A 72,089-nucleotide genomic window follows, 5' to 3' on the forward strand; every position below is an offset into this window, starting at 1 on the left:
GGTACCTGGCCTGTGCGTCAGACAGCATGGACCTGCTCAATTCCTTTCCAAACATTAAGAAACTGTCGTTGAAGCTCAACACAGGCCTTCCCGCCTCAGCCGCCTGTGAGAGGCTATTTAGTTCTGCCGGGTTGCTCTTCACGGCAAAGAGAGCAAGAATTACAGCCCAAAACTTTGAAAACCAGCTGCTGCTGAAACTAAACAAAAGCTTTACTGGTCTGAAATTGTAGATTGTGGACATTTTATTGTGAATAGTAGGATCCTGAAGCCATTTTAGTTTGAATAGTCGGATCCTATGTGCATTTTATTTTGATTTGTGGGATTTTGAATACTGTAATTCTTGTTTGAATTTCTTTTCTCATAATGTTGTCGGCTGGACAATGGGATTGAAAATGTTACTGAGCTCAGTCAAGGTTTTTTTTAAGTGTGGATGTGCACTTTTATTCAACTTCGAGGCATATTAAACAACTTGTGCTGAACTTTATTCATGACTCATCCTTTTTGCGTTAAATAAATGAAAGTAATGAAGTAACTTGTACTCAAATTACATTTTAAATGAAGTAATTTTGTACTTTTACTCGAGTACATTTTTAGATGTGTACTTTTACTTTTACTCTGAGTAGAATTTAAACAAAGTAAAGATACTTTTACTCAATTACATTTTTTCAGTACTTTTTCCACCTCTGTCCTGGACCAATTTCAGGGTTTTTTTTAAAATATGAAAGTATGTCCCTTTACACACTCATCCAGAAGGGTAATTTTGCACAAGGCCATCTGTCTACAACAGAAAAAAATAAAATAACAAAACACGTCTGGAAAAATCTCAAGGGAGTCTGGAGCCAGATTCATGACATCATCTGCGGAAGCGCCAGTAGGCTGCGAGAGCTTGCACAGTTTCAGTGCACAGCCTGTGTAGACCAAGCACTCCCATTTCTCTCTCATTGTCTGGTCTTTTGGAAAATGATGAGTACTAATCCCATCAAGATTGGTGTTGCTACACCCTCCTACGATACATCTGTTAACCCATCTCATCTCATTATCTCTAGCTGCTTTATCCTGTTCTACAGGGTCGCAGGCAAGCTGGAGCCTATCCCAGCTGACTACAGGCAAAAGGCGGGGTACACCCTGGACAAGTCGCCAGGTCATCACAGGGCTGACACATAGACACAGACAACCATTTGAAAACCACCAGATCGTTTTCTCATAAACAAACCAACGCTGACGTAGGATTCAGAGGGAGGCGTCCCACACGTGACGTCACGAAAATCAATGTTTCCCAGGAAATCCAAATGCCAAGTTTTTTCAGAGGCGGACCAACTCGCCTCAAATGGCTTGATTTCAACTGAATTTTTCTGGTACTGTGCAAGATAAAAAAAATTGCACAAAATGCAAAATGTGACAGATATTTGACCAAAGTTTAATATAAAACATTGATCTTGCTCCTGAATTTACCCGTGATATGTACTTTAACATGCACAGCAGCAGAAATTCCAGCTTCCAGTTCCTAAGCAATCATAATAAACCCCTTCTTATATCAAGATGAATATTTGTTTTGATTATTGTGGCCATAATCCAGAGTTGTGCTAAATAACCGGATACCCCTCTATCTCCCTTTCCTCATTCTCCAACCCATCCATATTCTTTACCCTCTTTGCAGAGGTGATTCTAGAGTATGTTGTGGCCCCAAGCAAAAATTTCCAAGGGGCCCTTCTGACCAGTGTTCATCACCAATATGTTTTAAATAATCTGACACCAACGAAAAATGTATGAAACCAAAGTTTTTTAAATTCCAAATGTGAAAATACAATGGTAAAGAACAATAAAATAAGCCCTTGGGCCCCGACTCTCGGGGGGCCCCTGGGCCAGGGGGCCCCAAGCAGTTGCCTGCCTTGCCTGGTCACAAGCTGCGCGTCTGCCTCTTTGTCCCCCTAGTTTGCATTCTTAACTCCCAGTTAGGGCGGCACAGTGGTGTAGTGGTTAGCACTGTCGCCTCACAGCAAGAAGGTCCGGGTTTGAGCCCTATGGCCAGCGAGGGCCTTTCTGTGTGGAGTTTGCATGTTCTCCCCGTGTCCGCGTGGGTTTCCTCCAGGTGCTCCAGTTTCCCACAGTCCAAAGACATACAGGTTAGGTTAACTGATGACTCTAAATTGACCGTAGGTGTGAATATGAGTGTGAATGGTTGTCTGTGTCTATGTGTCAGCCCTGTGATGACCTGGCGACTTGTCCAGGGTGTACCCCGCCTCTCGCCCGTAGTCAGCTGGGATAGGCTCCAGCTTGCCTGCAACCCTGTAGAACAGGATAAAGCGGCTAGAGATAATGAGATGAGATGAGATAATGAGATGAGATCCTGCAGAAGTAAGGAACACAAGAGTATACTCCCACACTCCCCAAGTTTGTGAATCAAATTGGTGGTATATTAAAGTAATATCCCGATGTGCCGATAGATGGCAGTAGTGAGCGGAAATGAAATGATTTACTGACTCCAAGAAGAAGAAAAAAAGAGAGAGACGCGTGAGCTCAAGCAACAAGGTGTAGTTTGAAAATGTTTTCCTGGTTGATTTTCTTATGTTCTGTTAATTATTCTCACCTTAAAGTTGTGTATACTTCGTATTATCAGAATAAATATACCGTTTGTTCATAACTGTACAACGAAGAAAACCGGAAAATACAATTGCTTTTCGCACCCGTATTCCATTTATGATTGGATAAAGGGTCTCTGTTAACCAATTACAGCGCAATACTTGTGTACTGATGGCCAATCATAGCACAAGAAGGCGGTGCTTGACGGACAACGGGTCGGAAAGAAAAGCAAGCTAGTACACGAGCAATGCGTGAATCATCTGTTTTCATGCTTTAGTCTGTTTAACGCAATTAAACACCTAATTTAACCATAAATAAAACAATGACCGACTACTAGGACAATAGCGATTAAGTTAACAGTTGAAATTTCTTCATTATTTCCAGATACAGAGTAAACTAGCTAGCTCACATTGTGAGTGGTGTTACTTTTATTTCAGAAGTTTGCCTACATACACTGTACTAAAGGGTAGAATGGGTACTGAGGGGTGGTTACATAGTAACTGGCCTATTCCTAGACTTTAGTTGCATTGCTTTGTGTAAATTGAGGTCTAAGTTGGTTTCAAGATCCATCACGTTTTTGGCATATATATATATATATATATATATATATATATATATATATATATATAATGTGTGTGTGTGTGTGTATACAACCCCGATTCCAAAAAAGTTGAGACAAAGTACAAATTGTAAATAAGAACAGAATGCAATGATGTGGAAGTTTCAAAATTCCATATTTTATTCAGAATAGAACATAGATGACATATCAAATGTTTAAACTGAGAAAACGTATCATTTAAAGAGAAAAATTAGGTGATTTTTAAATTTCCTGACAACACCACATCTCAAAGTTGGGACAAGGCCATGTTTACCACTGTGAGACATCCCCTTTTCTCTTTACAACAGTCTGTAAACGTCTGGGGACTGAGGAGACAAGTTGCTCAAGTTTAGGGATAGGAATGTTAACCCATTCTTGTCTAATGTAGGATTCTAGTTGCTCAACTGTCTTAAGTCTTTTTTGTCGTATCTTCCGTTTTATGATGCACCAAATGTTTTCTATGGGTGAAAGATCTGGACTGCAGGCTGGCCAGTTCAGTACCCGGACCCTTCTTCTATGCAGCCATGATGCTGTAATTGATGCAGTATGTGGTTTGGCATTGTCATGTTGGAAAATGCAAGGTCTTCCCTGAAAGAGACGTCGTCTGGATGGGAGCATATGTTGCTCTAGAACCTGGATATACCTTTCAGCATTGATGGTGTCTTTCCAGATGTGTAAGCTGCCCATGCCACACGCACTAATGCAACCCCATACCATCAGAGATGCAGGCTTCTGAACTGAGCGCTGATAACAACTTGGGTCGTCCTTCTCCTCTTTAGTCTGAATGACACGGCGTCCCTGATTTCCATAAAGAACTTCAAATTTTGATTCGTCTGACCACAGAACAGTTTTCCACTTTGCCACAGTCCATTTTAAATGAGCCTTGGCCCAGAGAAGACGTCTGTGCTTCTGGATCATGTTTAGATATGGCTTCTTTGAACTATAGTTTTAGCTGGCAATGGCGGATGGCACGGTGAATTGTGTTCACAGATAATGTTCTCTGGAAATATTCCCGAGCCCATTTTGTGATTTCCAATACAGAAGCATGCCTGTATGTGATGCAGTGCCGTCTAAGGGCCCGAAGATTACAGGCATCCAGTATGGTTTTCCGGCCTTGACCCTTACGCACAGAGATTCTTCCAGATTCTCTGAATCTTTTGATGATATGCATTATGCACTGTAGATGATATGTTCAAACTCTTTGCAATTTTACACTGTCAAACTCCTTTCTGATATTGCTCCACTATTTGTCGGTGCAGAATTAGGGGGATTGGTGATCCTCTTCCCATCTTTACTTCTGAGAGCCGCTGCCACTCCAAGATGCTCTTTTTATACCCAGTCATGTTAATGACCTATTGCCAATTGACCTAATGAGTTGCAATTTGGTCCTCCAGCTGTTCCTTTTTTGTACCTTTAACTTTTCCAGCCTCTTATTGCCCCTGTCCCAACTTTTTTGAGATGTGTTGCTGTCATGAAATTTAAAATGAGCCAATATTTGACATGAAATTTCAAAATGTCTCACTTTCGACATTTGATATGTTGTCTATGTTCTATTGTGAATACAATATCAGTTTTTGAGATTTGTAAATTATTGCATTCCATTTTTATTTACAGTTTGTACTTTGTCCCAACTTTTTTGGAATCGTGGTTGTATAATGTGATAGTTTATCGATCTATGTCTGTCATTTAAAAAGTATGTAGTTAACATCAGGTAGTGAAATGAGCCAAAGTATGTGAACACCTGGCCATAATCACTGCCTGACTCTCCTGCTCCTCTGCTGAATGGGCACAAATCCCTATAGCCACACTCCAGATTCTTCTCCAGGAGTGGAGATTATTATAACAGCATAGGAGGACTAAGTTAGGAATAGGATGTCTATTAAGCACATAATGTGTGATTATCAGGTGCCACAAAAAAAAAAAGCCTATGATGAAACACCTGTATCCTGGTGGTCGTGTCCATGATCCAAGCATATCCACAGTGCACAAGGACTCACAATGTATTTTAGTTCTCAAAACTACTGTTGGATTTGTTCTTCTGACCTCGCTTCAGGTGTTTTCAGCACAGGGGATAGCATCAAGTAGTCATATCAAGTGAAGCCAAGAGCCAGTGGAACGGCGTGACGTTGAATCTAAATTGTATTGCTCTATCGCACCATTCCATTGGTTCTCATTACAGTTCTAGTCAGTCGGCAATGAGGTCACATGCTACAGCAAATAGTGCCAGTATTTGTAGAAACCAAACACTCGTGGTCATGAACAATGAAAACTTGGAAGAAAGAAAAAAAAATTGCTATGACAACACATTCAAGGTGACTTGTAGAATTAGAATCAGATTTAAAATTCCTTTATTGTCATTGCACAGAGTACAACAAAATTGGTAAGTTGTAACGGTACATTGACAACAAAACAAGAAGTAGCTAGAGTAAAATAAATGGGCGTGTGTGTAATAAAGTGTGTGTGTGTACATACACGTGTATGTATGTCTCCAAACACACTTTCCGCCACACTCACGTGCAAGGAAGAAATTGTGCAACATGAGTAGGTAACTGAGAATGCGCAGTACAGTTATTAGCAGCTGAGCTGTTGCATTTCTGAGTTGCATTGCAAAAGAATGAAGTAGTGCAGGTAGATATACACTGTACATTTAATGTGCAGTAGTACAAGTAGCTAGTATTGATTGGCAGTGTTCAGTTCACATATGGTAGTGTGGACTGTGGTAGAAACTGTTTTTAAGTCTGTTTGTACGAGATTTGATGGACCTGAAACGTTTTCTAGAGGGTAGTGGTTTAAACAGATGATGTCCAGGGTGAGAAGGGTACATCATCTCAGCAGAGCAGTATGTTGTATGCAGTATGTCTGTGAACTTGATAATGGTGTTGGTGGAGTGGATGAGGGTACTGTCATATGTGTAGAGGAAGGGACTCGGCACACCGCCCTGTGGAGCGCCAGTGCTGAGTGTGAAAGTGGTACGTGGTATGCCAGTAGCTCAGCTGCGGACAGGAGGGCGGCTTGCTGCTCTGCTGAGACAGCAGGAGGAGAAAATGTCCTCCAGGAAAGGCAGTGCACAACTGATGGTCTTCTGTGCAGTGTTGAAAACCCTCTGAAGGGCCCTCCTGTCCGCAGCTGAGCTACTGGCATACCACGTGGAGATGCAGTAAGCTAGCACATCTCAGCGGAACAGCAATAGAAGGATAGCAGCAGCTTCTCCTCCAAGTTGTTTTTCTTGAGGATTCTCAGGAAGTGGAGTTGCTGCTGGGCCTTCTTGACCATTACAGTGGTGTTGGTGGAACAGGAGAGGTCCTTGGCAATGTGTGTGCCCAGGAACCTGAAATCAGGTACACTTTCCACATGTTCCCTGTTGATGAAGAGCAGTTCTGGGTCTGCCTTGTTTTTGTCTGTCTGTCCATTTGTAAACACTTTTTAGTTTCTGGAGCATAACTCAAAAACTATTAGGAATATTTTCATGACACCTGACAGTTATGTTAAGTGACTAGAGGAGTTGTGCCTTTTTGATGTTTTGGGATTTCTGTGCTTTTTATTCTTTTCATGTTTCCATGGCAACCAATTCAACTGAGGAAAATATCAAATGGGGTTTCATGTGGGGGCCAGGGGGGATATGCCATCTCCTGATGACTCTCTTGTTTTTGATGTGTTCAGAATTTAGGTATTGTCTGAACACCACACTGGTAGTCTTTGGACTTCTTTCCTGTAGGCTGTCTTGTCTCTTCTGGAGATGAGCCCAACCACAGTGGTGATGTCTGTGAACTTGATAATGGTGTTGGTGGAGTGGATGGGGGTATTGTCATATGTGTAGAGGAGGGGACTCGGCACACTGCCCTGTGGAGCGCCAGTGTTGAGTGTGAAAGTGGGGGAGAGGTATGGACCTATTCTAACAGACTGGGGGTAGTTGGTCAGGAAGTGCAGTGACCGATGTTTTGAGAGAATCCCAAGTCAGTGAGTTTGATGACCAGTCTACTCGGGGTGATTGTGTTGAATGCAGAGCTAAAGTCCATGAAGAGCATCCTCACATAGCTCCCCTGATGTTCAAGGTGGGATACTGCATTGTGAAGACCTGTGGCAGTGGCATCTTCTGTGGACCTATTTGCTCTGTAGGCAAGTTGGTGTGGATCAAAGGTGGGTGGGAGGCTGGCTTTGATGTGCTGTTGGACCAGCCTCTCAAAGCACTTTATGATGACCGGAGTGAGTACAACTGGGCAGTAATCGTTGAGGCCACTGATGACTGCTTTTTTCAGCAGAGGGATTATTGTAGCAAGCTTTAGGCATGGTGGAATGATGTCCCTGTCCAAAACCATGTTGAGGATTTTTGTGAAGACCTCTGAAAGCTGGTCTGCACAGCGTTTCAGAACCCTTCCTGTCACACCATCCAGACCTGCAGCTTTCTTTGGGTTCACTGTTCTGAACACACACCTCACCTCATGTTCTTGCACAGTGAGGGTGTGGCTGTTGTTGTAGGCTGATGGGGGTGTGATGGCTGTCTCAGCAGTATTCACCTCAAAGCGAGCAAAGAAACAGTTAAAGAGCATATTCTGGACCAATTTTGCGTGGTTTTTTTTTTTTTAAATATGAAAGTATGTCCCTTTACACGCTCATCCAGAAGGGTAATTTTGCACAAGGCCATCTGTCTACAGCAGAAAAAAATAAAATAACAAAACATGTCTGGAAAAATCCCAAGGGAGCCTGGAGCCAGATTCGTGATGTTATCTGCGGAAGCGCGAGCTTTGCATGGTTTAAGCTCACAGCCTGTGTAGACCAAGCGCTCCCATTTCTCTCTCATTGTCCGGTCTTTTGGAAAATGATGAGTACTAATCCCATCAAGATTGGTGTTGCTACACCCTCCTACGATGCATCTGTTAACCATTTTAATAATTACGCGATAACATTTGAAGAAATTTGCAGAAAACCACCAGGTCATTTTCTCATAAACAAACCAGCGCTGACGTAGGATTCAGAGGGAGGTGTCCCGCAGATGACGTCATGAAAATCAGTGTTTGCCGGGAAATTCAAATGCCAAGTTTTTTTCAGAGGTGGACCAATTCGCCTCAAATGGCTTGATTTCAACTGAATTTTTCTGGTATTGCACAAGGTAAAAAAAAATTGCAGAGAATGCAGAATGTGACAGATATTTGACCAAAGTTTAATATAAAATAGGAGAATTACATTGATCTTGCTCTTGAATTTACCCATGATATGCACTTTTAAGCTTTTCTGCCGGTGAGGCATCATCGATGGCAATCGTGCTGTTGCTTTTGTAATTGGTGATCTGTTGGATGCCCTGCCAAACCTGCTGTGGGTCGTTGTTGTTGAAGTGGTCCTCAGTCTTCCTCGTGAGCTACTTTGGCGTCCTCAATCTTCCTCGTGAGCTACTTTGGCATCCCCAATGCCTCTTTTCAGGTTGGCTCTTGCAGCGCTGTATAGTGCTCTGTCGTCAGACCTGAAGGTGGTGTTATGCTCCTTGAGGAGAGTCTGGACCTCCCTCATCATCCGTGGCTTCTGGTTGGGATACATCTGGCTGTGGTTATTGGATAATGTTAGATAATTGTAGAATCGTTGCCAAGATGCATTGAAGCTTTTCTGGTGCCTCTTATTGTCTTAACACTTACTAAGACACGTTTTTTTGTTTTTACCCCTTTAATATGTCACCTTATATTTGCTGAATAATAAGTCTTCAAGTCTTGTATAATAATGGCCATTTTTCTTTATTCCCTCAGTTCCTTGAGTGTGTTTCTTTCATGATGGCCAGACCAGATCGCTGCTCTTTGTTTGATCTCATTGTTGATCCAAAGCTCACTGATGGACTCCGGGAGATTTCAGAGTTGCAGAATCCTCAGGAAACTCTCCATGTCCTTGTCAGAGATGGTACTTTGTGTTTTTTTTTTCCCAAATTAATATTTTCTTGTTCACAACATGATAGACCCTGTTTTCCTCCTGTTGCTAAGAGTATATTTTTATATATGTGTATGTTATATGTGAATATAAGAATTTTGGGAAACGCAATATTTAGTATAACATTTGGGAATATCCACAGCAGAAAGGGAGTAACAATTGTAGAAGTTTGAGGATGAATCAGGCAGGTCAGGAAGGCAAGAAAACAACCACAGTCGTAGTCAGTCAGGATCAGGCACCAGCATCACATTAGGCAGCAGGAGTCCACATAGAACTCAACACAGAGAGAAAGTATATTATTGGGTATGTTCTTATCCTGCAATGGTTTAAAAGGGTGTACAATTTGAAAGGATGCAAGTGGGGAATCTGGTAGGTGTATCTATAACAGCATGACTAGAATGGAGAACCAGAAGGTAACACAGGCTTGAGGGCCCCCTAAGACATAGGCTACGTTCACATTGCAGGCTGAAGTGACTCAAATCCGATCTTTTCACCCCATATGTGACCTGTACCCGATCTTTTATTGACAATATGAACGACACAGATCTGATTTTTTCAAATCCGACCCAGGCCGTTTGGATATGTGGTCCTAATTCCGATTCCTATCCGCTCTTTTCATATGCGACTTCAGTCTGAACCGCCAGGTCGCATTCATCCGACTTACACGTCATCAACAAGCCACAAACGTCACTATTCTGCGCTGAAGTAGGCGGCGGGTCTCTCAAAAAACGTTACAACAACATGGCGCATAATCACGGGCGCAGATAGAGAGTGGGACTCGTCCCACCCAGATTTAAATTCACCTCGCTCGGTCCCCCCCACTTATAGGGAGGAAAAAACGTCTATGCTGTCTTTCTTTGCATAAGGCAAACCTCACGGAAAAATCAAAAGACTAATTACCATTCGGTTTATTGAGGTGCACAGCAGTGTATACATAGTTGCAACAACTCACATAAAACAAAACAAAGACTGATATTCGGTTGGTTGAGCTGCGCAGACTGCACAGGTTGCGAGCTCGAGCTTGGTTGCTATGGTAACCCACAACGAGTTTGACAGGCATATGGGGGTTGGGGTTGGTTTGCTGGCAGCTTTGTCCCCCCCAGTTCAAAAAACGTATCTGCGCCCCTGCGCATGACATCAATGCGAGGGACGCTTCGGGCTGTGAAGGTTCTGAATCTTCTCAATGGAAGGACGCAGAGGTTAGGGAGCTGATTTCCATTTGGGGGGATGCAGCTATTCAAGCTAGATTGGATGAGTCATACCGCAACCGGGCGGTTTTACTTCCGTAAACACTGGCCATGCTCACTGCGTGTGACGTCGTCGTATCCTGCAATGCGCATGCGGAACACTTTTAGGTCGCTTTTCGTTCATACTGAGGATCACATACAAGTCACATATATTTGTTAATGTGAACGACCTCACAAAAAAAATCGGATTTCACAAAAAAAATCGGAATTGAGCATTAAGCCTTGCAGTGTGAACGTAGCGATAAAGTGTTCGACTTTGTACGAAGATGCTCTGTACCTTGCTGTAATCTTCATAATTCAAGGTACTAATAAACAGACTGCACCTTTTGATTGAAATTGGTGTGGTGGATCATAATGGACTGGAATTTCATGATGGATGAGACCATTTAATGCTTTATAGGTAACTGGTAATATTTTATCAGGACAGAATTCTGCCGAAAACTAATGTAGTGTGAATAAGAACTAGTAAGGACTCTGGGCTACGTTGTTGCATTAAAATGATAGAATTTGTCAAATGAAATATTCATTGCAACTTTCATTTTTAACTGAAATTAGAGAGGACCATTTTTGGAAAGCAAACGATGTGCACAGCATGCTAGAAATTATGTATGATGTAGCTGAAGAGCAAGAATAGATAGTTAATTTTAAACCTTATCAGGCAGATAGTTGGTTATACTGTAGTGCATTATTCATGAAGTGTAGCCTTAAAATAATTTTTCCCCTCAAGGTTTCTTTGGCTTATTCAAGCAAAACAGACTCCACAGGCCATAAATATCTGGTGCAGTATGACCTCCTAATATCTGTAATATCAGGCCTTTTAATTACATGAAACCTGCGACAGATAATGCCGTAGGCGCCCAAATTAAAAAGGCACCCAAATTGAGGTCAAGTGCCCAAAATATGCTACCAAACGTAAAAAAAAAAAAGTTGATTAAATAAACTTGGCTGCATAAAACCCAATGTCTTGACTTTCTTCTTTAAAAACACCGAAATTAGCGAGAATTAGCATGTATTTCTCGTAATTGAAGCGAAATCTGCACCATTCCCATGTTGTTCTGGGTTCGTCGAACTAGCCGTAAGCCTCGCGCAGACCACAAATTCTCCATCAATGGTGATTGGCACGCCATGATTTCGTGGAGGAGCGAGACTCGCCTACCAATGACCAGAGCAGGATTTCCACATTAGCATCACAATGGTGCATGTTGGCAGACCGGCGCCCTCTGGCCTTTCGCACAACAAGAATAGCCAAACGTATGCATCAAAACGGAAGGCAAAAAGCCAAGAATGCAATAAAGGCAAAAACATTTTGCAATAAAGGTAAAAATAACATTCATAGATTTATTTATTCATAACTTTGTAGCTAAAATAGCAGCAGGTTTAAACACAGAGCACTGGGAAAACAGCACTTTGCGCATGCAGAAAAGCCCAAATTCAGAAATATAGGGTATAGCCCAAATTATGTAATTGAAAGGCCTGAATATGTGCCATAATATGTGACTATGTACAACTGATTGTAAATGATGATCTTGCTTTGTGATTCGAAGTGAAATTAAATGTATTTGTTTGTAGAATTTCCTAAAGAAAAGAGAGAAACTGATAGAAGAATAGATGAGGCAGTGCCACTTGGAGAAGTTTCAGACAGGAAGTTTTGCTCTGCCTGTCAGTGCTCATTTGAAAGTCGTGAAGAGCAGGTAATTGCACAAATTACCTACAAAGCTTTTAGCAATCAATTTATTTCTCCACTGAGTAAACATCCTGAAGATGTACATGTTAGTGTTTGATCAGATTTTCTGCACTTTGTATGTTTATTCAGATGGAGCATTATAAACTGGACTGGCATCGCTTTAATCTAAGGCAGCGACTGGCTGGACGATCACCAATCACAGTGGAGGAATTTGAAAAGAAGACTGGAATGGGTATACTTATTTGCTATAACATCTGTTTTAATATAATGAATGAAATCCAATTAGAACAGAGAATTGTACATAGATGATGCATAATTTTTTTTATTCGTCTGTGATAAATTAGTGTTATAGTACAGTCACAAGTAAGAGTTTTCTTAGCTCGTGCATTTGACTTTTTTTCTTCCTTTTTCTTAATTTTAGACAAATCAAAATTAACTCTTGCTGAGCACTTGTTTTTCTTAAGGCAGATTCTACCATAACAGAGGCCAGTTAAGTCCCATCTCGTTAAATTGCTGAATTGATTATTTTGATCATTCTATTAAGTTTTTCTAGTAGCATTTGGGGTCTTGGACATTCACAGTAAATTTTAGGACAGTAGTCCTGGTAACTAATTAATAAAAGCCTGACATGACAGACATGCTAAATGACAATAGAAACACATCGGTTTCTATCATCAAAATCTGACAGACAAACTAACGTCTACCATCATATTCTGACAGACGCTCTAGATGACAATAGCAACAAAACTGTTTCTTAAATTATTAATCTGACAAATTTAGTAATATTAAATACCTCATCACTAGAACCAAAAAATAAAATATTGAAATAAAAAAGAGAAAATTTATTTTCAAAATTGAAATATCAACAATAATTGTCAGAACAGTGACGATAGACACGACTGTGTCACTTTCGCGGGGAAATAACACATTGAAATGGCCTGTCGGCTGAAAGGGTCACAAGTGGCTCTGATTTATCTCAACTTACGATAGTTTTCCTCCAGAAAATTTTAAATATGCATGCACAAATATATTCTCAATGTTTCTATCGTCAGGATAGCTGACAGAAAATCTTACCTTGATTTATTTGATGAAATCTAGCTGTCAGAACTCCAAGTCTTCAGTAAGAAGTAAATGTCTGCTGTCACAAAAATCATGCGCAGTAGAATTTCCTCTTTGCGTCAGTCAACATGTGTGTGGTGAGGGCTTGAATTTTGCTATCGTCAGGTGCATTTGACTGACAGACTGACGATAGCATTTTTTTAAAATAACTGTGGGCTTCTCTTGTGAACGAAATAGTTTTTTCGCTGTTAATCTATTTCAACTCTATCTGTTGACACCCAAAAATTATAAAGCCTGCTTCCACACGATAACTACCAAAGATCCATAATGGCTGAGTCTATCGTCAGGTCATCTGACAGAAATTCACTGGCGATAGCAACAGGGATAATGAAAGTGATTTTTAAAATGGGAGTTATGTCTGTCAGATATGTCAAAGAAATAGAACTTTATTCTTTAAAAATCTTTTATTGATATACTCAGTGTATTTTTAAATGACGTGCTGTTTTAGAAGACCAAATACCATATTTTCAATCTTGAAAATATTACCTCACTGAAAAAAGGACAAGAAAAATTTCTTATTTTGTGGGCAAGTGGTTAATGGATCCAGTTACGGTAGACTCTGCCTAAAGAAAACGTGCTGGAAGGAATCTTTTTAATTAAAAATTGATTTGTAATGCATATATGCATACATGTCTTGCAGGGCTCGAAATTCATATATTTTTTTCACCAGCCAGCCAGACTAGTTACCTTCCAAAGTAACTAGCCAAACAGAAAATCAACGAGCCAAAATTTGTTCATGTATGAATTTTACTTCTGTCAAAAATAACGCAAAAGAGAGTAGTTACCATTGTTCATGACTAATGTGCATTTATTTCAAGACCTGAGTATTTTGATACTGTTGTTAAATACATAAATGAGAACAACACAGAGCACCATAATATAATATCAACAAATAATAATATATTGAAAAACTTGGCAACTTGGTGTATGACTATTGAAAACAAGTATACTTACAGTTGAACTCAAAATTATTAGCCCCCCTTAAATTTTGGAACATTTTCCCAAATATCCTCCAAATGTTTAAAGCATTGATAAAAATTGATATACACAAACAATCACCAGTACTATTCAGATGTTTGTGGTGCATTTTGGAATATGAAATTAGTTTTAGGCTGTCTTTATATGAAATATGGTAAAAATGAGTTGGTCAAAAATATTAGCCCCCATGTGGATTCTTGCTTTTAAAACACAGTTAATTAACCAATCAGCTTTTAAACAACACCTGTGCAATCAATTGGCTTCCTAGCAACACCTGTAGTCAATTGGCTCCATTCAACAGTTTAAAAGGACTCCAAGGAACAGGGCATTTGAATGAATGAGGAGGATTACTATTTGTCACAATGCCGAAGACTAAAGAAATAAGTCTTGAACTCCGACAAAAGATTGTGGAGGCTCATGACAAGGGCCAAGGCTACACTGCCATTTCGAAGAGGTTTATGGTAGGCATTGTAAGATCTCAAGAACTCTGGAAAGAAAAATTGTCAGAGATGTCCGTAAAGAGCCCCGTACATCTGCAAAGGAAATTGTTGCTGACCTGGCCTCTTCTGGAGTTTGTGTGTCAAGGCACACTGTTGTGAGGGCTCTTCATCGGAATGGGCTTCGGGGCTATCGTCCCAGAAGAACCCCCTTACTAAAACATCGTCACATCAAAGCCCAACTAAAGTTTGCCCGTGAGTACTTGAAGAAGAAAGATGAGTTTTGGAAGTCTGTGCTTTGGTCAGATGAGACGAAATTGGAGCTGTTTGGGCATATGGACATTGCCTATGTATGGCGAAGAAAGGGAGAGGCCTTCAACCCTGTGAACACAGTTCCCACAGTTAAACATGGTGGTGGCAGCATCATGCTGTGGGGCTGTTTTGCAGCCTCAAGTACAGGCAGTCTGGTTCGGGTGCATGGCACCATGAAAAAGGAAGATTACCTAAAAATACTGAAGGAAAACATGCAGAAGTCTGCTCTCACTTTGCGCTTAGGTCGTCGTTGGGTCTTCCAGCAAGATAACGACCCAAAGCATACATCTAAAATAGTCCAGCAATACTTCAAGGATACCAAGACCAACGTCATACAGTGGCCTGCACAGAGCCCAGATCTCAATCCAATAGAAAACCTGTGGCAAGTGCTGAAAAAGAACGTCCATGCACGAAAGCCATCCAATTTGGGCCAGTTGGAACAGTTTGCAATGGAGGAATGGGCCAAAATTCCTCAGGAGACCTGTGCCAACCTAGTGAAAAACTATTCCAAGAGGTTGTTGTCAGTTGTGGGTCAAAAAGGGTACACAATTGACTACTAATGGTCAGGGGGCTAATAATTTTGAACATCTCACTTTTGCTGTTTTTGGTTGAAACTCAGTGTGATAAGATATCGTAATGAAACTTGTTGGACAATGTCTTCATAGTGCATTTATTTCAAGAATAAAAACATTTGTTGTCAATGGTCATTTTCATGGAGAAATCAAGAATTATGTTCAATTCCACAAGGGGGGCTAATAATTTTGAGTTCAACTGTACTATCATGACTATGGCACCCAAAATATGTCCAACATGCTTTGTAGTGCTGCTGCCTTTCATGATGACAGGTTTGGTTTTTTTTTGCACACTTTACAAATTGGCATTTGCTGTTCCACGTCCTCCTCGCGATATCCAAAAAAATGCCAGATGACTGACCCCTTACTAGTTTTTTTAGGAACCAATTTGTCCGCTTCCATTTTTAATTTGTTGCTGAAATTGACAGAGCTTCCACAGTAGCCTATGCAACACCAGCGATTGCACGAACTGAGTCAGCACTGTAAACCGAAACTAGAAAATCTTCCCACAAGTTCCTTTCAGCACCTAGATGTCACCTGGGATTGGTTGGCGAGTGTGTGACGTTATTATTTGTTTGTTTGTTTGTTTGTTTGTTTTTTTACCCTTAGACAGCCTCTCACGTTACTGCCTGAGGGACAGGGAGAAAACCACCGGAAAATGTTTTAAACAAACACAAAACAAACGCAAGTCGGCAGATGACCATAAAATACTCGATAGTTACAATATAATAATTTTATGTATCTCTCACAGAATTTTCGGAGATATATCGAGTATATTCGATATATCGCACAGCCCTAGTCTGAATCTTCGCTTCATATATATTTTTTATTTTCAACTAGCCAGCCGGGCTGACTAGTGACAGGAATTACCCGCCAAATGACAAATGAAGTCACCTCGGGCGACCGGACCACCGCGAATTTCGAGCCCTGTCTTAGGAACCATTTTCCAGTGCCTTGCAAAAGTATTCATCCCCCTTGGTGTTTGTCCTGTTTTGTTGCATTACAAGCTGGAATTAAAATGGATTTTTTGGGGGTTAGCACCATTTGATTTACACAGCATGCCTACCACTTTAAAGGTGCACATTGTTTTATTGTGACACAAACAAGATGAAAAAACAGAAATCATGGAGTGTGCATGAGTATTCACCCCCTTTCGTATGAAACCCCTAAATAAGAGCTGGTCCAACCAATTCACTTCATAAGTCACAGAATTGGTTGATTAAGATCCACCTCTGTGCAATCAAAGTGTCACATGATCTGTCACATGATGTCTGTATAAATCAACCTGTTCTGGAAGGACCCTGACTCTGTAACATTACTAAGCAAGCAACATGAAAACCAAGGAGCACTCCAGACAGGTCAGAGACAAGTTGTCGAGTAGTATAGATCAGGGTTGGGTCTTAAAAAATATTCTAGGGAGCACCATTAAATCCATTATAGCAAATTGGAAAGAATACATCACCACTACAAACCTGACGAGAAGGCCGCACACCAAAACTCACAGATCAGGCAAGGAGGGCATTAATCAGAAATGCAACAAAGACACCAACGATAACACTGAAGGAGCTACAAAGATCCACAGTGGAGATGGGAGTATCTGTCCATAGGACCACTTTAAGCTGTAAACTCCACAGAGCGGGGCTTTATGGAAGAGTGGCCAGAAAGTCATTCCTTAAAAAAAGGCACCTTTGGAGTTTGCCCAACAGCATGTGGCAGACTCCGCAAACACATGGAAGAAGATTCTCTGGTCAAATGAGACTAAAATTGATCTTTTTGGCCATCACGGGAAATGCCACGTGTGGCGCAAACCCAACACCCTGAGAACACCATCCCTACAATGAAGCATGGTGGTGGCAGCATCATGCTGTGGGGATGTTTTTTCATCTGCAGGGACAGGAAAGCTGGTCAGGACTGAAGGAAAGATGGATGGCATTAAATACAGGGCACTTCTGGAGGAAAACCTGTTTGAGTCAGCCAGAGGTTTGAGACTGGGACGAAGGTTCACGGTCTAGCAGGACAATGACCCTAAACATACTGCTAAAGCTACACTGGAGTGGTTTAAATGGCCTAGTCGAAGCCCAGACTGCAATCCAATTGAGAATCTGTGGCATGACTTGAAGATTGCTGTACACCAACGCAACCCATCTAACTTGGATTTGGAGCAGTTTTGCCTTGAGGAATGGGTAAAAATCCCAGTGGCTGGATGTGCTAAGCTAATAGAGACATACCCCAAGAGACTTGCAGCTGTAATTGTAGCAAAAGGTGGCTCTATAAAGTATTGATTTGGGGGGGTGAATACTTATGCACACTCCAGATTTCTGTTTTTTTCATCTTAATTATTGTTTCTGTCACAATAAAACAACAATTTTCACCTTTAAAGTTGTCGGCGTGTTGTGTAAATCAAATGGTGCTAACCCCCCAAAATCCATTTTAATTCCATCTTGTAATGCAACAAAACAGGACAAACACTAAAGGGGATGAAAACTTTTGTGAGGCACTGTATATGAAAGATTCGACAATCTGGCAATTTCTCTAGGATAACAACATTTTTTATTTGTACTGTATTTTATACAAAAGTACAGAAAATGTTACTTAACATAGTGAGTGTATACATGGTGTGCCATTACTTTTGTTCAGTTTTCTGAAGCCCATAAAATACAGATATGTAGATCTACAGTTTTCATACTTTGTCCAAAATGCTCAGATAAGTTGAGTCACTAGATAGATTATTATAATAAAAATGTGTGTTTGTTATAAAGTTTAGGATGGTTTTACATGCTTTTTTATGGACCAGTAAAGTGCATTTTGATGCAGTAGCACTGATTGTTAACTTGTTGATCTAATAGATTACAATAATCAACAATGTTCATAGTAGCACCTCTCTTTTAACCCTCTGGGATCAAGAGCTTTGCTGGTGAAGCTTGGCAGGTTTAGAATGAGTAGGTCATGCATTTAGGTAAATATCTTTGAGTTTTTATCATACAAGCATGATAAACATATTGATAGAAACTTTACACTTTCCTATGTGCCCACTACCAAATAATATTATATTTTTTAAATTACCTAAATTAGATGAAACATAAAACTTGTCACCTTACTCGGTCACACTGGAGTCGGAGCACTGAGTACCCACTTATGCATTCATAAAAGACTATTCACATGGTAACAGCATGATAATCACTTTCACTTTTTTGCGGTGGGAATGCCTACCATAAACAGGATAAAATCTGTCAGCCATAGTTTAGGCTATTCTGAGGTAAAACTTGTTGCAAGATGGCACACGGATTTTATGTGCTTCGGATGATTCAGGATTCAATTAAATCTTGAGAACTGTGACACTGAATAGTGCCTTTTTTTTTTTTTTTTACTTTGACTCAATCCAGCCGAAGATCAACTCGAGTAAGTGTAAATATTATGAGCATATTGGTTAACATGCATGTGGTGTAGTGCATACACAGGAAAGATGACTGAACAATTTTTCCAGAGTTAAAAGTATTTTCCTCAAAAATGGTTAATTTTGCTCTATTTTGAGTTGAGAGTAAAATTTGGAGTTGGAGCAAAATTACAGAGTAATTGTATAACAGAATTGGTTGTGACTCTGAACTGAGTAAAATAGTACAAGTGTTAATTTCAAGATACACTGAATAGAGTCAAATACCAAAATAAAGTCAAATACCAGATAAATGAAGCTGTTGTAAAAAGAAGTTTTAGAACTGTGTTGGAATGTGTGAAAAAAACATTACCTTACCCATTGTGACTTGACCTGATAGGATTAAGAGTTGACCTGATGGGATTAAGAGTTGGCCGTAGGAGGCCATCTTCTCAAGAATTTTGTGGCTGCTGTCTCGCATAGAGGCTGTAGCCACTATGTCATCGTGTTGTAAGAATGAGTGTAACAATTGCGCACTGCGCATGCGCCTACACGTGTTCCGATTAAAATGGCCAGTGAGCGTATACAATTCTGTTCACCATTTGAAATAAATGGACTAGACTAAAGAAATTGCTTTTAGACATGTTTATGCTTATTACAGAGAGAAAGTGCGTTCCTATTTTAAAACATACTCCAGGTTGTTCCCCTTTCCTATCTTTCTTCGGCCAGTGGTCTCATGGGTGATGTAGATGTGACGTACTTCTGAGTTGTTGCAAGAAGTTGTTGAAAAGAGACCACTGAGCTCTAGCGCCGGCCTTTTCCAGGAAATAATAGTTTCGGTCATGGCGACAGTGTGTGTATGTTAGCCTTGGTTCGGAGGTTTCAGTTTCAAAAAACTATCAGATGTAAGAGTAGAATAATATAAAGTACAGACACTTGGTGTATATATATATATTTTTTTTACTTCTGTTTTTTTTTGTTTGTTTTTTTAAATTGTTAATTTTTGGATTACACTTAATTTTTGTGGCTGCTACCTCATAGAGTAAAAAAAAAGTGTCTATATAAATAAAATTATATTTTACTATGTGGTGGACATGGTATCAGAAAAAATTTTATTTATAAGTAGTAGCCACATGTACGCATAGGGTACCTATTTTTTACTCTTCTCATTGAATACCCCTCCCACTGCCAATGCTTTATCCCAAAACAAAAGGACATATAAATTTTTTGATGGCTAGTTAATTGTCCAAATCAGTGGAGCAGGTTTAAGTTTTTGAGCTTGATACATTCCTAAAGCCTGACGCACACTGGCAATTTTCCGTTGCTTGATCATGCAACTTTTTGACGCAAGTGAAAATTTGCTTCTTGTGCAGATATTTGCGACGGTGACTTTTTTTTTTCTTAAATGCAATTTTTCCCATAAGGGCTAGTCTAACATTGCTTGATATTCTGTGACAAAAAATCGCCAGTCGCTGACTTGTTGCAGAGATATTGCCGTGTGCGCGTCTTTGCAGTAACGAAGCGATCACCTCCAAAGGCTAAGCCAATCCCCACCCGCGGAGTAGTCACGCGATTTCCACGTGACTCACATCCCCCTCCCCAAATCGCCCACTGGTCGCAGATGACGCGCACATGCAGCTACCCGAGAGGGGAAACTTGCATCCAGAAATCGCAAACTCTTGTGATGAGAAGTCACCCGTGTACGCCGGGCTTAAGACTGAACAGAATGGCCTCAAGTGACCAAAACGGTTCATCACTATGGGTAAGGTCATGTTTTTTCACACATCTAGTTACTTCTAAAACTGCTTTTTATAACATCTTTATTTATATTATTTTTTTAAAAGTACAATCATGACATGCATACTATATAGATATTGTAGCTGAACTTAGGCTGAATACAAAAGTCATATGACTTTGAATTTACTGCTTAGATTTGTTGAAATTGACAACAAAATCAGAGTATGCCAGAATCATTAGAGTGACAGAAAATACCCTCAGATTCCAGAGGGTTAAAATGTCTGTGTTAAAAGAATAATATTTATGTATTAGTAAAATAAAATCGAGGTATAAACTTATTCACTACTTGTAAACTTGCATGTAGACAATTTTTCATAATCAAAGTTCTGTCTAATTTTGTTTCCTGTGTGTTTGTGACCAGGTGACATATCGAGTATTTCAGGTTCAGACTCTGAGGATGAGGAGTCACACAGTGAAGATGACTATGATGGTGCTAATAATGTGATGTCTTATGGGGGCCGTTTATCTACCAGGGTTTTGCTCCAAAACGCTCAGGGACAGTATTTATGTCTGTACCGCTGTGCAGTACAGAAAAGTAAAGTAAGTACATTAGAAGAGTCATATACAAAGTCCTTCAGAGCATAACTTTTTTTTTTTTCTTTTTTTAAAGTATGTTTATAAGCTGCCATATCAATACCAAACAATGTTAGGCTAGCCCTTATGGGAAAAAAATTGCATGCATTCATAAGATTTATTTCCACGTATAATTAATGTTACTCTTGTTGAGAGTATAGGCAGTGGAAATTAGTTTTAATCATGATATTATGAAACGCGGCGGCACGGTGGTGTAGTGGTTAGCGCTGTCGCCTCACAGCAAGAAGGTCCGGGTTCGAGCCCCGTGGTCAGCGAGGGCCTTTCTGTGCAGAGTTTGCATGTTCTCCCCGTGTCCGCGTGGGTTTCCTCCGGGTGCTCCGGTTTCCCCCACAGTCCAAAGACATGCAGGTTAGGTTAACTGGTGACTCTAAATTGACCGTAGGTGTGAATGTGAGTGTGAATGGTTGTCTGTGTCTATGTGTCAGCCCTGTGATGACCTGGCGACTTGTCCAGGGTGTACCCCGCCTTTCGCCCGTAGTCAGCTGGGATAGGCTCCAGCTTGCCTGCGACCCTGTAGAAGGATAAAGCGGCTAGAGATAATGAGATGAGATATTATGAAACGCAGCAAAATGTTCCCAAATGCCCCTGCCTAGGTATAAATAAAATATTGTCTTATTTTTAATAAAAAAAAATCCACCAATATTCTTTTGGTTTCTTAAGTATTGCTTTAATTGCATTTCTTGCAGTATCCTCTTCATGCGCTCATGGAAGGCGGTCGCATTTCTCTGCCTCTCCTCTCCCTTATCTTCCCTGCTTTGCTCCTCTTGTCTCATCTGTCTATTGTTTATACTTTTGAGAGACTATCTCCGCACTGCTCTCCAAACTAAAAAATCATGGAATTGATAAATTGTTCTCTTAACCATGGTAGCCCCAGGGTCTTAAAAGTCTTAAAGTCTTAAATTTAATATTCCAAAATTATGGCCTTAAAAAGTCTTAAATTGCTTTGCCCAAGTCTTAATTTTTTAAACAAAGGTCTTAAATTTACTCATACTATTCTACAATGTGAAAACATGGGTTTTGCGTAACATCAGTGAATTTCTTGGAGTATGTGCAAAGAAAGAAACAATATTGATACATTTTCGCGCTGGCACAATCGTCGGAGTCCGTGGTGGAGAGGAGACTCCGCGAATCGCAGCATGGGGAAGTGTCGTTTTAATCAGCAGTGGCTTTCAGATGAAAGATATTGTGATTGGGTGAGGGAGGTTCCTGGAAGCAACATTGAAGCAAGATGCTGTTTGTCGAAAGACCTTCAAGTTGTCCACCATAGGTCATTTTGCTTTAGAGTCTCACATGAAGAGCTCAAAGCACATTGCATCTGCCCTCCACCGCCACCAGCCCATCGCTCAGTTCTGCACGGTTCAATCTCCGAATGCACCTGGAGTTGGCACTAGCACCAAGGTGGGCAAACTACGGCCTGTGGGCCACATCCGGCCCGTTGGCGTTTTTAATCCAGCCCGCGGAAGACAATCATATAAACGCGATTGAGCAGATCTATAAACTATAAGCTTCAGTGTTATCACGTAGACAGGTGTTCTAGAGATCCGTCTTTCCAGTCAGTCGTATTCACGTGAGATTACATTTGCAGAGTGGTGCAGCGCGTGCCATGGAAGTCATTCTGGCGCCCGTGCCACTGATCTCGAGAACACAGGATAAAACTTTACAATGAGTGGTCCTAAAAAAAGAAAAGTGGACAGTGAGTGCAGGGTGTTCAATAAAGAAGGGACAACTAAATATTTTTTTGCTGAAGTCCGATCAAAGGCTGTATGCCTTATTTGCAAAGAAACCGTTGCAGTTTTAAAGGAATATAACATCAAATGGCACTTTTCCTCTAAGCATGCTAATTATGCTAACAACCAGTCAGCGCAAGAACGGACGAATACAGCTCAGCGGTTGCTGAGTGAATGTGAGTATTAACACTTTCTCTTTTTAAAACTATGTTGGAGCTGTAATAAGATGGTAGTCACATGTTTACAGACATAATAATATAAAAAGTATAACTCTTAGTAATTTTGGTTGTCGTGGGTGACCGCTGTAGTGCTGGTGTTTGTTTTTAAGTACCATGCGCTTTTGGGTGTCTGCTCTGCCCCTCATTTATGTCCCTGTCTGCTATTATAGGTGTATTATGAGCAGCTGACCTTGCTTCTGCTTATATCTGTTCCTGGACTTTTGCCTGTGGAGGTTATTCTGATCTATGAGTGGCCTTTTGGAATATAAACCTGTTTGGAACCTGTGTTTTGATTTTTTTGAGGACTGGAAATATTTCAGTGAGTGACTTTGAACCTGAAAACCAGTTTGGAGTTTTTTGCTTTCTTGAGCTGTTTTGTTTGATTTTGTGGGCTGGATGGATCCAGTGCCAAACCATTGAACTGCAAACATGTTGGCATGGTGTGGTACCCAAACTGTTGAACTGCAAACATTTTGGAATGGTGTGGTACCTCTCCTACTAATGGTGGTTGGTTGTACTGGCAGGCTGGAAGTGGATGGTGAAATAAAAACACTCAGGTGTAAATCTACGAGTTCAGTGAAATGTACAAAAATGATATGTACTGATATGTAATTTAGTTCAATTTAATAATATGCAATTTAGTTGTATGTATAAAATGATACAAATATACAAATGCACTGGCATCCTACTCATCCTGGCAGCTCAAAGATGTAATTTAAGAATTAAGTGTGCTACTTTTCTTACTGTCACGTGTGTGTGTGTGTGTATTACTTTTCTGGATGGATCCAGTGCCAGTCTATTGAACTGCAAACATTTTTCTGCTCTGCCTTTGTTGACTGAGAACTAAAATAAATGTCAATCTGATCTGCATTTGGGTCTCTGTCAGTGAAGGCATTACAATAACACTAAAGCTTTTCCGGTTTATGTTCGATATGTATGAATTTGGTGCTGGCCTGGCCCGCCTGGCAAATTTCAAAAGTCAATGTGGCCCAGTGACTAGCACCACTGTCGAACGTCAGCAGCATCAGCCAAGCCAGACACCATCGGCAAGGCTAGCAACAACACAAGGGCCGAGCAGTGGCATGATGGGTGTCGGTGGAACCCCGACACTTCGGGCAGAGGTGCTCTGGATTTTAAGAACAATTACGGAACACCACTCATACAGCTCGAATGAGGGCATAAGCGAACTCTTTTAAGGCTGTGTTCCCAGACTCGGAAGTCACTACAACATTCTCCTGTGGAAAAAACAAAACGTCTTACAGAACAAAATTCGGTCTTGCTCCTTATATAACGAAGGAGTTGGTCAAAGACGTTAACGAGGCAAGTGGTGGATTTCTCTCATTGTGTCTCTTATCTATCCACCTCCACATCTATGTCTTCCCTCCCTCCCTTGTTTACTAGGAGTATTTACATTTCTTTTATTCTTCAAAATGTAAAATGGTTGAAGCAAGTTTGAATGCTGGGAAACTAAGACAAAGAGTTTGTCTGTTTATCATCTCTGGGTGCATGGTCATAATTAGTTTAGAGACCGTTCTTTAGGCCTTGAGTTGGGGCCTCTGTTTGGCTTTTTGGCTGGTGAGTGCACACCATTGTACCAATGTATTGGTATGCCAATTGCATTTTTGTGCACCTTTAAGAGACTTTCGGCTTACCTCTTTTCTATCGATCGATCTATCTATCTATCTCTATCTCTCTTCCCATCTATCCCCCTCGTCTCTTATCTATCTATGCTCCTCTGTATCTCTCTCCCTCGTTTACAAGGGTACAAAATGTAAAATGGTTGAAGCAAGTGCTGGGAAACTAAGACAAAGAGTTTGTCTGTTTAGAATGTTGTGAATGTTTCGATATTTTATTTAAAAAAAAAATACACCCACATCACTTTATTTTAAGTATCATCTCTGGGTGCACAGTCATAATTAGTTCAGAGACAGTTCTTTAGGCCTCGAGTGAGGTCTTCAGTTTGGCTTTCTGACTGGTGAGTGCACACCTTTGGCATTAATGTGTTGGTATGCCTATTGCATTTTTGTGTACCTTTTAAGGCCATGACGTGGACCCTACGTTGTGCTCCTTTCTTTCAGGTTTAGACTTGGTTTTTTTTGTCTTGAATGTGAAGATTCGACAAGCAATGCACATAATGACTTAAGTATATAACTTTTATAATAAAAGTATTTTTACTTGAAACATTTGTCATTATTGGGAATTTGATCTGGTGTTCTACGACCGCATAATGGGTGCGATGTAGGTCTTAATTCTTATTTAAGTGGTCTTAAAGTCTTAAATTTATGGTGGTCAAACCTGGGGAAACCCTGTTAACGCAATTGACACAATTTTCTCGACGAGAAGCCTGGGTTCAGGGGAACCGGCCTGTCCTGCCGGAATGTTTGCAGCTAGCTACACGATGGACGCGTGGGAGAAGTGGCGGGTCGTGTGCATGGCGGTTCTTTCTGTGGTGGACATTGAAGACATCTACCTATTCGGAACCATGATTACAGATCTTTTGCTGATTGGATTAGGCATTGCCCTGGTGCATCGAGGAAATCAGAAAACTGTGACAGCTGTCCAAAGCCCCATAAAGCTGCCTGACATGATTGAAGCGATGGGCAGAGCTGTCGGCACTCAGACTATGGCTATTCAGAACTTGAACCGCAACATGGATAACATCATGGAGAAGCTTTTGGCTTTGCAAAGGAAAATGGATTGATTCGGAGACCAGAATGGACAAACAGAGTAGTCGTGTAAAAGAATGCGTCTACTCGCCCCAAGACCAAACAATCCCAATCTTACCTGCTTTCGGCTCCCTCAGACAGCACTGGCCTCGGCCAAGGCCGTTGCTGGAACAACAACTCCCCCTGAGGATCACTGCAGTGAGACGCTCTTGCATTCCTTCCCCCACTTCCCATGGTCACCACTTTTTACCCCCAGTGTGACAAGCGGGTGCGTGACCAGCGCCGTCATGGCTGCAGGAACGGACGGCTGCTTGCTTGCGCTGGGTTACCTCTACCTCCACCCCTCCCCCTTACCCCCCTCCCCTGATCTCCCCCCCCCCCAAGTCCCGAGTTTTCATGTTGTAAAGTGTGCTTATGTGCTGAGGTGTGGGGTTTTTTTTTTTTAAATGTTCCCACGCTGTACTCCCCACAGGAGCATAGTGTGGGGGTTGCTTTTTTCTCCTCTCCTCATGTTACTCTGTATTTTTTTCTTTTCGTCCCTGTCTTCCTGTCCTATCTACTCCCCCTCTGTCAATTGTATGTATGTGTATATGTACGGACGGCTTGATGGCCAATTTCGCTGGTACTTGTGACTAGTGACAATAAAGGGTTCATTCATCATCCTGCAGCGTAACACATTTCACATTTGAACCTTTTTCACTATACAGCTTCAGAAGTGATTCGTCACTCTTCCCCCAAACAAACACACTGCTCTACAAACTGCATTTGTTTTCAACAAGGACAGTTGAAACCAGTGCCAGGGTCATGGGTGTCAAAGGCTCATTGAGTTGCATGGGGCAAGAAGGCTAGCCCATATGGTTCAGTCTCACAAAAGAGCTACTGCAGCACAAACTGCTGAAAAACCTAATGCTGGCTAAAACAGAGAGGTGTCAGCATTAACTTTTTCTGCAGCTTGTGCTACAGTAGCTCTTCTGTGCGATTGGACCGTATGGGCTAGTCTTCATGCCCCATGCAAATCAATGAGCCTTTGACACTCATGACCCTGTCACCAGTTGTCCTTCCTTGGACCACTTTTGGTAGGCACTAACCACTGCATACTGGGAACACCCCACAATGTGTGCCATTTTGGAGATGCTCAGACCCCGTCATCTAGCCATCACAATTTGACCCTTGTCAAAGTGGCTCAAAACCTTGTGCTTGCCCATTTTTCCTGCTTCCAACACATCAACTTCAAGAACTGACTGTTCTCTTGCTGGCTAATATATCCCACCCCTTAACAGGTGCTATTGTAACGAGATGATCAATGTAATTCACTTCACCTATCAGTGGTCACAATGTTATGGCTGATTTTGGTGTATGTATATAGTCAAGTTTATTTGTATAGCGCTTTTAACAATAAGCAATGTCACAAAGCAGCTTTACACAATAGAAGTTATCTTAGTTGTGTTAGAAAAGAAAATATTAGAATTAGTCATAATAAAATGTTACAGCATTAGGCTGGATATTGAAGATATCCAGCAGATAAAGGTTATTAAAGCAGATAAAGGTTCTGCGTATCTGCTTTAAAGTCAGGGGACCAAGCAGAAAATATTCTGCTTGGTCCCCTGACTTTAAAGCAGATACACAGAACCTTTATTCTTAAATACATTTCTGAGTGGATAGTATCTTCATCCTTGACTCTTGTATGCTGCATAAATGGGAATAAAAAATATATATTTTTGAGAGTTAAAATCTACCGCAGAGTTAGCATTCGAGCTGCCCCGCTGAGCTAGCCATGCCTGAGTGCGTGACATCACTGCGGTAACTGGTTTTAAGGCTGAGGCCTTTTACAGCTATAGACCAAAGTCATATAAATAAAAATTTATGGTGAAAATAAATCCCGTTACTGACTTGCTCAACTAAGACTGATTTGACTTCATTGATTGTGGGTTGACTCTCATTAAAACAGGATAGGTGTTATAACTTATGCAACATACATGTACATGCATGCATTTTCACTGATAAAACGTAAAAGGCTAATTAAATAATCAGATGAACTGAGACAATCACATTCTGAAGCAAATTAAATAATCTTATACTGGTAACTTAAACACACAATGCAAGTTGCATGCATTAATCTAAATGCAGGTAAACAACTTTTTTTTTTTTTTTTTTTTTTAATCCAAATGAGTCAGAGTTTACCCGTCTGCGTTCTCGCTTCTTGAAGGCCGAGCTTGTGGCCGATTGTTTTGAAACAATCTGACTTTCAGTTGTTCGTTCAGTTCTCCGTTCATTCACTACTTCCATGTAAGGGTGAGATGGCAGCAATATCCAGTTTAGAAATAAGATAGCTAGTCCACTCATTCTCTCCATACTGTGTGTTTCCGCCATTACTGCTCGGGTCAGGCAATTACTAAAACCCGGGACGGAACGGGATGTCACCGGTTTTAGCAACAACCACTGGGAGGTCACTGCCTGAGCGATGTGTTCCGTCCCAGGTTTTAGCAACAACCCTCGGCTCATGCTCCAGGAGGACTGGTGCAACTGAATTCACTTAAAAATAAATACTTTCCTTTTCTTGTTTTATTTTTCTTTAATTGTTGGGACTGCACCCTCTTTCAATACAGGCTTATAGCCAACGCTCCTCAACAGATCAGAGGTCTCGTACGAGTCTTCAGTAAAATGTGCAGAGCAGAGGAGAGACCACTTCATAGGTGCCCAATGTGCCCGTGAACTTCCCGCAAAACGCGTCCAAATCTTTTGCAGTTTGAACATTCTTGGACCATGAATGCAACATAAATCCACCTTCTGTCGTGTTGCTGCACCCGCCAAAAACACATCTATGTGGCACGGCGATAAATTAGCTCAAAATGGAGGCTCGGAATTGCAGTCAGCTATGCGTTTTAGTATAGCCGAAGTGGCGATGAGACTGATAGACTTCCTACTGTGACGTTACGGACGTCAAGGTCATTCACTCAGACCGCTACCTATATAAATCACTTTAATCATAAAAATTACTATATTAGATTTATTGTTGGTGCTTAAAACTATTCCTGTACTATTCTTGAGGTCTTAAGGCATTTATAAAAGAAAGTGAGGCCATGGCTCTGCGGAAATGCTTTAAAAATAAATCTGCTCTGTCTTTCAGACAGACAGTGAGGCAAACTTGGTTGATTCTCTGTTGAACATCTCCGAGAAGACGGTGTGGGTGATTCTGATGACAGGCGGTGGACATTTTGCTGGAGCTGTTTATAAAGGGTCAGTAGACTCTCACAGGTTAATTCAGTTTCATGGGTAACCATTTATGATTGCAGTTTCAAACGGATCAATGTTAACTGTGCCATATAACAGTTTAATACTTTAAAAATATTTTATGCACAACATGCAAGGTTCTTTAAATAATGCACTATTCAAACTATGACTGTTTAAAGTGTTAACCTACTATTTAAATAGAATCTTTTTATTTTATTGTCCAGATATCTTATGCATGTAACATATTGAAACAGGCAACACTGTAAATTGACAGTTGACAATTTAATTGTAACAGGCAACACTGTAAATTGACTGCTAACATAAGATGCTAGAAATGTTTACATGCACACTTTATTAATCCCTTAGATAATCCCTGTTATGACATGGGGATGTTATTCTCTTTAAAAATCTGAAATTGTCAACAGAGATGTTAATGTACTGAAAGGTATGCTGTTGGTTTGTATGATCAGATATTTCCATAACCATGTACCAACAAAGATATTATTTTACAGGAAAGAGGTCCTGCAACATAAAACGTTCCACCGTTACACGGTTCGAGCAAAACGAGGAACAGCTCAGGGTATCCGTGACTCCCAGAATAAAGGCCACCCCCCCAAATCATCTGGAGCCGCTCTTCGGCGCTATAACGAGGCTGCGCTAACAAAGGCAAGTACAAATAACACTTGATCGGATGGTCATAACATTACGCCAGGCCATCTAATTAGATGGTGGTGGTGGTGGTTGTTTTTTTTTTTTTAAACATATGTACATAACAGCACTGCACACAATCACTTTCTCACCAGGACATTCAGGAGCTGCTGAAGAACTGGGATGAATATTTAATGCAGGCCGATACCATTTTCCTTCGAACCCCGAAATATAACCGGAGTGTGTTCTTTGGAGGTCGTGGAGCACCGCTGGGGAAAAAAGACTCAAGAATTCGGTCAATTCCTTTTGCTACTCGCAGAGCCACATTCAGTGAAATAACACGTGTACATGATGTCCTCTCAATGCTGCAAATTTACGGTACATTTTTGTTTATCTTTATTGATTTTTACCTTGCCCGCTACGGAGTAAGCGGTGCGAGGTATTGTTTTCAGTCAGGTTTCTTTGTTTTTTTGTAAACGATATTACGGGAAAACGGCTGGATCAATCTTCATGAAACTTTCAGGATAGATGGGCATTGGTATCAAATAGAACCTCCAACATTTTGAGGGTCATCCAGTCAAAATCACCAAAAAGGTCAAAATAGTTTTTGTTGTGTTTACTGACTCATATATAGGCACTAGCCACTACGTCATTGTGCTGTAAGAATGTAAGTGTAACAATTGCGCATGTGCATACACGTGTTCCGATTAAAATGACCAGTGAGTGTATACAATTTGGTTCACCATTTGAAATAAATGGACTAGACTAAAGAAATCGCTTTCAGACATGTTTATGCTTATTACAAAGGGAAAGTGCGTTCTACGGAGCTTTAGCGTGGGAAATAAGAGTTTGGGTCATGGCGACAGCGTGTGTATGTCAGCCTCGGTTCAGAGGTTTCAGTTTTGAAAACTAAGAGTAGAATAATATAAAGTACAGACACTTGGTGTATATTACTTCTGTGATTTTTTTTTTTTTTTTAAATTGTTCATTTTTGGATTACGTTTCATTTTTGTGGCTACTGCCTCATACAGTAAATGTATATGCTATATTTACTGTATGGACATATCAGAAAACAATTTTATTTATAAGCAGTAGCCACATGTACCCATAGGGTACTTATTATTATGATTTTTTTTTTTTTTGCACGATATCTTCCTTCATATTCATCATAAGCGCTACTGGGCAAGGTTTGTTTCGCCTGGCAATGCTTGTTAGTGATATCAATGATGTATGTTGATTTTGGCAGTTCTGTTAAGGAAAAATATTGGGACAATGCTACTGCGGATGAATTTATTCAAATTAAAAACATAAAGTAAAATGTGACCAAAAATAAACAAATAAATCAGTATTTATATTTAAAAAGCACTACCAGCGAAATGTGTCCGTACGATGTCAAAACGTTTAAATACATTTCATGTATAACTGTTTTGAAAATAATTTCATAATTACTGTTCATATGTTGTGCATATAATGAATTAATTATACCTATATTTGTGAACTATATTTACAGATAAGACCATAGATGTATCCAGCATTCTCAGTTCATCCAAGAAAACGTGGCAGAAAAAAACTTCAAATCAAACCAATCAGAATGCAGCAGGTGAGTTACAGCTCTGATCACTGAAGCTGGTGTGTCTGTGGAGTAAATCCACACTGACACTGCCATTTGCTTTTGATGTATGTGGATCTGTGTACTTGGTGTGTCTGTGTGTCAGTAGGTCACCAGGTAGACCAACAGCAGGAGGATGAAAAGGAAGAAGAACAGAATGAAGTTTCTGTACAGCTGCAGCTGGAGGATGTGACATTAACAACTTTGGATTTAAAGGAACATGAGATCAAACCCAACAAGAAGAAACGAAGAAAGAGGAAAGAGAGAAAACCAGAGGCAACTGAGAAAGAGGAGAGTTTCATGGAGAGAGAAGGTATTATTGTTGAAAACTAAAATTATTTCACTGAAAAAAAAATTGGTTGAAGTCAGTTGTCATTTTGTTTATATAATGTGTGTGTGTGTGTGTGTGTGTGTCAATTTTTTTTTTTTATACTTATGCATGCATGGTCAGTCTTTTGCAGCAGGGAGTTGATGGATGAGGCAGGGAACAAAAAGGGGGCAGAAGAGAGAATACAAGGCAAGAAAAATCTGAAGAACAACAAACATGAAGGTATCGTGTATCAAGAACGTACTGAAGAATGACATACAGCTAATGCTTTTTTTTTTTTTTTTAAATTTAAGGTGTATATAAATTACTTTTAATATTAGGTTCTATTAATTTTCACTGACCGCCAGAGGCGGTGCTTTTAAGCACCTAATGTCCATCACATGTACATGTAGTTTGAGTGTTTGTATCAACAAAATCAGCTGTGTCCTGGGTGACGTATGCCCCCTGCCCTGGTACTAAAGGCACGTTCACCCAGGAAGTGACCACTTGCCATCTTCTCGCATTAGTAAGTAGGTTTCAGGAGTATACAGGCATTTTTGGTAGTCATGTAACTCGAGACAAGTTGGAGCTGTGAACTTTCACCCTCCAAAGACTGCGATTAGCCTTTTATTTACAGTTAAATGTGTTTGTAGGCTTTCGAGCAAGCCATGGATGGTGACCAATCCACAGTCAGACAGATTGTGTACAAATGGAGGAAATTCAAGACCATTGTTACCCTCCACAGAAGTGGTCGACCAACAAAGATCACCCCAAGAACAAGGCGTGTAATAGCCAGCGAGGTCACAAAAGACCCCAGGGTAACTTCTAAGCAACTGAAGGCCTCTCTCACATTGGCTAATGTTCATCAGTCCACCATCAGGAGAACACTGGACAACAATGGTGTGCATGGCAGGGTTGCAAGGAGAAAGCCACTGCTCTCCAAAAAGAACATTGCTGCTCATCTGCAGTTTGCTAAAGATCACATGGAAAAGCCAGAAGGCTATTGGAAAAATGTTTTGTGAACGGATGAGACCAAAATAGAACTTTTTGGTTTAAATGAGAAGCGTTATGTTTGGAAAAAGGAAACACTGCATTCCAGCATAAGAACCTTATCCCATCTGTGAAACATGGTGGTGGTAGTATCATGGTTTGGGCCCGTTTTCCTGCATCTGGGCCAGGATGGCTTGCCGTCATTGATGGAACAATTAATTCTGAATTATACCAGCGAATTCTAAAAGAAAATGTTAGGACATCTGTCCATGAACTGAATCTCAAGAGAAGGTGGGTCATGCAGCAAGACCACGACCCTAAGCACACAAGTCGTTCTACCAAAGAATGGTTAAAGAAGAATAAAGTTAATGTTTTGGAATGGCCAAGTCAAAGTCCTGACCTTAATCCAATCGAAATGTTGTGGATGGACCTGAAATGAGCAGTTCATGTGAGGAAACCCACCAACATTCCAGAGTTGAAGCTGTTCTGTACAGAGGAATGGGCTAAAATTCCTCTAAGCCAGTGTGCAGGACTGATCAACAGTTACCAGAAACGTTTATATGCAGTTATTGCTGCACAAGGGGGTCACACCAGATACTGAAAGCAAAGGTTCACATACTTTTGCCACTCGCAGATATGTAATATTAGATCATTTTCAACAATAAATGACCAAGTATAATATTTTCATCTCATTTGTTTAACTGGGTTTTCTTTATCTACTTTTATGACTTTGTGTGAAAATCTGATGATGTTTTATGTCATATTTTCTATATTTCTGCATAAATTCTAAAGGGTTCACAAACTTTCAAGCACCACTTTATATGAGTGGACTCATTCTGATCTGGCAGTCTAAGAGGAATAACTAAGTTCATGATCAGGTGGTGTGTCTTGCCTTAACACTGAACTTGAATGCAATTAATTTGAGTATCGGGCAGGGATCTTCCCTCGTAGCGCTCCGTTACGAGATGCAAACTGTGTTAGCATAACAGGCCTTTGTTTGAGAGCTGGATGGTAACTATCCACTTTTATGTTGGTGTTATCGAAGACCGGCTACTTGCCTGGATTAATTATGAAATTACATTTAAGTCGGGTTATTCCCCGCGATTTTTGTTTATATTATAGAATTGACATGGTGTTTGTCAGGGAGTCTAATTACATACTTAATCTGTGTTCATTTATTATTAATTAAGTACAAGGCGGTTGTTTACCCCTTACTGCACCAAATACACTTGCTGCACAGTATTTCACTTACATAGCTACCTATAGTCTAGGATCATTGTTAAAAGTTGTATTGTTGGCTGTTATACATTTAGGTTCTCAAGATATTGCTGCCTACTGAAGTAATAAGTTTTGTTTTGTATTTTTCACTTTAACATTCCATTGATCATAATAGTATGATTGAAAATACAATTTCTTTATATTAATCAAATGCTTGTTTTCTTATACTTTCTCCTAAATTATGTGCATAGGTCTCACAATTCCATGATTTCATGTTTGAGATAGGGTTATTCTATTTTTCTCATGTTTTCTGTGAAACTGCAATTTTGGCCAGTTTCTGGTTGTTGTTGTTTTTTTTTTAATGTAAACCTTGCCCTTGACCATAGCTTGTTCCCTTTTTCTTCAATCATGAAAATTATGTGACTAATGGATTCCCCATACTCAAAAACCCATAAAATGAAGTATTGCACATACTTCTGTGGTGAGTGGTTCAAAAATTTATATTTTCAATGGCAACCGGCAGCCACCTTGGATTGGTAATTTTCGGCCTATTTGCCCCGGATAGCGATTTTGGCACACATCCCCAGTTGTTCCTTGGGTTCAATTTGGCCTATAACAGTTGAGTTATCCTCTCCTAAATTATGTGCATACATATCTAACCCTGGTCCTCTACTACTAGGAGAACCCCTTCAAATAGGCTAGTAATTAGGCTACTGCATCAATCTAGGTTTAGTGGAAGCAGTAGTTGAGAATGTTTACATTAATTGCTAAGCCCTTCTTGAGCCAGATATTGGCCATGATCAATGTCCCTCTTGCTTTGGGGTTGGCCCTTTTTTATATGGCAGGGACTGACAGAGTTGATGTACAGGAATCGCAGCTGCATGAGTCTAACAACACAGTCGGCCAGGCTAGCCCAACTAGAGAGCAAAATAAGCTTTCAATTGCCATCTGCACAGAGGAAGAGTGTGGTGTCTCCTAGTGCACACAAGTGCTGCAGACCTGAGTCATGGGAGGCCCCCACTCGGGGCAGATGCAGGAAAGTAGATCCCAGGGCTGTGAAGGATCCGCGGAATTCCGCGAATTTGACCGCCAAAAATATCATTTTAGTAAATCATCTAATTTTGCAATAAAAATTGGGGGAGGGGGGAGGTTTCTTTTGCGACAATGACGGACCGGTTTATGGCATTTGCGCCATGCTTACAAACCACGGTGCGAATCTTGCGTGCTTTTCGTTTTACCATTGTGCTCTTTAAACACGCTTTCGATATCAACGGTTTTGAAAAGGAGAATTTCGCGGTACGTCCGTGTCACGGGGGGGCATCGTTCAGAGGGAGGACGGTGAGACCGACGATGTCAAAAAAATTGACAAGGAAAACGGCATAAAAATCCATGGAATTGGCGATGGCTGGAGTTTAAAGTCAGTAGTGAATATCTCCATGAGCACATACGGAAGATAAAAGAACCAGGGAAAGCTCAGGTCAGCATATAAAGCTTACAACAGTGAAAAGGCAGAAAAAGCAAAGAAGAAACAAGAAAAACAAAAAGAACAAGGAGTTATCCTAAGTACAGCAAAGCTACCATCCAAAAGGAAAGCTAAAGAGGTGCTTGAAAGAGAGACCAAAAGAGCAAGGAAAAGCCGTATAGAAAGTCAGAAAGAAAAGAGTAGGCTTTCTAAGCTGAAGAAACTGCTAACAAAGAAAAGGAAATGAATATAAATATTGACTTGTAAATAGTTGTATATAGTTTTTGACTAGAATCTGTCTAAAATGAACAAAGACATTTTGGTATTGAATCAGTTAAAAAACAAGAACATTAGTGACTATTATTTAATAGTCAGTCTAGAATTTCCCCCCTGGAAAAGACATTATGGTACCCAATGAATTGATACGAATCTAAACAAGAATATAAGTGAATTTACAATATGAGGTATGTTATTGATATATTTTCATTCTTCAAGTGAACCCTTTTCAGTTAAAAGGTTCATATTGTATTATTTCAACATAATAATAACAGTTCAAATTAAATGGCATGGTTGAGAAAATATTTGCTTTCAGGAGATGCTTCAGATCTATCAATATACATGAAATCTGTTCAGCTTCTGGGGCCCTGCAGGCCCCAGGCCCCTGGCTCCTGCTAAAATTGAAAAATGAAAATATTTGCTTTCAGGAGATGTTTCAAATCTATCAATATACACAAAATCTGTTCAGCTTCTGCGGCCCTGCGGGCCCCAGACCCCCTGCTAAAATTATTTCCTTTGATTTTGTCATTTCTATTTCACAGCCCTGAGATCCCCTGGCCCAAAAGGTTGATACTTTTAATATCTGCAAACTCAGAGGCCAGACCCTCCTACTTAATCTGCAACAACCTAGTGTACAGCCTGCTAGCATACCCATTACAGCCACACAGCAGTCTCCTTCTGAGGCACTGTCACTGGCCTTTGAGATCCAGGAGGAAGATGTCCTCTGCACTAGGGCTTCAGAGAGCCTAGTTCTCAGCAGTAAGGGGGTAGAGGAGAGCTCCCACTTCTCTCATCCCAACTCTCAGGAGACGAGCCACAGTTCACTGAGGGGCTCCAAGACTAGTCAGACATCAATCAGGCCTGCTGTGAAGATGGCTCTAGCATGTCTGGGGTTGGATGCAGCACCAGCCTAGGTGACTCCTCAAAGTGCCTTTTTTCACAAGAAGACGTCTCAGTCTGCACCTTTCTCTGTCCCACCTTCAGCTCCATATGTCAAGGAGCTGCAGAGATGCTGGGCTGACCCCAGACATTTCTCTTATCTCCCCAGCAACTGCAGAGCACTGGCTAGCATGCAGGATGCAGCTGATCACAGCCTAGATTGCATGCCCAATATGGAGCCAGCTGGTGCTGTCGCCTGATGAAGCACTCAAGCCTGATGCACACTGTCCCCACCGCGGTGCCATTTGACAGAAAATATTATTGTAAGGAGCTACAATGGAGCAGCTCGTATTGGACACATTGGGAATTCTATGTCACACCTTATACTTGCCCTGTTCCAGACACTGCAAACCTCTGAGGGGTGACCCTTCTGCCCAGAGCCTGAGTGATGCCTCCTTGCAGGCATTCGCCTGTATGATCAAAGAGTTTGGTAGGCTAATGTCTTCACTAACTCTTGCTCGGTGTCAGGTATGGCTAGCCCAGTCTCCATTTCTGGAACCCTGCAGGAAAGCCCTCTGCTTTCTTCCTGTCATTCCAGGACAGCTGTTTGGACCTGCTGTGCAGCAAGTTCTGGAGTGTAGGCTACAGGTTCCACAGGCCAGACAGTAGTTTTCCAGTCTGTGCCATGACGACCCCCCCCCCCCCAAGCAGAGGCCCTCTGTGGCAATAAATATGGCTCAAACAATACCCTGGCTGATAATGCAGCCGAGGGCACAGCACTCAGACAGGCTTCGCCAGTCAACCCACACCCAGCCCCCTTGCTTGGTACAGCGTGGCTGTCACCCTTCTAGGAAAGGCAGACAATGACTGTATCTTTCCTGCGGTCAGGTGCTTCACCAAGCAGTAGCTCCAGTGCTGGGAAACGCTTACATCAGACCCCTGGGTTGTGTCAACCCTGTTACAGGGTTACAGCATTCAATTCATATGTCAACCACTAAGGTTCCATGGGGTCAAAATGACCGTTGTCATGGACTCGAACAGGGCTCTGGCCCTATGCCAGGAGGTCTTGACTCTGCTGGAGAAAGGTGCCATCAAGCCATTAGACAGAGTTGTTCACAGAACAGTGGATTCTATTCCACCTATTTTATTATCCCCCCCCAAAAAAGGATGGCGGACTTTGCCCCAAATTGGATTTGAGGCCTCTGAACAAGTACCTCGAGGTTTTCAAGTTTCATATGTCAAGAACAGTGGATGTGCTACAGGCCATCAGGCAGAACGACTAGTTTACAACCGTGGACCAGAAAGATGCATACTTTCATGTTCCCATCATACCTCAGCACAGGCAGTTCTTCCGTTTTGCCTTCAAGGGTAGGGTTTACCAGTTTCGTGTGCTCCCATTCAAAAGCTCACTAGCATCAAGAGTCTTTACAAGGTGTGTAGCAGCAGTGCTCTCCCCACTACAGGTCAGGGGAATGTGTATTTTCCCATACCTGGGCAACTGGCTAATTTGTTCCCAGTCAAGGGTAGATGCTTTAAGGGAATCATGTTCACTGATATCCCACATCACCAAGCTAGGACTAACAATAAATCATGAAAAGAGCTCCCTTATACCCAGTCAGCGCACAGTGTTTCTTGGCATCCAGTTGGACTCACAACTGATGACTGCCACTCTCCGCAGCAGCTTCACAGCATCCTCCAGCTCATTAGTTGCTTCAAGAGAGGCAGAGCCCTGGCCTTCTGTTATTGAGGCCTCTTTAGATCTGCCTGAGCAATCTTTGTTTGCACCCCACTCAACACAGATGCAAGCTGGTCAGAGTCACTGCCAGCTACCCAAGATGCCTGCACCCATGGAGGAGAAAAACATACAACCCTGATTCCAAAAAAGTTGGGACAAAGTACAAATTGTCAATAAAAACAGAATGCAATAATTTACAAATCTCAAAAACTGATATTGTATTCACGATAGAACACAGACAACATATCAAATATCGAAACTGAGACATTTTGAAATTTCATGCCAAATATTGGCTCATTTGCTGTCATGAAATTTCAACACATCTCAAAGTTTGGACAGGGGCGATAAGAGGCTGGAAAAGTTAAAGGTACAAAAAAGGAACAGCTGGAGGACCAAATTGCAACTCATTAGGTCAATTGGCAATAGGTCATTAACATAACTGGGTATAAAAAGAGCATCTTGGAGTGGCAGCGGCTCTCAGAAGTAAAGATGGGAAGAGGATCACCAATCCCCCTAATTCTGCGCCGACAAATAGTGGAGCAATATCAGAAAGGAGTTTGACAGTGTAAAATTGCAAAGAGTTTGAACATATCATCTACAGTGCATATCATCAAAAGATTCAGAGAATCTGGAAGAATCTCTGTGCGTAAGGGTCAAGGCCGGAAAACCATACTGGGTGCCCGTGATCTTCGGGCCCTTAGACGGCACTGCATCACATACAGGCATGCTTCTGTATTGGAAATCACAAAATGGGCTCAGGAATATTTCCAGAGAACATCATCTGTGAACACAGTTCACCATGCCATCCGCCATTGCCAGCTTTTAGCTCTATAGTTCAAAGAAGAAGCTGTATCTAAACATGATCCAGAAGCGCAGACGTCTTCTCTGGGCCAAGGCTCATTTAAAATGGACTGTGGCAAAGTGGAAAACTGTTCTGTGGTCAGACGAATCAAAATTTGAAGTTCTTTATGGAAATCAGGGATGCCGTGTCATTCGGACTAAAGAGGAGAGGGACGACCCAAGTTGTCATCAGTGCTCAGTTCAGAAGCCTGCATCTCTGATGGTATGGGGTTGCATTAGTGCGTGTGGCACGGGCAGCTTACACATCTGGAAAGACACCATCAATGCTGAAAGGTATATCCAGGTTCTAGAGCAACATATGCTCCCATCCAGATGACGTCTGTTTCAGGGAAGACCTTGCATTTTCCAACATGACAATGCCAAACCACATACTGCATCAATTACAGCATCATGGCTGCATAGAAGAAGGGTCCGGGTACTGAACTGGCCAGCCTGCAGTCCAGATCTTTCACCCATAGAAAACATTTGGCGCATCATAAAACGGAAGATACGACAAAAAAGACCTAAGACAGTTGAGCAACTAGAATCCTACATTAGACAAGAATGGGTTAACATTCCTATCCCTAAACTTGAGCAACTTGTCTCCTCAGTCCCCAGACGTTTACAGACTGTTGTAAAGAGAAAAGGGGATGTCTCACAGTGGGAAACATGGCCTTGTCCCAACTTTTTTTGAGATGTGGTGTTGTCATGAAATTTAAAATCACCTAATTTTTCTCTTTAAATGATACATTTTCTCAGTTTAAACATTTGATATGTCATCTATGTTCTATTCTGAATAAAATATGGAATTTTGAAAATTCCACATCATTGCATTCCATTTTTATTTACAATTTGTACTTTGTCCCAACTTTTTTGGAATCGGGGTTGTATCTCACCCGGGGCGTTCCTTTAGGGTCCATACCTTCTTGCAGAGAGGTTGTGGCCATGGATGCCTCCCTAGCAGGGTGGGGAGCAGTGTGGCAATGCAGAATGGTCAGAGGCCAGTGGAGTCCTCAGCAGCAGGAACAACACACAAATGTTTTGGAACTACAAGCTATTCTGCTTGCCCTCAAACATGTTTCTCTACCAGCATTGGGAGAAAATGTCCTTATAAGGATAGACAACACATCTGTGTTCTACCATATAAACCACCAGGGGAGCACCAGATCCAAACATTCCTTAAGGATAGCACAACAGCTATTACTGTGGGCCCATACTCGCCTATTGAGCCTGAGGGCAATACACTTGCTATTACTGTGGGCCCATACTCGCCTATTGAGCCTGAGGGCAATGCACTTACCAAGCACTCAGAACAGGGCAGGAGATCTCCTATCCCAGCAATGCAACCATCCTGGGGAATGGAGGCTGCATCCCAAAGTGGTACAAGAGATTTGGTACAGATATAGCAAGGCAGAGGTGGATCTTTTCACCTCACGGGCAACAGCACGCTGTCCACTCTAGTATTGTCTGGGGGAATCAACAAGCCCCTTGGGTTAAGATGTGCTGGCTCATGTGTGGCCAGCTTGGCTACTGTATGCCTTCTCTCCACTACCTTTACTACTGCCCACTTTACACAGGATCCTCAATGGGAATCACGAGGTACTACTAATAGTCCCCAGATGGCCCAGGAGAGTATGGTTCCCAATATTACACAGATTACTGGACAGGAAACCTTGGTGCCTCCTTGTACAATGGGACCACCTCTCACAGCTGGAGGGTCAAATCTGGCATCTGAACCCAGCTCAGCTGCAACTCTCGCCTTTTGAAGGGCCAGAGCCATTGTTAGAATCCTGTAATCCAGCGGTTGCATAGACCATCAGCAGTTCCCAGGCACCTTCCACCAATGCACTCTACGCTAACAGATGGAAGCTTTTTTCTGAATTGTGCCACTCACAAGATATTCTCAGTTTTCGACAGTCTCGCCTTGGTGAAGGCCTTGAAGCCTCCACCATCAAGGTTTATATAGCGGCCATCTCAGCCATGCATAACAGGGTAGATGGAATAACTGTTGGGTCCCATGCTTTCGTGACACGCTTTCTTAAGAGTGCGCAAAGGCTAATACCACCTCAGAGAAACCCAATACCCTCTTGGGACATGCCCTTTGTATTAAAGGCACTGTGCCAACCCCCATTTGAACTTCTAGGGAGGTTGGAATTGAAGTATTTGTCTATGAAGACAACCTTTCTCTTAGCCATGGCTTCGGCCAGACAAGTAGGTGAGTTGTATGCCTCATCACTGAGCCAAGAGTGCCTACATTGGAATCCTGGTGGCACAGTGGTAACCTTATGGCCTAACCCTTCCTTTCTCCCAAAGACCTTTTCATCTTCTAACACAAACCAGCTCCTCAGTCTGGTGGCTTTTGAGCCCCCAACTCAAGAGGATGTGCAGGGGCAGAGTGCATACTTTAGTGTGCCTAGCACAAGCATTAAAGACTTGTATTCAAACCACTGCTGACTGCTGGCAGTCAGAGTCACTGTTTGTCTGTCATACAAGGCATAGGCGAGGTCATGCCTTGTCCAAACAGCGGCTGTTGAAATGGATTGCAGACGCTATTGTCTATGCCCATGGGGCAGTGGTCTCCCAACCCCTCAGGTGAGGGGTCACTCAACAAGGAGTGTGTCTGTGTCATGGGTGGCCTGACAAGGGGTTGCTCTTTCAGATATCTGTGCAGCTGCATCATGGACATCAACCTGCACATTTGCAAGATTCTATAGGGTTAATGTGGTCTCTCACAACCTAGTGGCAACAGCCATTCTTCCTACTCTTTCACAGCTCTCTTAAAAGGGCAAGTAGGTCTTCCTCGTGGCCTTGTTGGTATTAGTCATCCAGGTGCTTAAAGCACCACCTCTGGTGGTGCGTAGAAATGAAATAGAACAATGGTTATGTATGTTCTATTAATTTCAGATGACCTCCAGAGCTTGGCAGTCACTCTCTGAATACTTGCGAGAAGATTGCCAAGAGGTCACTTCCTGGGTGAATGTGCCGGGGCAGGGGGCATATGTCACCCAGGTCACAGGTGACTTTGTTGATACAAATACTCAACTCAATCCGAAATTCATAGAACCGCATTTACATACGTGACCATCATTAACAAACTTGGTTTACAATTTCACAAATATTAAACTAACCTATCTTTTGCAGAAATTGATTGAATTTGATGGGACATATCTTTCACATCTGCCAAACTTTATGAATTGTGCATAGGAAGTCCACATTTGATATCCCATTGTATGATCCTGAGTTTTCGTTCAGAAATGTGCAGTCATCTTTTTGTTTACCCCAATAAAAACTGCATGTGAGCCAGTTGACATGTAAATCTGGAATAGTTGATGGTCACATAGGTGTTTTGAACTCTCCAGTATTAGCTGACCCCCCCCCCCCCCCGCCCCCCAGAAGCTCTGCCCTCTTTCCTTCAATCACAGATTAGTAATCTCACTCATCTTAGTTTTCTCACTTGAATGTATACTGACATGGCACCCTCAATTTCTCAATAGCATGTTAAATGGAGAATGTTTTGAAATCATTAATTTGGAATAAAATCTATTTGTGAGTGTTTACTTGCTTACCATTAAACAAGTATATATTTAACATCAGATAACTACACTGATCAGCCATAACGTTAAAATGGCCTGCCTAATATTATGTAGGTTCCACTTGTGCCACCAAAACAGCTCTGACCCATCGAGGCATGGACTCTACAAGACCTCTGAAGGTGTGCTGTGCTATCTAGCAGCAAGATGCTTTAAGTTCTGTAAGTTGCGAAGTGGGGCCTCTATGGATCAGACTTGTTCGTCCAGCACTTCCCACAGATGCTCAAGCAGATTGAGATCTGGGGAATTTGGAGGTCAAGTCAACATCTTAAACTCTGTCATGTTCCTCAAACCATTACTGAACAATTTTTGCTCATTATAATGCTGAAAGAGGCCACTGCCATTATGGAATACCATTGCCATGAAGGGATGTACTTGGTCTGTAATAATGTTTAGGTAAATGGTATGTGTCAAAGTAACATCCACATGAATGCCAGAACCCAAAGTTTCCCAGCAGAACGTTGCCCAGAGCATCACACTGCCTCTGCCAGCTTGCCTTCTTCCCATAGTGCATCCTAGTGCCATCTCTTCCCTAGGTAAGCGACACACACCCTGCCGTCCACATGGTGTTGAAGAAAATGTGATTCGTCAGACCAAGCCACCCTCTTCCATTGCTCCATGGTCCAGTTCTGATGCTCACATATCCATTTTAAGTGCTTTCGATGGTGGACAGAAGTCAGCATGGGCAGTCTGACCAGTCTCTGGTTATGTAGCCCCATACCCAGTAAGCGGAGATGCAGTGTGTGTTCTGACAGCTTTCTATCATAGCCAGCATTCACTTTTTTTCAGCAATTTGTGCTACAGTACTCTTCTGTTGGCTCAGACCAGATGGGCTAAACTTCGCTCTCCTCATGCTTCAGTGAACCTTGGGTGCCCATAACCCTGTCACCGGTACACTGGTTGTCTTTTCTTGGACCACTTTTGGTAGGTACTGACCACTGCATACCGGGACACCCCACAAGACCTGCCATTTTGGAGATGTTCTGACCCATCACAGTATGGCACTTGTCAAATACTCAGATCCTTACACTTGCCCATTTTTCCTGCTTCTATCACAAAAGCTTAGAGAAATGTCGATTCACTTGCTGCCTTACAGTATATATCCCACCTTTTGATCGGTGCCACTGTAAGGAGATAATGTTATTCACTTGATGTTATGGCTGATCAGTGTATATTTATTAGGCATGCACATTTTTGGCCAAAAGAGGAAAAAAGTTTAAATAGCCAATAAAGAAGTTTATATGCATGGTTTAGCTTTGTGTTTAACAGCATCCTGTACTTTGCTTATGTAGGTGATATGCCATAAAAACATAAAATGTTAATGTTTAAAAGTGTACTAGGATTTTAGCTAAATGTTTGGCCAAGTGCTAATGTTTTCTTTGTGTGCATTTTAGATGAAGTGTGTGTATCGTGGGAGTTCAGCGTCAGAGATGCCCTCTACACTGCATGTAAAACTGGTGATACAGAAGCGTTGCGCACACTCCTGAAGCAGGACAAGCACACACTGATTCAACTCCTTAACACGCCCATTGATTCAGCTGGATACACACTGCTGCATGTGGCATCAGCAGCTGCACAGAAACATGCTGTTTACCTTTTATTGGAGATGGGAAGTGACCCAACATGGAGGTAACACAGACACGCTGGAAAAATATGCTGAAAACTACACAACGAAACAGCTGCATAGATTGATACTCAACCAGTGTCTAAACATTATCAGGCTCTTCACTTTTAAGTTCAAGTTCAAGTCAACTTTGTCAATAATGCCATATGTGCAGGACATACAGAGAATTGAAATTGCGTTTCCCTCTTATCCGCAGTGCAAACAATAATAAACATGAAAAATAAAATATAGGTACAAGATATAAACTATAAAAAGGAAAAAGGGGGGGGGAACTGGGGGGGGGGGTTGCACACACAAGCTAAAGCTATCTAAGAAAAGACAAGACGGTGGCAATCCAGAAAGTGCAAATGTGGCGGTGTGAACAGAATTAACGGTATAAATTTAAATGTGACGAATGACAATATAAACAGAATGAACAATGTAAATGGGAACAGCAGTCTGACAGTATAGTAATTATGAGTATAAATAAATAAATAAATGGCAATATGAGCAGAATTTTCAGTGTAAGTATAAATATGGCAGATATGACAGTATAAACAGTGTAGCAGTGAAGTCTATCAAAGATTAAAGATGTATAAAGTGTAAACAGTGTTGTAAACAGTTTTTATATAGTGCAATTAACTATAAAAAAAGCCAGTATGAGCAGAATTTTCAGTGCAAGTCTAAATATTGCAGATATGTAAAAAGTGTAAACAGTGTTCTAAACAGTTTCTATATAGTGCAATTAACTTAAAAAAAAAAAAAAACTAGTGTAGACAGTATTGTAAACAGTTTTACCATAGTGCAATTGAATTTCGTTACAGTTCGTTGAAGTGGCTGGTGACATTTGGTTTGTGTATTAAGGGAAGGAGGTACTGGCCTGGGAGGGAGTTCAGCATCCTGACGGCTTGGTGGATGAAGCTGTCTCTCAGTCTGCTGGTTCTCGCCCGACGGCTTCTCATTCTCCTCCCAGAAGGCAGGAGGCTGAAGAAGTGGTGGTTGGGATGGGTGGAGTTGCCCACAATGCTGAGTGCTCTGCGGGCCAGGCGTGTGTTGTAAATATCCTGAAGGGAGGGTAGGGGGACACCGATGATCTTCTCAGCTGCTCTCACTATGCGCTGCAGGGTCTTCCAGCAGGATGCAGTATAGCCGCCATACCACACAGTGATGCAGCTGGTCAGGATGCTCTCGATGGTTCTGCGGTAGAAGGTCTGCATGATGGGGGCTGGTGCTCTAGCTCTTTTCAGTCTGCGGAGGAAGTAGAGGCGCTGCTGAGCTTTCCTGGCCAGCGATGCGGTGTTGCTGCTCCAGGAGAGATCCTCAGTGAGGTACACGCCCAGGAACTTGGTGCTGCTTACTCTTTCCACAGCGGCACCATTGATGGTCAGTGGAGGATGCTGGGTGGAGGTTCTCCGGAAGTCGACAACCATCTCCTTCGTCTTCTCCACATTGAGAGTGTTGTCTCTGCACCACATGGCCAGTTGGCTCACCTCGTCCCTGTAGTATGACTCATTGTTGTTAGTGAGTCCCACCACAGTCGTGTCATCCGCAAACCTGATGAAGAGGTTGCTGTTGTGTGTTGGTGTGCAGTCGTAGGTCAGCAGGGTGAAGAGAAGGGGGCTGAGCACACATCCTGGGGGGGGGCCCTGTGTTGAGTATGATGGTGCTGGATGTGTTGCTGCTGACCCGGACTGCCTGTGGTCTTCCGGTCAGGAAGTCCAGCAACCAGTTGCAGAGGGAGGTGTTTAGTCCTAGACAGTCCAGTTTCTGTATCAGCTGCTGGGGGATGATTGTGTTAAATGCTGAACTAAAGTCTAAGAACAGCATCCGCATGTAAGAGTCCTTAGTGTCCAGCTGAGTGGAGAGCGGTGGAGATTGCATCATCAGTGGACCGATTGGCCCGATATGCAAATTGGTACGGGTCCATGGTGGGAGGGAGGATGGATTTGGTGTGCTGCATGACTAACCGCTCAAAGCACTTCATAATGATGGGGGTCAGTGCCACAGGGCGGTAGTCATTGAAGCAGGATGGAGAGGCCTTCTTTGGAACAGGGATGATGGTGGTGCTCTTGAAGCAGGTGGGAACAACAGCTTGGCTCAGGGACATGTCTGTGAGCACTTCTGTGAGCTCCTTTGCACAGTCCTTTAGCACACGACCTGGAATATTGTCAGGTCCTACAGCTTTGCGGGTGTTGATCCTGGAGAGGGATCTCCTTACACTGGCTGGAGACAGGGACAGCACCTGGTCATCCGGAAGGGGTGGTGTCTTCTGTGCAGGCATGCTGTTGTTGGCTTCAAACCGTCCAAAGAAGTTGTTCAGACTGTTCAGCAGAGTGATGTCCTTGTCACAGGTCTGTGGTTGAGGTTTATAGTCCGTGATGGTCTGTATCCCCTGCCACAGGCTCCTTGTGTCTCTGCTGTCTCTGAAATTATGGGCTATCCTGCTACTGTACTGCTTCTTTGCTAGTCTGATGCCATGGGACAAGTTGGCTCTTGCTGATCTCAGACCAGCCTCATCACCTGCTCTGAAAGCAGCGTTCCGGGCTTTCAGTAACAGTAACTTCCCCTGTCAGCCATGGTTTCTGGTTGGCCCGTACTGTGATGGTCTTAATGTCCGTGACATCATCAGTGCATTTACTAATGTAGGCTGTACCAGTGTCTGAATACTCCTGGATGTTGATCTGGTGGTTGTAAGTGGCTGCCTGCTTAAACATGTCCCAGTCTGTGATGTTAAAGCAGTCCTGAAGTGCTGAGGAAGTACCCTCTGGCCACACCCGTACCTGCTTCTGGACCGGTCTGGTGACTTTAACCTTCGGCCTGTATGCTTGCATTAGCATAACAGTGATGTGGTCTGAAGCACCGAGATGGGGGAGGGGTGAGGCCTTGTATGCTCTGCTCAGTGTAGTGTAAACCTGGTCCAGTGTGTTGTTTCCCCGTGTTGCAAAGTCAATGTGTTGATGTAACTGAGGAAACACTGTTTTGAGATTTGCATGGTTGAAATCCCCAGCTACGATGAGAAGTCCCTCTGGATGGGCTGTCTGTTGGTCGCTGATGGCGCAGTACAGTTCACTCAGTGCCTTGTCCCTATTATTGTTGTTGTTGCAGCTGGGAGGAATGTAAACTGCAACAAGCAGGATGGCAGAAAACTCCCTCGGTAGATAGAAGGGCCGGCATTTGATGATCATAAACTCCACAAGGGGTGAACAGTGTCTGCAAACTACCACAGCGTCCTGACACCAAGCATCCCTGATGTAAACACAGACCCTGCTGCCGCGGGTCTTACCTCCTTCAATGAGGGCTCTGTCTGCTCGATAGCATGTTAGCCAGCCGAGCTGGATGGTGGAGTCCAGTATGCTGTCGTTGAGCCATGTTTCCGTGAACACAAAAACACAGCACTCTCTCTCAGCCTGCTGGGTCGCTCTCAAAAGGTGAATATAATCCAGTTTGTTATCCAAGGAGCGTACATTTGGCGAGTACGATGGACAGTATAGCCAGCTTGTGTGGATTAGCCATTAGCCTGACCCGGATACCCCCGCGCTTTCCCCGCTTCTGCTTCCTCTTGCACCGCCTACGGCGCTTCCTCTGCGGGTGTGCAGCAGTAGTGGGGGTCGATGTCAAAGCGGGCTGCTGGAGTAGGCCGAGGTCATGTAGCTCCTTAGCGTGTGCGGGGTTTAACTTGCAGAAAAAAGTGTTGCCAATGTCAAAAAGAGTCCCACAGCTATATGTGCGCCTCGGGACGGACAAACGCGACGAAAACATGCCATCACTCGAGCACACTGACGAAGACAAACATGTAAACACCATATTATTGGAACAGAGAGGGGCTGCTGCGTCCGCACGCGCCGCCATCTTAGTAACAGAATGCATAAATGCATTCTATAGTTTATTCAATAATATAAAATATTTTATATTATATAGAGATGTATGCAGTGATTGAGAGAGGGGACCCCTATAGTGACCAAGTATTTTATTATACTTTTGAATTGCAATTTTATTTATTTTTAAGAAATTCCATAAAAGTCTTTCCAGGAAGCCTCTTTTAACTAATGTCTTTAGGACCCTATGTGAGATGCAAAGCACCTGCAACGTTAAGCATTCTTTTCAGGTGGTGTGAGATCTTTAAAGAGTAGAAAAATTGAAAAGCTGGAGTTGTTCTATAACATTTTAAGACCAGCAGTCAGCTTAGCAAGTTTTTCTATGTTGTCTTATACAACAGCACTATTGAATTCCCAAATCTGATCTAGCACACCCTTTCATCATTTATTCCTTAGTTCAACAAGTTAGGTCTATGTTAAGGCTATAGGCAAAACAGCATCATTTCTGGTTAGACTGAGATTCTATGAAAAACAGCTTGCATAGTTGGTAAAACCTACATGATGTGGTGCTGTCCATTTGCACTCTTATGAAGTGTGTGTGTGTGTGTGTGTGCATGCATGTACTTATTTATATACAGAGATAGGAAAGGCCAGACCCCATATGCAGTTGCACCAGACAAAGAAAGCAGAAACATGTTCAGGAAATTCATGGCTGAACATCCGAACAAATACGACTACGCTAAAGCTCAGGTCTGGCACACAGAGATGGCATCATCACACTTGGCATTTATTCAGAAGATTTAATTTTATTAGCTTTGTCATCTTCTCTTTATCTATATGCAGTAATTTTTCCTCTTCTGCACACCGTCGTACGCTGTACCCTAAACCACATACAGCCATGCTAAATGATCAACCACCAGAGCTCTGTTCATTTGCTTAGATGTTCATCAGTCACCATGAACCATTCTCTATTACAGTGACAACTGGCCAAACTGTTCCAAAGCATACTACCATGCTGCCATACCTTTTTAAATACAGCATGCACATATTGCTATTTTTAAACACCTATTTATTACATTAATGTGTGGGCTTGCTTTATCATTTTATTAAAAAAAAATTTGCCTTAGCAACTTTTTTAAATAACCTCAGACCAGAAGAAAACTCTTTCCTTTATATTTTTTTATTTTTGCTTATTTTAATTTTTTTCACAAATTTGAAATGAGTTTTGGTGTGTGAAAGGTTCCAGGACCACTGACAGCTGAAATAGAGAGCAAGAAAGCAGAAAAGAAGGCGGCGCAGAAAGCAGCAAAGAAGCAGCGTGAAAAAGAGCAGAGAGAGGAGAAACGACGAGAAGAGGAGGAGCAGGAAGAGAAGAGGAGGTTCTTGGCACTGAGTGACCGAGAGAAGGTACTGAGAGAGGAGGGAAAAATGTCTGGTAAATAGCAGGAATAAATGTGGGTCTAAAGACCTACCATATGCTGTAAACTTGCACCATTCAACTCTGAGAGATTTTATTTATATAATCTTATTAAATTATTAAGCTATTAAATTATTACACTATGATGTCGCTTTTGACAATGGTCACGAAGTAGTTTTAGAGAAATTTGGACACAAGTTTCAATTTAATTCCTCATGAGCAAGCCAGAGTTGATCGTGGCAAGGAAAAAGTGAGATGACCTGAGGAAGAAACCTAGAGAGGAACCAGACTGTTCTGAAAATACTGCATATATACAACAAACCGGTTCCATGGAATATCCAAAGGGCTTCTTCAGTTTGTCCTCCTGGCAGTTTGTTCTTATGGTAGTATATAAATCAGTGTGTGTGTGTGTGTGTTTGCTTGTTTGTTTAGCGAGCACTGGCTGCAGAAAGACGATTGGCAGAGCAGGTAGCCACAACAGGAGGAACACTCACTAATTTCAGGTATTGTTGGATGTGTTTTATGCTTTCAAGACGTCCTTACATTTTGAAAGAGGAACGCTACATTGCTGTTTATTAGAACTAGTATCATCAAGAATTATAACTATTAATAACATCATCTTGCTTTCTTTACTTACTGACTAGTGAATGTATTTGGTGATTTTTAGTCTGTGTTGCTAAAGTGTACTAGTCTGGTTAACACCAGACTATATCACAAGTGAAATATGGTCTGGAATCCGCCTATTGAATTTCTCGTAGGGGAGGTGTGGTTTACGATTGTCAACGGCCGTTTATTGGACGTTGCGAATGTCTATCATTTGGTGTATACGTAGCCCATGGCCAATCATGGCAGTTGTACCCGGTGACGTAGTTAGAGCGACGAAGAAGAGAAGGAAAGAGAAAGAGAAGGCAAAACAAAAATAGGAAAACAATGGCACCGAACGATTAGTCACTACGTTTACATGCACATAGAGAGAATCGAATTTCTGCCGTTGCTCGACTGAAATCGAAGTTCAAAATGCCATGTATACACCTTAATTCGGCTGAAATTGAACCGAACTTGATTTCTCGGAATCGAGCTACACGACCTAGTTTATGCGATTTCTGCCGAGCTACTTTGTGCATGTATACCCTATCGAGCTAGTTGTCGAGCTACTTCCGGAAGTGACGAGTGACGAGACCACAAGCGGGAAACACAACAGCCTCGGTCGGCATGACAACAGTAGTAGCGAGCAGCAGAAGAGGTCAGGAGGAACAAACGAAGAAGAGAAAATGGCGATGTAGAGCTCTCTGAAGTGTGGGTGGAGCACAGAGGACGGCAGGACAAAGCTTCTGGTACTAATAGGCTTTTTATTGTCAGACTTTTCAGTTTAACAGCCTACTTTTATTCTTGAGAGAAGCGCGTGCGCGCACACGCACGCGCTGTGTTCTAGTCCCGGGATGAGCTGTCCCCTCTGCTCTCCCCTCTGCCTCCTTAAATACGGCGCGGTTACTGGGAAGAGACACAAACACAGGTTAATTACCGTCAGGTGTACCGTCGTTCTGCCACTCACCTTCCCTGGCTCCGCCCTCCTGTCACAAACCAGCGCTTGACCATGCCCCCACTGCCACAGGCAAGCAGAAACGTGCACTTCTGGAGCAATGAGGAGACAGAGTTCATGCTCATTCAGCTTAAGAAGTTGAATATATTAAAATTCATGGACGGGAGAAAAACGCGCAATGGAGAACACGGAACTGATAACTTTGTTTACACTCTTGAATAGCTCTTCTTCATGACGACAACCGGAAGTGTACCAACACGATGGGGCGTGTAGCGCCACCTGTGGCTCGGGTGCACAATGCACCTCACACAATAGCCCGATTTCATTGTGTGCATGTACGATTGGATTTCTCTGGCACCCTGCTGGGACCTTCAGCTCGATTACCGACAGCAGCTCGATTTGGATGTGCATGTAAACGTAGTCACTGCCGTTTGTGCAAGACAAAGCTTGATCGAAAGTTTGGTTCGTATCGCTCGCCGCCATGTTAAATGTGAGCCGTAAACAGTCCCAAATAAACTACAAGCTTCCGTTTGTCGAGTAGTATGCGTCACCGTCTTTCCACCCCTCCCCACTCTCTGATTGGCTCCCTAACTCAGGCGAGCCTTTAGACCATAGTTTCCATGCTGTCTTTTCAGATCGGAACGATTGTGCAAAGCAGCATGGGATTTCCCAGGCTAAAAGTGTACAGTCAGGTCTATGAGTATTTGGACAGTGACACAATGTTTGTAATTTTGCCTCCATACACTACCACAATGGGTTTGAAATGAAGCAATCAAGATATGATTTAAGTGTAGGCTTTTGGCTTTAATTAAAGGCATTTAACAAAAATATTGCATTAACCATTTAGGAATTATATCCATTTTCTTACATAGTCGTCCCCCCCCTTTTACAGGCTCAAAAGTAATTGGGCAGTTGACTGATAAACATCATGGTCACTTGTGGCCTGTTTGCTCGTTATTTCATGACCTATTAATGAGAGAAAGGTCTGGAGCTGATTCCAAGTATTCAATTTGCATTTGATAGCTGTTCATGGGAACTCTAAATATGCGGTCCAAAGAAGTGCCGATACAAGTGAAGGAGGCTATCTTTAGGCTGAAAAAACAAAGCATGCCTATTGGAGAGATAACAGAAAATTTTAGGAGTGGTCAAGTCAATAATCTGGTACATTCTTAAAAAGAAGGAATGCACTGATGAGCTCAGCAAACCAAAAGGAGTAGAAGACCACAGACAACATCTAAAGTGGATAATAGAATTCTTTCCTTTGTGAAGAAAAACCCCTTCACAACATCTGTCCAAGTCAAGCACACTCTCGAGGAGGTAAACCTATCATTGTCACCAGTCTACAATCAAGAGATGCCTTCATGAATGTAAATATAGAGGGTTTACCTCAGGATGCAAACCACTCGTAATACTCAAGAAAAGAAAGGTCAGATTAGACTTTGCTAGAAAACATCTTTAAAAAAAATGCCTGCTGTGTTCTGGAACAAGATTTTTTTTTTTTTGGAAAGATGAAACCAAAATCATCTTAAGGCAAAGAAATGGAATGTTCTTAAATGGCCTAGTCAGTCACCTGACCTCAATCCCCATTGAGCATGCTTTTTGTGTATTGAAGACAGAACTGAAGGCAGAAAGACAAACAAGCAGCAACTGAAGGCAGCTGTAGTAAAGGCCATGCAAATCATTTCAATGGAGGAAACTTGGCATTTGGTGATGTCATTGGGTTTCAGACTTTCAGGCAGTCATTAACTGAAAAAGATTTGCATCTAGGGTGGCACGGTGGTGTAGTGGTTAGCGCTGTCGCCTCACAGCAAGAAGGTCTGGGTTCGAGCCCCGTGGCCGGTGAGGGCCTTTCTGTGTGGAGTTTGCATGTTCTCCCCGTGTCCACGTGGGTTTCCTCCGGGTGCTCCGGTTTCCCCCACAGTCCAAAGACATGCAGGTTAGGTTAACTGGTGACTCTAAGGCTACATCCACACGACAACGGCAACGAGATGTTATTTAAAAATATATCGCGTCCAAATGGGCAACAATCAGTAAAATATCAGGTCCATATGGCAACGCAACGCTTGCTGAAAACGATGCAATACACATGCCACACCTCTAGGGGCGCTGTAAGACGGTCCCTTCGGAGACACCAGAACAATAGAAGTAAGGACGCATGCGCATAAACTATTATGCGCGAGACTTCATATTAGCCACAAAGTCAGGAAAATCTGTTCGTAAAATTATATTATAATGACCAAATACAATGAAAAGTATTTTTCCAGTCTCACCTGTGAAAGGTAATCCCATGTGATCTCATTTGGACGGCAAACCTGTTGGTACAGTTAAACGCAGCTAATCTTTATTCTCCGCTTTGACCTATCCAATATGGCGGCGAGGATGACGTATGATTCTACGCGGAAGGCGGCGTCTTTAATGGTCCAGAATAAACTGAATACTACACGTTGATGGATTAATTTGTTGTTTCTCACCTGTGAAAGGTAATCCCATGTGATCTCGTTTGGACGGTAAACCTGTTGGTACAGTTAAAGGCAGCACATGAATCTTTATTCTCCGCTTTGACCTATCCAATATGGCGGCGAGGATGACGTATGATTCTACGCGGAAGGCGGCGTCTTTAATGGTCCAGAATAAATTGAATGCTACACTATTACACGTTGATGGATTAATTTGCTCCTCTATGCCCTTTTTGAGGAATGTATTGTCGGACTTAAATCAACATCTGAAGAGGTGAGATCGCTCCTTTTTTTCCCTATTTTTGCTGGCGGGATTGACTCTGCCCTAAGGGCAGAGTCTCTCTCTCTCACTTTGCACCATTACACAATAAATATTCACAGTGAAAATATTTTGTAAGTGCGTTTCATGAACCAAGTTTTAGGATTTGTTGACAACTCGCATCGCAATGAGAAGATCATTGGCACTACTGGTGTTAAGAATCAGACCATTTCATAAATGAATATTTTGCTGTAGAGCTGCAGTGTTTGTACAATTGCATGTTTTTGTTTCACTATTACTGTCACTATTCTGCTTCTTGCATTACTACTGTGAACTAACACTGAACATAATAATAATAATAATAATATCCAAGCTCGTGTTTCACTCTCACTAGTGCTCTGTAAGGCTTTTTCCTGGTGATATTCGTTACACTTCTACCCGGCATGAAGCACTCACAGTCATGTGGTTGTGACGTCATCGTAAACAAATCCGTTCTACTCATCCAGATGACTTCACAACGGCAACGTTGCCAGATCTTTCCACTCTGGAACCCGTTCTCAAAAAGATTGCGTTTTGGGCACCCAAAACGCCGGTGCCGTGTGGACGCCAGGCCTAAACGATAAGCAATTGTATCGGAGTCACCTGAATCCGTTGCCGTGTGGACAGGGCCTCAGTTGACCGTAGGTGTGAATGTGAGTGTGAATGGTTGTCTGTGTCTATGTGTCAGCCCTGTGATGACTTGGCGACTTGTCCAGGGTGTACCCCGCCTTTTGCCCGTAGTCAGCTGGGATAGGCTCCAGCTTGCCTGCGACCCTGTAGAACAGGATAAAGCGGCTAGAGATAATGAGATGAGATTTGCATCTAAGTGTTAAAAATAATTCTTATAATTGTTAGTTTCTCCCATTATTTTTGAGCCTGTGAAAATGGATGGACTATGTAATAAATGGTTGTAATTCCTAAACAGTTAATGCAGTATTTTTGTTAAACTCCTTGAATTAAAGCTGAAGGTCTACACTTCAATTATATATTGATTTGATTCATTTAAAAATCATTGTCACTGTCCAAATACTTATGGACAAGAATGGCTCCAGCTGCTTAGTTTTTGGTATAAAATGACTACCTTGATGATGTTGGTCTACTCTAGAATGTTCCTGAAAAAAACATACACACGTTTCTTTTTTTGAGGAGGTTAACATGCTCACTTTGAGACTTGTTTCAACTTTTTTTTTTTTTTTAAACCTTTTCTGTTTCCAAATTCTCCTTCAGCCTTTTTGGGATACTTCTGTCATAACATTGTCGTGTCATTACTTCTTTCTGTCATTGCTGGGAGAAAACATGCACTGGAACAGTGCCTCATTTTTGTAGTTAGTATAGCGAGTTGCATCTTTTTTTGGGGGGGGGGTTAATTGACTGACTGTTTTTCAGTCAATTGGATCATGGTTCACTTTCAATGAATCATGCCCTGGAAGCAATATCTCACACTGAGACAAAATATTTTGTATTTTGTTTTCTGTGCATGTACCAATGTGGGAACACTCACCATTCGCTGCTCTGTTTCTGAGGCCAAGTTTACATTAGACCGTATCTGTCTCGTTTTCTTCGCGGATGCACTGTCCGTTTACATTAAAACGCCGAGAAACGGGAATCTGCCAGGGTCCACGTATTCAATCCAGATCGTGTCTGGTCCGGTGCTGTGTAAGCATTGAGAATACGCGGATACGCTGTGCTGAGCTCTAGCTGGCGTCGTCATTGGACAACGTCACTGTGACATCCACCTTCCTGATTCGCTGGCGTTGGTCATGTGACACAACTGCTGAAAAACGGCGCGGACTTCCGCCTTGTATCACCTTTCATTAAAGAGTATAAAAGTATGAAAATACTGCAAATACTGATGCAAATACTGCCCATTGTGTAGTTATGATTGTCTTTAGGCTTGCCATCCTTCCACTTTCAAGTGGTAAGTGATATGCACTGAGATCACACACACAGCGGCTCAGTCCCGAATCACTGCTCGTGCGCTATACTCGCGCGCTCTGTGAGCTGTGCAGGGCCGGAGTGCGCACCCTCCAGAGGGCACTCGCTGTTCAGGGCGGAGTGATTTGGAGCGCAGGATGCCTGCGGAGCCGAGCGTATCCGTGTATTGGAGTTGCTGTGTACACGCGAATCGTGTATTGGTGTTGCTGTGTGCACGCTAATCGTTTTAAAAACGTTAATCTGATGATCCGCGGATACGGTCTAATGTAAACCCCACCTGAAACGCACGTTTATGGCAATAGTGTGATGGTTGAATATGTTTTTGCTAACAGACTTGCTCTTTTGGGCAAGTCAATGAATTAATGTTCTTGACAAATTGCTCATATACAGCTTGTTTAACTGCAACCATTCATTCATCTCCATTAAACACTATAGCTGCTCAGGGTCACTGAAGCTTATGTATTTATTTCTATTTTGGGAACTAGAATCAGCTAAGGTCATTAGAAAACAATGTGGAGGGACACATGCAGGATTATAATATAAAAACTACTGTTGTGTTGATTTTCTGTGTGTGTGTGTGTGTGTGTGTGTGTGTGTGTGTGTGTGTTTTTTCATTCATTGTAGGCGATGCTGGCAATGTGGGGAGTCTCTGCTGGGAAAAGTGCCATTTGAATATCTAAATTACTCTTTCTGCTCAACACACTGTGTCCAAACACACCGTAGAAGCAGCAGCATAGCCAAACAATAACTCTCTTAGAACACTCTTACCACAACTAAAGAACTTTTTTCATTTATTTTACTGTCATTAAAGTGACAGTTTGATTTCTTTAAGTATGTAAATTTAATTATATAATTTACTCAGTACCGACTAACGATGAGTATTGCAACCATGAACAAAACTGTGGTGGAAATAAAAAGAACAAATACTGCTCATGAAATTGAAAATATGACTATGATAGTAAGGGAGAATTATTGATGCAGTCTGTTGAAATAGAAATTATATTTATTACTAAATAAATGCAGATAATTGAAGTGGATAAACTTATTCTCCTGTTTTTTGGGCCTTTTTGTCCTTTTTTATGTCAGGACTATCAATTATTGTTTTGATATTTCTGTCACAGGAGTATGAAATATTTCTCAATAAATACAATTAACATTACTTTTTTCTAATATGTACAATTGTGTCTTTTTTTTAATGATGTATTTATAAACAGTTGATTTAATAATTGGTTTTACTGCTGACTATAAAATCAGATGGCACATCCACATGTATATTTCAGTGATGTCTGCACAGGCAATGCTCCAGAGATGGAAAGTAAATGTCAAGTTTATTTGTATAGCGCTTTTAACAATAAACATTGTCGCAAAGCAGCTTTACAGAATTTGAACGACTTAAAACATGAGCTAATTTTATCCCTAATCTATCCCCAATGAGCAAGCCTGTGGCGACGGTGGCAAGGAAAAACTCCCTCAGATGACATGATGTTAAAGTAACATCTTTTTAAAATGTCTTTGGTAATATCTAGGGTTTTTTAAAACCATGTTAATGAAAACAATGTTTAAAGCATTTTTATGGTTTAGTAACTTTTTTTTTTATTCTTAACATTTTTAAATATCAGATATAAGTGTAGCATTTGTGTATTAATAAAAGGGTATTTTACAGGTCTCTTACTTGAAGGAAACAGATGAATAATACTAATGAAACGTATAAGGACAAATTGATGCAGCATTCTGGTAAATCTGAACCAGAAATTAAATTAGATTAACCCAACATATGCCCAATAGCTAACCATTTTTCATTTTTTTAACCTAGCAATTTTTCGACTAAAAATTGATCAGCAAAGTTAATTAACATTAAATTAACTGCAAGTGATATCATTGTCCCAAGTTAATAAATATAAATAAATAACTGAATTAAATAAAGAGCAAATTGTACACAAATAGGCCTACATTAAATATAACATTCATTAAAAGTTGATATGGCTTTTTATTAAGGTTTGTAATGTTCAGTGGCATGCAAAAATATTCACCCCTGGAATATTTCTTCCTGTCAGTAATTTTATTGCAAACTTATGCAATTAACCTTCAAAGTCAACATGAATTATATTCAACCCCATATAATTGTATAACTGTAGGATAATACAACAACTGCATTAAATCTGTTAGGGTAAGTTTCTACCAGTTCTGTGCACTGTTTGGGAGTGATTTTCACCCATTCTTCCTGGCAGATTTACTCCAGGTTCTTCCGGGTTGGGTGTTTATTAGAAGACTGCAATGGGATTCACATCTGGACTTTGACTTGGCCACTGTACAACATTCACCCTTTTATTTTTTTGACCACTCCTGCATTGTTTTGACCTTGCGTTTCAGAAAATTGTCCTGTTGAGTGACGTTTCTCCAAAGCTTTAGGGTGGTTTTTTTTGTTGTTGTTTTGTTTAAAGCTTGTAATGTTCCCCTGTAATTTGCTCCATTCGTTCTTCCTTCAATTTTGACAAGAATCGCAAGTTCTGAGGATGAAAAGCATCCCATGAGCTTGATGCTGCCATCACCATAGTTCACTGTAGGGATGATGTTAATTGAGGTAAGGCCTGTATTAGGCTTGCACCAGAAATAGCACACTGAATGGGGTTGAAAATATGATTTCACTCTGGACTTCAGAGTCAGGAATCTCCTAACAGCAAACAAAAAAAAAAATCTAAATGCTATAGTACTACAGTATGACACAATGTGACACTGCTGAAACAATGTGTCTTGACCACTTTAATAAGCACACAAAATCACTGAGAAAGCATCATTGCAGTTAAAGGAAAGGGCCTCTCCTGGCTCAGGTCTTAATGATCAGTTAAATTATCAGTTTGTTGATGTAAATGGTGATTTTTCTATGCATACTATGGTAAAATTTGGTGTTCCACAAGGTTCTGTCTTAGGCCGACTGCTTTTTTCTTTATATATGCTACCTCTGGGTAATATTATTTGTAAGCATGGTATTAACTTAGAACTATTGCTAAGATGTGAAATATAATGTCATCACCCAATGCAGAAAAACTAGTTCATGCCTTTGTTACCTCTAGGTTGAATTACTGTAATGCCTTACTGTTTGGATGTTCCAGTAGGTGCATAAACAAGCTCCAGTTAGTCCAGAATGCAACAGTAAGAGTCCTTATTAGAACCAGAAGATATAACCACATCTCTATTTTATCCACACTGCATTGGCTCCCAAATAAATTTTACAGTGATTATAAAATACTACTGTTGACCGATAAATGGTCTCATGCCACAGTACCTGAGCGAATGTCTGGTCTTTTATGACCTACTATGTCTACTGCCAATCACCATTGGACAACACCAGGGGTCTAATGTGTTCAAGGATGTGTAGAATAAGCACGAATTCTGTGCATAAAAACCTTTATTATGCACTCTAAAATTTATCCCATGCCATTTATCACATGCATACAGTTATGGAAAAAAAGTACAACCCCGATTCCAAAAAAGTTGGGACAAAGTACAAATTGTAAATAAAAACGGAATGCAATAATTTACAAATCTCAAAAACTGATATTCTATTCACAATAGAACATAGACAACATATCAAATGTTGAAAGTGAGACATTTTGAAATTTCATGCCAAATATTGGCTCATTTGAAATTTCATGACAGTAACACATCTCAAAAAAGTTGGGACAGGGGCAATAAGAGGCTGGAAAAGTTAAAGGTACAAAAAAGGAACAGCTGGAGGATCAAATTGCAACTCATTAGGTCAATTGGCAATAGGTCATTAACATGACTGGGTATAAAAAGAGCATCTTGGAGTGGCAGCGGCTCTCAGAAGTAAAGATGGGAAGAGGATCACCAATCCCCCTAATTCTGCGCCGACAAATAGTGGAGCAATATCAGAAAGGAGTTTGACGGTGTAAAACTGCAAAGAGTTTGAACATATCATCTACAGTGCATAATATCATCAAAAGATTCAGAGAATCTGGAAGAATCTCTGTGCGTAAGGGTCAAGGCCGGAAAACCATACTGGGTGCCCGTGATCTTCGGGCCCTTAGACGGCACTGCATCACATACAGGCATGCTTCTGTATTGGAAATCACAAAATGGGCTCAGGAATATTTCCAGAGAACATTATCTGTGAACACAATTCACCGTGCCATCCGCCGTTGCCAGCTAAAACTCTATAGTTCAAAGAAGAAGCTGTATCTAAACATGATCCAGAAGCGCAGACATCTCTCTGGGCCAAGGCTCGTTTAAAATGGACTGTGGCAAAGTGGAAAACTGTTCTGTGGTCAGACGAATCAAAATGTGAAGTTCTTTATGGAAATCAGGGACGCCGTGTCATTCGGACTAAAGAGGAGAAGGACGACCCAAGTTGTTATCAGCGCTCAGTTCAGAAGCCTGCATCTCTGATGGTATGGGGTTGCATTAGTGCGTGTGGCATGGGCAGCTTACACATCTGGAAAGACACCATCAATGCTGAAAGGTATATCCAGGTTCTAGAGCAACATATGCTCCCATCCAGACGACGTCTCTTTCAGGGAAGACCTTGCATTTTCCAACATGACAATGCCAAACCACATACTGCATCAATTACAGCATCATGGCTGCGTAGAAGAAGGGTCCGGGTACTGAACTGGCCAGCCTGCAGTCCAGATCTTTCACCCATAGGAACCATTTGGTGCATCATAAAACGGAAGATACGACAAAAAAGACCTAAGACACTTGAGCAACTAGAATCCTACATTAGACAAGAATGGGTTAACATTCCTATCCCTAAACTTGAGCAACTTGTCTCCTCAGTCCCCAGACGTTTACAGACTGTTGTAAAGAGAAAAGGGGATGTCTCACAGTGGTAAACATGGCCTTGTCCCAACTTTTTTGAGATGTGGTGTTGTCATGAAATTTAAAGTCACCTAATTTTTCTCTTTAAATGATACATTTTCTCAGTTTAAACATTTGATATGTCCTCTATGTTCTATTCTGAATAAAATGTGGAATTTTGAAAATCCACATCATTGCATTCCGTTTTTATTTACAATTTGTACTTTGTCCCAACTTTTTTGGAATCGGGGTTGTACATGCTCCTTTGATTCTAGGCTTTTATAAAAATTTATCCATTGATATGGCTTTTTATCAGTGCCTAAATAACAACTGTGTGGTCTTCAACAACTTCTATAAACAAACAAAGAACCTCAGGTGACCATAAAAACAACAGAAGTCAACATAGTCATTTTTTCTTGAAAAATTAAACCAACATTCAGAAACCAGTTATAAAAAAAAAATAAGCACACTCTATAATTTAGTAATATGTCGACGCACCTTTAGCAACATAAACTTTAAATAACAATTTTCTGTTGGAGTTTATAAGGCTCTCAGGGTTTGGGAGAAATTTTTGCACACTCTTCTTTACAACATTGTTTCAGTTCATTAATGCTTGAGGGCATTCATTTATGCACAGCTCTCTTAAGATCTTGTAAAAGCATCTGAATGGGGTTGAAGTTTGGACTTTGAGTTGTCTATTCTAACACTGATTTTTTTTTTTTCTTTAGCCATTTAGATGTTTTGTTCTTGGGATCATTGCCATGTTGCATGACCCAATTTTGGTTCAGGCAGATATGTCTCAGTAATATTATTAAGGCTAGTTAGCTAGCTAATTAATAAATCAAGCTCAGTTGATAACATCACTGACTTGGTGCACTCTGGTACAGGAGGTCATGGGTTTGCGCCCCAGTTGAGGCAACTCCCATAAGGGCCTGTAGGTAAGGCCCTTAATGCTACCTGCCTACCTCATCAATGAGAGACAGAAAAACGAGTCATGCCGACTCGGACATTGCCCGGTTTAATAAGGTCCATGTCAGGTGTTGAGGAACCAGGGCAACCTGATGAGAAATGGGCTACTGGACAAGAACTGAGAACACTGGACTGTTGGAATGCTACTATGCAAGTAACCCCCAGTGGGAGTGGTTACATATGAAGGACATGGGACCAATGGATGTTTTGATACCCAACATCTACAATAACACCAAAACGGCTAGTAACTCAATGTTCCAATATCCACAAATAGAAATTGCTATCACAACTAGAGATTGATGAGATACATCACAAATGCTATGGTAAGGAGGAGTCAGGTCAGGGGGGATTTATCATCATCCCCACACATGGAGATTGAGACTGGGAACCCCCCAGCAACACACCCTTGCGAGCAAGAGCTTGATGCATGAGCAGCTGACCTAAACTTGAAGATAGTAACAAAGCTGAACACCTCAAACCACCATGCCTGACTACTGAATGTGCTTGCTGTGAAGTGACCATGCTAACCACTGCACCACTGTACTGCCCCTGTAGGGTTAATATTTAAATAAAAAAGTTTTGGAGTTTGCATGTTCTCCCCGTGTCTGCATGGGTTTCCTCCAGGTGCTCCATTTCTCCACAGTTCAAAGACATGCAGTTAGGTTAACATGGGGCAGCCTTGAGCTGAAGTGCCCTTGAGCAAGGCACCTAACCCCCAACTGCTCCCCGGGTGCTGTAGCATACCTGCCCACTGCTCTGGGTATGTGTGTGTGCATGCATGTGTTCATTGCTTCAGAAAGGTTAAAATGCAGAGGACAAATTTCACTGTGCTTGAGTGTGCACGTGACAAAGGTTTCAAAATTATATTTAATTAATTACCATGACTGTGTGAAGTACCTTCTGAAAGTCTACTAGAAGATGTGAATGCAGCAGTACGAATGATCCCTACTACAACCATCACTGAGTACCTTGTACAAGTACCTTGGAATCCCACAGGCAAATGGCAACCATGAAGAGGCTGCTAGGAAAGCAGCAATCACCAAATACCTACGGCGGGTAAGGCAAGTCCTGAGAAGTCAGCTGAATGCAAAGAACAAGGTCCAGGCCATCAACACCTATGCCCTGCCAGTCATCAGGTATACTGCTGGCATAATAAGCTGGCCAAAGGAAGAGATGGAGGCCACCAATATCAGAACAAGAAAACTCCTAGCCCTGTGATGACCTGGTGACTTGTCCAGGGTGTACTCCGCCTTTCGCCCGTCGTCAGCTGGGATAGGCTCCAGCTTGCCTGCGACCCTGTAGAAGGATAAAGTGGCTAGAGATAATGAGATGAGATGAGAAAACTCCTGACAATGCACAGAGGGTTCCAGCATCCTGTGGCTGTATACTAAGAGGAATGAAGGAGGCCGAGGACTAGTGAGCATCAGAGCCACTATCCAGGATGAAACAACAAAGATCCACGGGTATATCAGGGAGATGGCCCCAAATGATGAAGTGTTTAGTGAATACCTCAGGCAGCAAAAACCCAAGAAAGAAGTGCAAGAGGAACCATCATGGAAAGACAAACCATTGCACGGGATGTACCACCAGGACATAGAAGACATTGTTGATATTGAAAAATCCTACCAGTGGGTGGATAAAGCTGGACTAGAAAACAACACAGAGGCACTCATCTTAGCTGCACAGGAACAGGCCCTAAGCACAAGATTGAGAGAGGCCAGGGTCAACCACACGAGGCAGGACCCCAGGTGTGGACTGTGCAAAGATGCCCCCGAGGCAATCCAGCACATAATAGCAGTGTGTAAGATGCTAGCAGGAAGAGCTTTGGTGCTCCAAAGCTAAGATCCTGTGGGACTTCCAGATACAGACAGACAAACTGGTAATGGCTAACCAACCGGATATGGCAATGGTGGATGAATTGGAGAACAAGGCCGTGGTGATAGATGTGGCAATACCAAGTGATAATAACATAAGGAAAAAGGAACTTGAGAAGCTTGAGAAGTGTCAAGGGCTGAAAGAAAAGATAGAAAAGATGTGGAAGATGAAGACAACAGTGGTCCCTGTGGTGATAGGAGCCCTCAGTGCAGTGACCCCCAAACTGGGAGAGTGGCTCCAACAGATCCCAGGGACAACATCCGAGCTCTGTCCAGAAAAGCGCAGTCCTAGGAACAGCTAAAATACTGCACAGGACCCTCAAACTCGCCTCTGGTAGAGGACCCGATCTTGAGGGGGAAAAAAGACCACCTGAAGGAGGGTCTCTCTCTCTCTCTTTCTCTCTCTCTCTGTGTGTGTGTGTGTGTATATATATATATATATATATATATATATATATATATATATATAATAAAAAAAATCTCCTTCTCACCCCCGGCGGGGGGGTGGTATCCATGTCATCCTCAAGCTCGGGTCCTCTACCAGAGGCCTGGGAGTTTGAGGGTTCTGCGCAGTATCTTCGATGTTCCTAGGACTGCGCTCTTCTGGACTGAGGCTTCAGATGTTGTTCCTGGGATTTGCTGGAGCCACTCTCCCAGTTTGGGGGTTACTGCCCCAAGTGCCCCCACTACCACGGGGACCACGCAACCCTTGACCTTCCACATCCGTTCCAGCTGCTCTTTCAACCCTTGATACTTCTCAAGTTTCTCATGTTCCTTCTTCCTGATGTTGGCGTCAGCTGGGATCGCCACATCTATCACCACCACCCTCTTCTGCTCTTTGTCCACCACCACTATGTCCGGTTGGTTAGCCAGGATCTGTTTGTCAGTCTGGAAGCTGAAGTCCCACAGAATCTTGGCCCTGTTGTTCTCAGCCACCTTCTGTGGTATGGCCCATTGGGACTTGGGTATTTCTATTCCATACTGGTTGCAGATGTTCCTGTATACTATCCCAGCCACTTGGTTGTGCCTCTCCATGTACGCTGATCCAGCTAGCATCTTACACCCTGCTACTATGTGCTGGACTGTTTCAGGGGCTTCTTTGCACAGTCTACTCTGGTAGATCCTGGCCTCTATGGCTCTTGTGCTTATGGCCTGTTCTTGTGCTGCCATGATTAGTGCCTCTGTGCTGTCTGTCAGTCCTGCATTATCCAGCCACTGGTAGGATTTCTTGATATCAGCCACTTCCTCTATCTGACGGTGGTACATGCCATGTAGGGGTTTGTCCCTCCAGGTTGTCTGTTCCTCCTCCTCCTCTGCACTCTCATCAGGGTTCTGCTGCCTGAGACATTCACTTAGCAGTTCATCCTTTGGGGCCATCTTTCTGATGTATTCTCGGATTTTCGATGTTTCATCCTGGACCGTGGTCTTGACGCTCACTAGCCCTCGGCCTCCCTCTTTCCGCTTAGTGTATAGTCTCAGGGTGCTGGACTTGGGGTGGAACCCTCCATGCATGGTGAGGAGCTTTCTAGTCTTGATATCTGTGGCTTCTATCTCCTCCTTTGGCCAGTTTATGATACCAGCGGGGTATCTGATGACTGGTAGTGCGTACATGTTGATGGCTCGGACCTTGTTTTTACCATTCAGCTGACTTTTCAGGACCTGCCTTACTCTCTGGAGGTATTTGGCTGTGGTTGACTTCCTTGTGGCCTCTTCATGGTTTCCATTAGCCTGTGGGATGCCAAGGTACTTGTAGCTGTCTTGGATATCACCTATGTTGCCCTCTGGTAGGTCAATCCCTTCAGTCCGGATCATCTTGCCTCTCTTTGAGACCATCCGGCCACACTTGTCCAATCCGAATGACATCCCTATGTCATCGCTGTAGATCCGGGTGGTGTGGATCAGCGAGTCTATTTCTCGCTCGTTCCTGGCATACAGCTTGATGTCATCCATGTAGAGCAGGTGGCTGATTGTTGCCCCACTACGGAATCGGTACCCGTAGCCGCTCTTCATGATGATCTGACTGAGGGGGTTCAGGCCTATGCAGAACAGCAGTGGTGATAGCGCATCTCCTTGGTATATGCCGCACTTGATGTTGACTTGGGCAATGGGTTTTGAGTTGGCCTCTAGGGTTGTCTTCCACATTTCCATTGAGTTCTGTATGAAGGTCCTTAGGTTCCTGTTGATCTTATACAGTTCCAGACATTCCAGTATCCATGTGTGTGGCATTGAGTCGTAGGCTTTCTTGTAGTCAATCCAGGCAGTGCACAGGTTGGTCTGTCTCTTCTTACAGTCTCGGGCGACTGTTCTATCGACCAGTAGCTGGTGCTTGGCTCCTCTGGTGTTACTGCCAATTCCTTTCTGTGCCTCGCTCATGTATTGAGCCACATGCTTACTCATTTTTGCCGCAATGATGCCTGACAGGGCCTTCCATGTTGTGCAGAGACAGGTAATTGGCCGGTAGTTGGATGGGATGGGTCCCTTCTGGGGGTCCTTCATGATTAGGACTGTCCTGCCTTGGGTTAGCCATTCTGGGTGGGTTCCATCCCTCAGCAGCTGGTTCATCTGTGCTGCTAGGCGTTCATGGAGTGCAGTTAGCTTCTTCAGCCAGTACGTATGGATCATATCGGGGCCTGGTGCTGTCCAGCTCTTCATCTTTGACACTCTTTCTTGGACGTCTGCCATCGAGATGGTTACTGGTTCTTGTTCTGGGAGGTTGCTGTGGTCAGCTCTTAGGTCCACTAACCATTGGGCATCGGTGTTGTATGATGCCTTTCTTTCCCATATGTCTTTCCAGTATTTTTCCACCTCAGCTCTTGGTGGGTCTGACCGGTTGTTGTTCCCCTGCCATTGAGAGTACACCTTGGCTGGTTCAGTGGAGAACAGCTTGTTTATTCTCCTGGCCTCTCCTTCCTTGGTGTATCTCTTCAACCGGGTGGCCAGAGCTGTTAGTCGCTGTTTGGCAGTTTCGAGTGCCTCTGGTATGGAGAGTGAGTTGTACTTCCTGGGCGCCCCTTTATTCACCATGTTCCCTTTCTGTAGTTCAGCTAGCTGGCTAACTTCTCTCCGTGCTTTATCTTGGCCTCTAATCATCTCTTCCATGGTGGATACGGTTTGTTATGTCCCGAGCCCACCTTGTGTCCAAGCATCTCCATGATTACTGTTGCTGTACTGTGTATCAGCTTGTTGGTCTCAGTGATGGTTCTTGTGGAGATTGTCTTCAGAGCAGCATTCACATCTACTAGTAGATCTTCTGAAGGTACTTGGCAACTCAGCTTCGGTATTCGTCGGGGGCTCCAAGTTTCCAGTTGGGTCACGATCTTCCTTCTCAGGTCAGCAGCTCTTGTGTTGAGGCTGTTAGCTGTTGGGGCTTGGTACCCAATCTCTGGTTGTGGGGATGATGACATCTCCTGGTGATGACCTGTCTTCCTGGCTCCCCCTTGCCGTAGCATCGTTGTTGTATTTCATTAATCTCTAGTTGTGATAGCAGATTTCGATTATGGATGTTGGAACACTGGGCTAATAGCTGTTTCTTTGTTAGCCTTGATTGTGGGTTTCGAAGTATCCAATGGTCCCACATTCCCATGTATCCCCTCTCTCTGGGATTGCTTGTATAGTAGCATTCGTCCATCGATGTCTTGTTCCAGTAGCCCATTTCTCATCAGTTTGCCCTGGTTCCCTAGCAACTGACGCAGACCTTGTTGACCCGGGCGACGTCTGACTCTATCAGTTATGTTTTCACTCATTCCTGAGGTAGGCTGATATATCATGAGGGGTTTTTGGACCTAAGGACCCTTACTGGATGATGTTTTGCCCCGACCGGGATTCGAACCCCAATCTCCTGCGTCATAGTCAGTGAGCGTAACCACTGTACTATCCAGCTGATATATATATATATATATATATATATATATATATATATTAGTTCTGTCAAAAATGTCGCGTTATTAACGCGTTAACTTGACTCAATTTTAACGGCGATAATTTTTTTATCGCGGGATTAACGCTCTGTGACATGATGTAGGTTTTTCATAAGCTTTTGAAACTGCCAGGAACTTGGAACAGAGACTTTGCTTAGAAAAACGATAGCAGTTAGACTGTAATGCCACGCCCCATACAGCCAGAGTCCTCTGCCCTCCCCTGAAGAGCCACGGTGCTCGGGTTTCGTTTTCCCATCCGTGGCTCCAGCCCGACTTTGCAGTGGCTGTGACAAGACGTGTTATGCTCTGCATTAGTACAACCAGTGTTCGAACTATGCCGATATTTTCGGGGGGTCCCTTTTTTTCCCTTGGGGGGGGTGCTTGCGCTTGTCTCAGAGCGCGGATCTCCATCGCGTGCTCACTTCGGATATGCAAATGCTTCCCGTTACACACGTTTGCTATGTCAATAAACATCATTTTGCCAATATTTTAGAGACCCCCCAACATTTCCCAAATCATGTTTTCAAGGGATCTCATGTCTGTTTCAGGGGATCTCGGATCCCCCGAGTACCCCCGTTGTTCGAACGGTGAGCAAGCCCATTCACTTTTTTATGCTGATAAGATAATTACAATGGTTTTTCATGTGACAAAAATGTGCGATTAAATTGCGATTAATCGCGAGTTAACTATGACAGTCGCGACATTAATCGCGATTAAATATTTTAATCGCTTGACAGCACTAATATATATATATATATATATATATAAAAAATGTGTGTGTGTGTTTTGCAAAAGTATTCATCCCCCTTGGTGTTTGTCCTGTTTTGTTGCATTACAAGCTGGAATTAAAATTGATATTTGGAAGGTTTGGAGTTTGTCCAACAGAAAGTGGCAGACTCCACAAACACATAGATGATGATTCTCTGGTCAAATGAGACAAAATTTATCTTTTTGGCCATCATGGGAAATGCCATGTGTGGCGCAAACCCAACATGCTGAGAACACCATTCCTACAGTGAAGCATGATGGTGGCAGCATTATGCTGTGGGGATATTTTTCATCTGCAGGGACAGGAAAGCTGGTCAGGGCTGAAGGAAAGGTGAATGGCACGAAATACAGGGCAATTCTGGAGGAAAACCTGTTTGAGTCAGCCAGAGGTTTGAGACTGGGATGAAGGTTCACGTTCCAACAGGACAATGACCTTAAACATGTTGTTAAAGCTACACTGGAGTGGTTTAAAGGGAAACATTTAAATGTCTTGGAATGGCCTAGTCAAAACCCAGACCTCAATCCAATTGAAAATCTGTGGCATAACTTGAAGATTGCTGTACACCAATGTAACCCATCTAACTTGAAAGAGTTGGAGCAGTTTCACCTTGAGGAATGGGCAAAAATCCCAGTGGCTAGATGTGCTAACCTAATCGAGACATACCCCAAGAGACTTGCAGCTGTTATTGCAGCAAAAGATGGCTCTACAAAGTATTGACTTTGGGGGGGTTAATACCTATGCACACTCCAGATTTCAGTTTTTTCATCTTAATTATTGTGTCACAATAAAACAACAATTTTCACCTTTAAAGTTGTAGGCATGTTGTGTAAATCAAATGATGCTAACCCCCCAAAATCCATTTTAATTCTGCGACAAAACAGGATGAACATCAATGGGGATTAATACTTTTGCTAGATACTATATATATAATCTGCTGCATCAAGGTCAAGATAACATACCCCCCCATCTCCCCCATTCAAATTCCTATTTTCGGAAGTGATGTTAAGTCAAGATGCATCACTGTAAACAAATTAGCATGTGCTACATTTAGAGGTGCATTATATAAGATTAGTCTCTTTTTTTTTTCAAGGTTAGGTTCACAAAATTGTGCCCACAGGATCTTGTGGTGGAAAAGTGTAATAAAAAACTCCAGGCTGTTAGGAAGGAACAAATAGAAATGAATTTATTGAAAAGATAAATTAAAACTATATACCTTGCAAGGGGGCTTTCTCAAATGAAAGAATTTCACCCACAGAGAGCACCCTTGCTTTCTCACACCCATTGTTACATACTTGTCTAAATAACATTCACCAACATCCCAGAGTTGAAGCTGTTCTGTACAGAGGAATGGGCTAAAATTCCTCCAAGCCGGTGTGCAGGACTGATCAACAGTTACTGGAAAGGTTTATTTGCAGTTATTGCTGCACAAGGGGGTCACACTAGATCAGTGGTGGCTGGTAGTCTTTCAAACAAGGAAGGCTGGTCGGTTACGATATTTCCAGATTTTAAAAGAAAAAACGCATCAGTTTTGCCCATACTCTTGCCTCTGATCTGGCTGATTGTTGGCAGGGTCACAAACTGTGAAATAACAGGTTCTTTTGGCCCATTAGCCTACTGTCCAATATACATGATGGTGGTGTTGGGGGGGGGGGGATATTTTAACATTTTATATTTTAAAATTGTGGCATGTTGTTTAAAAATTGACCTCGGCTGTGTTTTTGTTTAAAAATGTTTTCCAAATTGTAGCTGTGTTTCATTCATATCCAGAAAAACATATATTCCAATATAATATACTCAGCATAAACATTTTAAATAGATTCTATATTTTTGGTCCATCCATGACATATTACTAAAGTAGCCTATTTACTGTTGTTGATGTGGGTCACTTGCTGTTAGCCAATTCACTTTCTCATACCAGGAGAGCTGAAAGGAACGAGTATTATTCCCTACCTTTTTCACCAAGTCAATTTGAGGCGTTGGTCTACCCTGCTCTTTAATTTTAATTTTTTCCTCGAAAGGAAGACTGGCAAATGGCTTCGCCAAAATTAAATCAGCAATGCTTGGCATCCGTGCGCAGCTTTCTTGCTAGCTGACTAGCCCCCTCAAGTTCAAGTTCAGTCACTCAAATAAACGAAATTTCTGGAACTAAGATAGCAAACTTGACAACACTATATTTACACTTTATTTACAATGAAAATATATACAAACTAAAAAAGCTGGTAGAAACCGTATGTAATGAATGAAATTGAAATGTAAGCCGCTCTCTTACAATACACCACAGCACTTGCGAATCCGCATGGGACTGAACTGATGTTGCCAGATACTGCTGACGTTATCCAGCCCAAAATATGTTCAAAACCCGCCAAAATGCACTTAAAACCGCCCAATCTGGCAACACTGTACCGCTGCCTGTCTATAGTTGAAACGAGCTGTCAATAAAAGAAAATATCTGGCTGCTTTCACCAATCACCAGTCTCCTCACGGAACCTGCCATGTCCCTCCCATGTGAGGCTCGGAGTCCGTGGGTGGGCATTTTCGCAGTATTTGTCCAATAACCGTCTTGCATTTTGAGATTGAAAAGCGCATCACTCCCAAATGCCATTGAAGTCCACTGAGGCTGGGAGTCCGTGAGACTCCGTGGGCGGGCATTTTCGCAGTATTTGTCCAATAATCATCTTGCATTTTGAGATTGACAAGCACAGAGCTCCCAATCCACTGAGGCTGGGCTGCATCGTGCTGTCACGAGGGGGAAAAACTCACGCACACATTAGGCGAACTGGGGAAAGTTATAACGGAATGATTTCGCACTGTAGTTGGGTTGAGCACATATATTTCTATGATTCTGGATCTGAAATAGCAATGTTATAAGGTCGGCTATAACATAAGCCTAGCGCAATTCATCCTACACGATGTTTGTCATTTTTAGAGGAGGCTGAGCCTCCCTCGTTGTCTTAGAGCAATCGCCCGTGCACTAGATACTGAAAACAAAGGTTCACATACTTTTGCCACTCACAGATATGTAATATTGGATCATTTTCCATAAATAAATGACCAAGTATAATATTTTTGTCTCATTTGTTTAACTGGGTTCTCTTGATCTACTTTTAGGACTTGTGTGAAAATCTGATGATGTTTTAGGTCATATTTATGCAGAAATATAGAAAATTCTAAAGGCTTCACAAACTTTCAAGCACCACTGTACATGTCAATCCTGAGATCAAGATGCTGACCTCTTCTTCTCCTCTGACTTGCCTGATCCATCCTGATGCCCTATGTCTGGTTAGAGTCTCATCACATCACTCCTGTGGAGGACAGCCCCATATGGACAGTTGAAAGTCACGCTTGGAAGACACCCTGGACACGTACACTTTGCCGTTTGGTGCAACAGGAACCATCTGCAGCTCAACACCTCAAAGACCAAGGAGCTGGTCATTGACTTTGGGAGGTCCAGACCAAGGTCACGACCAGTTCTGATCAAGGGAGTCAAGGTGGAGGCTGTGGATTCCTACAAGTACCTTGGGCTGTGGCTGGACAGCAAGCTGGACTGGACTTGCAACACCAACAATTTGTACAGGAAGGGACAGAACAGGCTATACTTCCTTAGGAGGCTGCGGTCCTTTAACATCTGCAGGAAACTCCTGTGGATGTTCTATCAGTCCGTGGTTGCCAGTGTCCTGTTTTACACCATGGTGTGCGTTCAGCCCATCCAAGAAGGACACATCCAGGCTGGACAAACTGATCAGGCGGGCTGGCTCTGTGGTCGGCATGAAGCTGGACTCTCTGGTGATGGTGGCAGAGAAGAGGTCTATGGACAAACTACTGAGCATCATGGACGATGCCAGTCACCTTCTGCACACCATCATCAGCAACCAGAGGAGCCTGTTCAGTGACAGAAATGCTCCTTCCCAAGTGCAGGACTAACAGACTTAAAAACTCCTTTGTCCCTCATGCCATCAGACTGTACAACTCCTCTCTGGGGGGGAGGAGGGGTAACAGGAGGACAGAGGATGGGAAGGGAAGGAGCAGTAGCCTAGCCTGACAATAAGCAATACTGGACAATGTGCAATATAAATGTGCAATACAATGT

At 42.2% G+C, this 72,089-nt stretch overlaps 1 protein-coding gene across 5 annotated transcripts; it reads left to right on the top strand.

The window, feature by feature from the left end:
- The first annotated feature begins 2,459 nt into the window (after window positions 1–2,459).
- ankzf1 (ankyrin repeat and zinc finger peptidyl tRNA hydrolase 1) lies at window positions 2,460–56,814 on the top strand. 5 transcript variants are annotated; one of them, XM_060929160.1, is made up of 16 exons: window positions 2,460–2,529; window positions 8,911–9,058; window positions 11,902–12,023; window positions 12,146–12,248; window positions 20,963–21,141; window positions 28,934–29,043; window positions 29,550–29,703; window positions 29,841–30,063; window positions 31,196–31,285; window positions 31,401–31,607; window positions 31,746–31,844; window positions 43,986–44,220; window positions 48,648–48,759; window positions 49,249–49,416; window positions 49,859–49,929; window positions 56,280–56,814. In XM_060929160.1, exons 2-16 carry the CDS (start codon window positions 8,932–8,934, stop codon window positions 56,401–56,403), a joined length of 2,124 nt encoding a protein of 707 aa, XP_060785143.1. In that variant the 5' UTR covers window positions 2,460–2,529; window positions 8,911–8,931; the 3' UTR covers window positions 56,404–56,814. The 5 variants fall into 5 exon arrangements, with proteins under 5 accessions (XP_060785143.1, XP_060785145.1, XP_060785144.1 ...); XM_060929162.1 differs by having other exon boundaries at window positions 31,746–31,811; XM_060929161.1 differs by having other exon boundaries at window positions 31,404–31,607.
- The last annotated feature ends 15,275 nt before the right edge of the window (window positions 56,815–72,089 follow it).

This window comes from Neoarius graeffei, chromosome 9 (assembly GCF_027579695.1).
Source record: "Neoarius graeffei isolate fNeoGra1 chromosome 9, fNeoGra1.pri, whole genome shotgun sequence".
Taxonomy (NCBI): Eukaryota; Metazoa; Chordata; class Actinopteri; order Siluriformes; family Ariidae; genus Neoarius; species Neoarius graeffei.

What these genes read in the sequence shown, in the direction of transcription:
- ankzf1 (XM_060929160.1), top strand. Translation starts at nt 8,932, where the DNA reads ATGATGGCCAGACCAGATCGCTGCTCTTTGTTTGATCTCATTGTTGAT. An exon ending in GAGTTTCATGGAGAGAGAAG is followed by an intron (nt 31,608 to 31,745) that starts GTATTATTGTTG and finishes ATGCATGGTCAG; the next exon opens with TCTTTTGCAGCAGGGAGTTG. An exon ending in CACTGAGTGACCGAGAGAAG is followed by an intron (nt 49,417 to 49,858) that starts GTACTGAGAGAG and finishes TTGTTTGTTTAG; the next exon opens with CGAGCACTGGCTGCAGAAAG.